The sequence below is a fragment of the Peromyscus leucopus genome, chromosome 8b (assembly GCF_004664715.2).
Source record: "Peromyscus leucopus breed LL Stock chromosome 8b, UCI_PerLeu_2.1, whole genome shotgun sequence".
Classification (NCBI taxonomy): Eukaryota; Metazoa; Chordata; class Mammalia; order Rodentia; family Cricetidae; genus Peromyscus; species Peromyscus leucopus.
In genome coordinates this window covers 75,179,196-75,251,284 of record NC_051086.1, presented here as the reverse complement: position 1 = coordinate 75,251,284, position 72,089 = coordinate 75,179,196, and positions in this window count along the sequence as shown.

The following is a 72,089-nucleotide window of genomic DNA, read 5'->3' as shown; positions in this document are numbered from 1 at the left end:
CTCCCTCCCTCTCTCTCCCTCTATGTGTGTCTTTGTGTGTATCTGTATATCTGTGAGTCTGCATGTCTATGTCTGTACTGTGTGACTGTGTATCTGTAAGTCTGTGAGTCCGTATGTCTGTGTCTATGTACTGTGTGACTGTGCATCTGTAAGTCTGTGTCTGTGTACTGTGTGACTGTGTATCTGTAAGTCTGTGAGTCTGTCTATGTCTATGTGTGTATCTGTATGTCTTTGAGTCTGTATGTCTGTGTCTATGTACTGTGTAACTGTGTGTCTGTATGTCTGTGAGTCTGTATGTCTATGTGTGTCTGTGTGTGTCTGTATATCTGAGAGTCTGCATGTCTATGTCTGTGTACTGTGTGACTGTGTATCTGTAAGTCTGTGAGTCTGCATGTCTATGTCTGTGTACTGTGTGACTGTGTATCTGTAAGTCTATGAGTCTGCATGTCTGTGTCTGTGTGTGTAGAGAAGAGGACACTTGCATTACTGAGATCATGAGATAACACAGCAAATGACACAGTCACTGAGCCATTTCTCTTGCCCTAGCCATGTTTTAAGGGTGGGGTTGGTTTTGTTTTTGTCTTGTTTTTTGGATTTTTTAGAATTTTTTGTTTGTTTGTTTTTAGGAGGCAAGTAACTAAAGAATTAGCCTATGTGATGGAATTGTATGCAACTGCAAGAAAAATTAAATCATCACCTGCAGAAAATGGATGGAACCACAACTCATTGTATTAAGTGAAATAAGCCAGATTCAGTAAGACAAATACTATGTTTTCTCTCATAATCAGACCCTAGATCTATATGTGGATATGTGTGTGTGTGTGTGTGTGTGTGTGTGTGTGTGTGTGTGTGTGTTTGTATGTGTGTGATTTATAGGAGAGAAGAATAGATGTTAAGGAAGAGGAGAAAAAATAAACTGTGATGGAATACATACAACATAGAAGAGTGGGCAGGTGGGGAGACCAGCAGGGGAAGAGAATTAGCCATAGTGGGCAAAGGGGCACAGAAGAGTATGGGAACAAATGAGAACAGAGTCTAATAATAAATGTATAGGAACCCATTGCTTCTGTGTAATAATCTTAAAATTAATAAAAAAAAAAAAAAGTTTAAAGAATTACCCTAAGTTCCTTGGGTCCCAGCTTTTCGGAAAATCAGGCTAATTAAGAGCAATTCACAGGCTGCACTCCCTCCCTGGGCTCCATACTAGGGCCCACAGCCCCAGCAGCCTTATGGGAGGCCAGGCTGGTCCTAGGATCCCCAGGTAAGACATTACCCACCATCCACTGAACCCCTTTAAGCCTGCCAACAATCCCAGACTGCACACACCACACACCACACCCCAACCCCTGGATCTACATCCTGGTCTACAACTTCACAAGAAGACTTCTGCTTTACCAGAAGCCCAGCTGAAATCTAGGGACCCCTACCACTAGCAGCTGTACTGGAGGCCAGGCTGTTCTTAGGGACCCTAGAGGCCAGACAAGATCTAGGGATATCAATCTGAACCTCCTCCCCTGGGCTCCATATCTAGGTGTATACCTTCAGAATAAGACTTTGGCTTTACTAGAGGCCAGGCCAGATCTAGGGACTCCTAACCTCAAAAATCCCAGAGGGGATAGCCTATCAGTAGAACCTGAAAACATACTAGTCACCAGAACCCTTGGCCATAAGGCCAGAAGACCAGAGGAAAGAGAAACCAAGGAACAAAACACCCATCTAACAAAGACAAACACAGGAATTAAAAACCCAGACTGATAACCACCCCAAATCCAGATGCTAAAACGCCCATGTAAAAACACAATCAATAACAGAAAGGGCAATATGGCATCACCAGAGCCAAGCTATCCCACAACAGCAAGACCTGAACAACCCAACACAGCTGAAGCACAAGAAAAAGGCCTTTAAAAATCACTTTATGAAGATGAAAGAGGTTCTTAAAGAGGATATGAACAAATCCCTTTAAAAATTGAGGAAAAGACAAAAAAAAATAGAGGAAATCAATAAATCCCTAAAAGAAAATCAAGAAAAAAACAAACACAGCTAAAGGAAACTATTCAAGACCTAAAAATGGAAATAGAAGCAATAAAGAAAACACAAACAGAGGGGATCCTGGAAATGGAGAATCTGGGTAAATGAACAGGAACAACAGATGCAAGCATCACCAACAGAATATAAGAGATGGAAGAGAAAATCTCAGGCATTGAAGATAAGATAGAGGAAATAGATTCATCAGTCAAAAAAATGTTGAATCTAAAAAATTCCTAACACAAAACATCCAGGAAATCTGGGACACTATGGAAAGACCAAAAATAAGAATAATAGAAATAGAAGAAGGAGCTGAAACCCACCTCAAAAACTCAAAGCATATATTTAACAAAATCACAAAAGAAATTTTTTCCAACCTAAATAAGGACATGCCTACAAAGGTACAAGAAGCTTACAGACTGAGAAAAACAAACATGGTATGTACTGACTCATAAGTGGGTATTAGCTGCAAAGTAATGGATAACCATGTTAAAATCCACAGAACCAGTGAGACTAAGTAACAAGGAAGGTTCATGGGAGGGCACCCAGATTTCTCTGGTAAGGGGAAATAGAAGAGATTTCATGAGTGGACTGAGGGTGGGTGGGGATAGGAACATGAGCAATCAGGTTGTGAGGGACAGAAGTGGAGAGTACTGAAAGAGACTACTGAAAGGGGAGGTGCATTTCCTGGTCAGGTAAAAACCCATGCCAAGGGAATATCCCAGGATGACCCCAGCTAAGACTCCTAGTAATAGCAGATATGAAGACTCAGCTGACCATCTCCTGTGACCAGACTGGTGCCTAGCCCAATTGTCATCAGAGAGGCGTCATCCAGCAACTGATGGAAACAGATGCAGACCCACAGCCAAACATTAGGCAGAGTTCAAGGAATCCTGCAGAAAAGGGGGGGGGGAAGATTGTAGGAACCAGAGGGGTCAAGGACACCACAAGAAAACTCACAGAATCAACCAAACTGGGCTCTTAGGGGCTCACAGAGAATGAACCAACAACCAGGAAGCCTGCATGGGACTGACCTAGGCACTCTGCATATATGTTACAGTGGTGTAGCTTGGTCCCTCTTGTGTGACCCCTAACAGTGGAAACAGGGGCTGTCTCTGACTCTTTTATAGGTTTTTGAAACCCTACACCTCATATTGGGTCATACTGGGTCACCTTGCCCAGCCTTGATACATGGAGAGGCACTTAGTCTTACTGCAACTTGACATTCCATGTTTTGTTGATACTCATGGGAGACATGTCCTTTCCTAAACAGAAACTGAGAAGAAGTGGATTGAGGGATGGGAACAGAGTAGGGAGAAAGAGGGGCGACTGGGAGGAGAAGAGGAAAACTGTGGCTGAGATGAAAAATAGATAGATAGATAGATAGATAGATAGATAGATAGATAGATAGATAGGCAGTCAGATAGATAGATAGATAGATAGATAGATAGATAGATAGATAGATAGATAGATAGATAGGATGGATGTGGATGGATGGATATTAAGATAGATTTTAAAAAATTAATTCTTTCATTCCTCTGATGACTTACTCATTTTAACATCTACATATATGCCTATTTAAATAACTTAGAACAAAATGAACTCTTATACATGATACTACAAATGTTGGCAGCATTTGGGAGACAAGTACCATGTAACTAGAAAAAATACCTAGTACTACAGGTGCTTGCTCCTCACTGTGTGGATTTGCCATATGTTGTAGAATCAAAGTACCAAGCAACATACACCACCTGTTTAGAATGTTTGTAACATTCACCAGGGAACTAAAATTGTCTCCATGATTCAAACAGTTACAATAAATATGTCATATTTCATATAACAAGATACTGCAATGTATTATAAAAGTAATAAATTAAACAAAAGTATAATGTCATTAAAATGAAACTACAAATTTTTCAAGAATGCTATTTTTACATCTCATCAAATGGATCCAGATACATGGTTGGTATTTTCTTCTAGTCAAGTCTAGATCTTTCTAAAGATGAGCATCAAAGAAAGATGTTTTGCTAAAGAAAGGAGGCTGTGGCTGGAAGAAAACAGAACTTATGCTGTCTGGTTTTCAGTTCAGCTACTTCCATACATTATACCCCCAACAGACACACTGCTTTTCCTTTACCTGCCCCTGTATTTCATCTGTTATAAATTCTAAACTTCATTGGTAGTAAATAATACTGATAACTATATTAGCACCTGGTCAGCTATGAACTTCCCCTCAACATGCATGTGCTTCACTGTGATAGCTAGAATTCTTATTACCTTTTAATAGTCAAGTTCTCTGAAACTATAGCACAAGGATGGATCTTGAACACTTAGAATAAACTGAAGAAAATCTAGTATAATGAAAAAAATATAGTGCCAAAAAGTGAAAAATGGAAAACATATGGTATTTGTGAGAAAAAAGTCAGAGATTTTCACTATGTTTAGAGTCTGATTTTGCTGTTTAAAGATAATTGTTTCACTTTAAAAATTTATGTACAGTTTGCTCATTTCTTCAGCAAATAATATAATCAAAAAAATAATAGCAATTCACAGTTACTATTGATTAGCTCATAGTCATACAGGCTTGGCAAGATTAAATGATTGAAATCATTGAGACATGCTTAGAACAGTGCCCAATTCAGAGAAAACCCTAAATAAATTTCATTTCTATCCTTGAGCAAAAAGAAACAGACAAAATTAATTTGGGTAGTATGTTTTATTCAATTCAATATAGCCAACATTATTACTTCATATATCTGTGTAAGTAAATACTGATAGAATAATTTATGTTCATATTTTGCATGCTGAGTCATTAAAATTCAACATTTATTTTACAGTTATATCTCATATTTCAAGTACTAGTAGCTACGTGTAATTTAGGACTGCCAACAGGACCTCAGAGGTCTAGAGCAAAGATAAACACAAGTAGCAATAGTCAGGGTCCAGCAACCCAGCCAGGCCAGCAAAAGGAAGGAAGAAAAGCAAAATCCAAGAGTAAGGAGTAAGTTATGGGTACCTGAGCATGTTTGGAGCAGGATGTGGGCAGCAGAGATGGGCATAGGAAAAGCTGCTTCCTAGAGTCTCCCTGAGACAGGCACCAAGCAAAGCACCTCACATGCATTCTCTTAACTTAACTTCTTCACTGACTCTTGACAATAGCCTTAGGAAGTCAACATTCCTACCTTCAGATTAGGAGTGAGACTTTGGCAGAAAGTGGTGGGCAGAGAGATGGCTCTTCTGGTCAACGTCTTGCTATACAAGCCTGCCGATTTGTGTTCAAATTCCTGAAACTCATACAAAGGTGGAAGGAGGGAACTGATTCTACAAAGCTGTCTTCCGAGTGTTACATACACATTGTATCAGGAACACACACACACACACACACACACACACACACACACACACACATTCATACACACAAAAAACAATAATAATTTTTAAAAAGAAAAGCAATATGTTCAAAATCACACAGCTGGTGAGTGAGAGGGTAAGATTTGAACCTGTGGCTTTCTGGCTCTAACATCCACTCAGACTCTTCCTTGTACTACATCATACAAAACACAGGCAATAACAATGCATGAAAGACCAGATCCCAGGGAAGACACTGAGCAGTGATGTCTCTTACATTCATTACATCATCCTTGCTGTTGCATTGCCTCATTCTCTATTTATCCCTTGCCTCAATTAATGCAGGAACATTAGTCTTTGGTCTCCCTGGCTCCAGAATTCAACTGACAAAATAATTTGCTTAAAACCCAACTCTGGACACATCTCTTTCTGACTCAAACCCCTCCACTGCTTCCTCCTGGCTACAGAATAAAACCACACATTCAGGAAACATGGTTTTTAGCCTTCTACGATGTCTTGGCATACCATTCCAGACTTTGTAAGGCAAGTCCTACCCTGTTGACTTCTTTGTCCCTGACCTCCCCTTCACATAGATGCTCTAGAATCCAGGCAGCCACCCAAAGCCTCCCTGGAAATGACCCTTTTCCAAACACATCCTATGATTTTTTTTATATTCATGGATTCCACCAGTCCTTCAACTTCAAAACGTCTGTTTCTACTGATCCCTTCCATATCCTCTTGTTGCTCAGATCCTGAATGTCTCAATCACATCATTACAAGAACCTTGGTTCCCTCAAGCCTTGTCTATGCCCTTTCTGTAGATAGTACTATTTTCTCCTTTGTTTCATAAACATAGGAGTCTGCTCTCAGCTCCCCCTGTTACACTATGAGCTACTGAAAACAATATACTGCCTCTTCCTATCCCCCATGGATTGTGCCATAATGTTCATGCTGTTTCAGACTATGTACTCATAGCTTGCTTAATTAAAAAGAAGTTAATATTGGTTAAGTTAATTCTTCTATCATGATGCTCAAAATACCATTTAATTTATTCCTTAAGAATAGTCAAGAAATCTTAATTGAAATTCACTTACTAACCTAAAGATATGGAATTAAGTAACAGTCAGCAGGGTTTCTGCTCTATTACCATTAACCAACAAAAGAGAATCATACAACTCAGGTTATTATTTTTGCTTTGGCAGTTATAAAACCTCAAAACATTGTTAGTCAAGGACAAGGATATCACTAACCTAATCTTCAAGCATTCCTCTAAGTTCCTTCTTCTATTCAGCATATCTGTGGTTTATACAGAGCCACCTGAAGTAGTGGTTATTGGAAGCTGTCTAGAATTATTTTGAAAGCCTGTGTGGAGAGACGTGAACATAAATCATACATAAATAGTAATGGTGGATCTGCTCATGAGTTCCATCATGAGTAAGGATGTGAGGCATTCTATGTCCTACGCCCTATGGTGTCAACATGTTGAGAAGCCACAGTAAAAAAAAAAAAAAAAAAAAAAAAAAAAAAAAAAAAAAAAAAAAAAAAAGGAGGCTAGGAAAAGTAGACCATCATTAGAACTAATTCCTAAGGGGAAAAATCAAAACTCACAGTCCAGCAGGACATGATAGTCTCAGGCTTGGTTGATTGGGAGCTTCAGTACAAGGGATTCCAAACTCAGAGTATGGGAGATGACAGCAGGTGTGACAATATGATAGGTAAATACCAAGCCAAGAAAGGAGTCCCCTGGGAAAAGAACTCATGTTCATCAGGCTTCATGGAAAAGAGAATCCAAATTCCAGAAGAAGGGTGACCAAGAACTAGAAAAAGATCAAGAGCCCTGTTAAAAAACAAGAATTCAAAACCAGATTCTAGTCCTAGAAAAGTGGTTCTCAACCTTTCTAATGCTGCGGCCCTTTACTACAGTTCCTTATAACCCACAACCATAAAAGTATTTTTGTTGCTACTTCATGGCTGTAATTTTGCTACTGTTATAAATCATGATATAAATATCTGTGTTTTCTGATGGTCTTAGGCAACCCCTGTGAAAAGGTTGTTTGACTCCCAAAGGGGTCACAACCCACAGGTTGAGGACTACCACCCTAGAGTCTGACAATAGAGAGCTGGGATCCAAAATATAAACAACTGTGAAGAATAGCAATGATGCAAAGATTAACAGAAGGGTAGAACTATGTATTCCATAGGCTCCTAGACACTTAGCAAACCCAGTCTAATGGTCAGTAAACTAATAGCCAACCACAAGCCATAATCTCAAATGGATAGCACTTCTCTATCAGCCTCAACCTCTATAGGAAAACGCAATAGACGCAGGACAACTTGTGTTTTGATGAAAAATCTAAAGAGACAAGCTATGACAAGTCCTCTTTCATAGGGACTGGTGGACAGAAAAGTTCCAAAGTAGAGGCCCAAAGCCAAAGAAGTTCAAAGGGAAGACAGAAACTTATCAGCAATGGCTATCACTGATTACAACTGCAAATTTGCTTAGGGAACTTAGCCTCCTCCCACTCAAGCAGTGGGTGTTTCAAGTGGCAGCAGATGCTGCTGGCTTCCCTTCTTAATTTTTATGTAAAGACAGGAAATAGAATAGATTACTGTTGTGTAACAATATCCTTGGAGAGACATGAACAAATGTCTACTCTCCCCAGACAGGGAATCAACGACAAACCAACACACAGACACCACCCAAGTCCAATTTAGTGAACCTGAGTTTTATTGGAGTTAATTATAAGAAAATGAGTGAGGGGTTATGTATAAGAGTAGAAATGACTTAAAGACAGCTGCACCACCAAAGTGTACTCCAGCGTGATGACAGCTCACAAAAGCTGAAGACCTGGAGCCTACTGCATGACCTACAGGTAGCTCAGTGGGTTTGGAGGGTGTCCTTTCCCAGTGGCTCAGTTCATCTGAGCCCCTTCCTGGTAGTTCAGCTAGTCTTTGCTTCTCTCTTCCAGGCTGCTTGGCTGATCTCTGCTCCTTCTAGGCTGTTCAATCTGACCCTCTTCCAAGCAGTTCAGGTGGTCTGAGAGTGTTTCTCAGCAGTCTCTATTGCTTACATAATCTTGGGCAGAGCAGGACCTAGTGAAACTGGTTGGTTTCAGGGACTTCCCGAAGCTATTTTGAGTTGTTTACTTCCTGTCTTAATGAGCTTCCTTGAAGGGTGGAATGTTTCACCTCTCTTTAGAACATCCTGATGTTTCAGCACAAAGTTGGATATTCTGACCTAAAATATCCCCTCATTTCCTTTTTCTTTTATGTCCTATGTCTTAAGAAGTTTCCCTCCAAGATGGAAGGTTTTAATTATGGAGAAAACTGCTATACAGCAGCTACAATCCATTGGTCCAGGAAAAGGCAAAGCTCTGCCAAGGTGATAATAATCTCACCATTTGGTCAAGTCAACCCTCATAACAGTAAGCATAACAGAGAAGATGGGAAAGGGGGGATGGGAGCATGTCCTCCCTGCCCACTATGATGGGCACTCTCCTTCCAAGAGGCATTGTTGTCCCCATTTTACAAGTGAAGAAAGAGATTCTCAGTGTGTTCATCTACCCCATCACCCAGCTATCAGGAGTCAACATATAAACACACTGATTCGTGAGTCCTCACTACACACTGTGCTATCATCTAATAAGAATGATAAAAAAAGAAGAAATCAAGCTGTCAGAGCCCCGTAAAAAACTCACTCACCCCAGTGCTGGAGTAGAGTGTCTCCCAGCACTCTCTGGCCTGGAGCTCAGGGTCTGGAAGGTTTAGAGAAAGAAAGTGCATGTCCTAGAGAAAGGTCCCCGAGGAGGACGGCAATCACACCTGGAGGGGGAAACCCCAGTTCCTAGCATGACCCACCGTTCCAGCCCCCTCAGCTCAGAGCAGACTGAATCTGGAGCTCCCTGGGCAAAGGGCTCTGCCACAGAATGAAAAGGTCAAGAATGTTATTCTTTACAGCCCTACAGCTGGGGGAGGCTGGCACATAGGGTTTCGATCTGGACAGTGGCACCTGCTAAGAGTCCAGGATGCCTCAGGCATGCCCTTCCTGATTTGACATTTTCTCTTTAATTGCCAGCCCATGCTTTCCACCTCTTTATGGAGCTGACTCATCTTTGCAAACCAGATAGCTAACATTTTATGGTCCCCTGGATTCTCACATCCTGAAAGTTTCCCCCAAGTACGACTTAACAGGGAAAAGCTTAAGCCTAAATCAGTTGCCTTTGACATCAGTTTATTGGCTGATGTCTTTCTGTGTACAAGCAGGTACCCAGGCATGGCGACAGACCAATGGTTCTCTATCCAGAGCAAAGGTTGAAATATACACCCCCCTCACCACATAGTGAACTTTCTAAAGAAACCTAGAGTGTCCTTAGTCCCAGCCAGCAGCCCTGGCCAATTATGCTCCATTTGTTTCAGCATCACGGTGGCAGCAATGGCTGTCAAGGGATTGTGGATGACAATAGAGACGGGACAGGCTGGGGTATTTAAAGATGAACAAGCAAATAAAGAGAAATCTGAAGGATCTGTGGTTCAGGGGAAGAATGAGAAAAGCAATCCCAGTAGGACCATAATCCCCTCCCTGCCCAGTCCTTGAATCTTTTCATCCAGTAGGTTCTGGGTGGCTAGCTTTCCCCGCCACACACACACACACACACACACCATGGCCATGGAAATCCTCTATCTTGTATCAGGGGTGCACACTCTGTTCTGCTGAAAGGTGTTTTAATCATCTGACACTGGTGATACTAGTGTTGCCATCTGGGGGTCTTGAAATGGGTTCGTTCATTCTCCTCCCTAGATTAAGTAATTAAAAGTCGGGAAATGTGCAGTCACAGCACTCAGCCAAGGTTTATTAAAAGGCAAAGTCCGCAGTGCACACAGCACACAGAGAAATGGGTTACTGGCAAGGAGAAGGGATCCCAAGCCAGAGTCCACGTTCCTTCTAGACGTCTGGTTTTTATATGTTTGGGACATAGGGTAGATACCTTCTTCCTCCCTCCGGATTTGCTAGTCTGGGCTGTCCAAGGGAATTGGGTGATTTGGACAAAGACGAGAAAGCTTATTGGTTTCTACCAAAAGAGCCTGGTTTCAAGAAATTCAAAAGTGCCCCCCGCCCCCCAGCAGTTCCTGGGATGGAGAAGCCAGCCAATTCTTTGTCTTAGGGGTCAGGGAGAACTTGCATGTCTTCCATTTTACACTTTTAGAGTAAATGTACTTTCATTTGCTAGTAGTCTAAGCTGGGGTCATCCTTCCTAGGAACTTCCCTAGCACCAGGTTTCTCCCTATCCCCATGATGGCTCCCTCTATCAAGATATCTCTATCATTGCTCTCCCACTCTGTCCCTGTTCCAGCTTGACTATCCTGTCCCTTTATGTTCTCAACCCCCATCCCCCACCATCTATTGCCCACCCCCACCCCGAGTTTACTCAGGAGATCTCATAGAAGAGGGTACCTGAGCTGGCTTACTCTGGTAATCAGATTGGTGTATAGCCTGTCATCATAGAGCCTTCATCCAGTAACTGATGGAAGCAGATGCAGAGATCCAGAGCCAAGCACCAGGCTGAGCTCCAGGAGTCCAGTTGAAGAGAGGGAAGAAGGATTCTATGAACAAGGTACATCAAAATCATGATGGGGAAACCTACAGAGACAACCGAACCAAGCTAGTAAGAACTCATGAACTTTAGACCAGCAGCTGTAATGCCTGCATGGGATAGGACTAGGCCCTCTACATAAGTGAGACAGTTATGTAGCTTGGTCTGCTTAAGTGGCCCCTAGCAGTAAGATCAGGATCCATCCCTGGTTTATGAGCTGGCTTTTTGGAGCCCATTACCTATAGTGGGACACCTTGCACAGCCTTGATGGCAAGAAAGTAGGGCTTGGACCTGCCTCAACTGAATGTACTAGACTTTGCTGACTCCCCATGGGAGGCCTTACCTTTTCGGTGGAGGAGATGAGAGGTGGGTTGTGGGAGAAGGCTTGTGGAGGAGAGCAGGAAGAGGGAAGAGAGGGGGATCTATGGTTGGTATGTAAAATGAATAAAAAATTTCTTAATAAAGAAAAAAAGCACATTCATTTATCTAGGGCCTCTTTCCTTTTTGATCTGCCTAAGGGAGCTTTATGACTCCTATGGTCCCTCAACTGCCCAAGTTCTGGTCCTCATACTCTTTTGACCCTATAGAGATGGGAGAGGCTGATTATTCTCTGAATATCCAAGAAGAGGGCCTATAGTGTCTACTCTTCAGTAAGTTCACAAACTTCCCTCTGAAGATGGATTGAATGATGATCTGTATCACACCCAATTATGCCTGTGTTCATAACCAGCTGGCGTCTCATGACAGTACAAGTTTCTACTTCTTTGGTATAGTCGTTTGAATGTAATTGGCCCCTATAAGCTCATTGGGAGTGGCACTATTAGAGATGTGGCTTTGTTGGAGTAGGGTATATGGCCTTCTTAGAGGAAGTGTGTCACTGTGGGGGTGGGCTTTGAGGTCTCATATATGTTCAAGTCATACCCAGTGTCTCAATCCACTTCCTGTTGCTTAGAGGTCAAGATGTAGGACTCTCAGCTCCAGCTCCAGCACCATGTCTGCCTGTACACTACCATGTCACACCATGGTGATAATGGACTAAACCTCTGAACTGTAAACCAGCCCCAATTAAATGTTTTTCCTTTATAAGAGTTGCCATGGTCATGGTGTCTCTTCACAGCAATAGAAACCCTAACTAAGACACCTGGGAAATTCTATCTCATGCCAATAGCATCCCCAAGTGGTAAGGGATACAGTTCCCTTTTCTACTCCAGCTGCTACAGAGGCTGCATTTTAGTTTTTCAATTTCAACTGTTGTCCTCAAAGTATCCTTCCAAAATGTCCTAATAAGTCTACAAAATCATCAGGTAAGTAGAACACTGAAGATGGGTTCCTTTAATCTAACATTTGCACTTGATCAAGTGGATTAAACTCCTCCCTCAAAACTATACCGCACTTAGACATGGTTACATACATAGTAATGGCATTGTGTTTATGATAATATAAAGAAAAACCTAGTCCTGAATGCTTAAGGGAAGTTCCTTGTCTGTGTATCCTGAATAATGGGCGTTAACAGCTTAGATGCAAGATTGTAAAACATCAGTAGCAAACTTCTGCCCTCCGGGGTCCTTCCATTGTGCTGTAAGCCTGTATTTAACCTCCTACCCCCTTTAAGAAATGACATTCCACATTTAAAATTATATATATATATATATATATATATATATATATATATATATATATATATAATTGAATGAATACTGTGAATGTAATCTATGAATACCACAAATGTGATTAATATCATGAGTGCAAGTAATGAATATTATAAGTGTAATTTAAAAAATAAATTAAAAAAAATTAAAATTAAAAAAAAAAAGAAAAACCTAGAAACATCGGCTCTCAAAAATGATGATAAACGCCGGGCGGTGGTGGCGCACGCCTTTAATCCCAGCACTCGGGAGGCAGAGGCAGGCGGATCTCTGTGAGTTCGAGGCCAGCCTGGACTACCAAGTGAGTTCCAGGAAAGGCGCAAAGCTACACAAGAGAAACCCTGTCTCGAAAAACCAAAAAAACAAAAAAAAAAAAAAAAAAAAAAAAAATGATGATAAACAGTGTCATTGTCAAATCTAGTGAAGCCAAAATAGGTGGGACACTTGGAGGACTGTCATCAGGTGGTTTGGAGGGTTGGCTCATTACTAAAAGGTGTAGAACCAATGGGATGAATGGTGAAAAGATACTAAAAGTACTTGCTAGTAAGCTGCTTGCTGAGCAACCAGAACAGACCTAGAGACCTAAAGGGCTAAAATAAGGTGTCAGATAGTATGGTGAGGGCCCCCAAATGGCAATTGGTGTGAGGATGAAGCATGCTTGCTCACAATGAACTAACTCAAAGGCAACCCTTTTTCATCTCTGTTCTTATGCTTGAACTTTGCTTCGGAACTGCCCAGACAGAAGGGAGGGCTGGGGAAGAGCTGGGGAAGGGGCACTTGGGATAAGTTGGCTGCCCCTAGAGTTCACCTTGATTGATGCTAATTGAGCTCTAATTGAAACCATCTATCCAGGCCCCAAGTGCACCTGGAGGAAAATTTAATATCCGGAAGCCATACCACAGAGCTAGCAAGTGCCTCTCTCGGTGCACAAGTCTACCAAGTACATTATTTGTCTATTAAACTTTCATATACCTTTGGAGACTCAACAGACTGCCCTGCTCAAGACAAAAAGAGCACAGCCTCTATTTTGGGCTGCCCTACAAAGCTGGGGTTTGACCTGGTAAGACTATTACAGTTCATTTAGCCTCACCGCCATGCACCATGCTAATTAGAACCTGGGGACTCTTAAAAACCACTGGATTAAACAGTGTTTCCTCCCAAGCCGTTCTATACTGTGGTCCAAATGGTTATGAAATTTATATTCAGTGAATAAAGAAGAGGCAGCAAAGACATGGGGGGGCAGAGGGGAGGAGGTCGAGGTAAATGGGAATTTTATATTGCATGAGAGGGCAAACGAGTTCTTTGGTCTTTTGTTCATGTATTCCGCACATATTTACTGAACCCCCTAGTGTGCGCAAGGTAGTAAATATTACAGATTCCAGGGGTATAGCCCCCCCAGGACCATATATTTTACTGATAGGAAACCAAACAAGTGAAACGAAATAAATAAAATACTTTGGGACACTAAGTGCAATCAAGAAGACAAAATAGGGTAATAAGATAAGTAGCTTGTAGAAAGAGAGCCAGCCAGGATTGATGGAAAAGGGCTTCTCTCCAAGGAGGTGACATCTGAGTCAAGAGCTGAGTGGTGAGGAGAAGATCCAGGAGAAGGTCTGAGGAGTATATGCCAGAAGGCACAGCCAGCACTTTTGGTGTACTTGAGGGTCAGAAAGAAAGCCAGTGTGGATAAGTAACAGGAGGTAGAGACAACTGAGACTAGAGAGGTGAGCAAGGACTAAATTTTATGGAGTGTGTGTGTGTGTGTGTGTGTGTGTGTGTGTGTGGTTCTGGAAAGCACCTCATTAAGCAGAAAAGTTGTTAAGTTCTAACATCTCCTTTAGACCATCCCTTCTAGCTACTTTATGGAAGCAGGAGAAGAGCAGAAGTAGACATGTGGGCAAAAAGACCTGTTAAGAGGTTGTTGGAAGCATCCTGTCAGGGGCTGGAGCCATAGGTCGGTGGTTGAGCACTTGACTAGCATACGCAAGACCCCGAGTTTGGTTTCCAGTGCTGTGAGATGGATTCCAGCAAGGAACAGCAATGACTTGTGTTGGGTGGCAATCAGAGACCTGGACGAACTGAAAGCAGAGTCCATGGTTTACACTGATGCTTTCGAAAGTTCATGAAGAGTTCTTTCTCGAGGTCTGTGCCTGAGCTCTGGGAATGACAGGGCTGCCTTCCATAAGATGCCTTCTCAGCCTTGCCTGCCGCGCTCTGCTTTGCACTCAACTCGTTCTTGTTTATAAACTGCTACTGTTGTGTTGTCTGGGGCCCTCCCTTGCAACTAAGCTTTAGAAACGTCCTTGCCAGAGTCACTGCGGAAGTACCCTGACCTGGCTCAGGACTGAGACATCTACTCAGTCTTTGCATCTTACCCTCCCTTGCCTCTTCAAGCACCCCACTCCAACAGTAATCTGTTATCCTCTACCTGATTGATTTCTCTGTGTCGATGGGGTCCTATCCACCAGAACAAGAAGGTGAATTTGCTGTTCATCTTTGGAGCAGAACAAAGACCCCATCCTCCCAGGATCCCGGCATCTTCTTCCAACGTTTACTCCATTTCTTTGTTTCTCTTTGTAAGAAGACAGAGACGTCTCTACTTACCATCCTAAGATCTCCACCTTCTGTCTTCTTCTCGTTGCTCCTCAACCAGGGGGCTGCCTCTGTTTCTCTATGGAAACTCACTGTGGCAAGTTATCAGAGACAATGGCCAGCTGCAAACAAAGATTAAGTCTCAAAGACAACCTTATTAGACCTCCCACCAGCATCTGGCTCACTACAAATGCCAGATTCATTCCAGGTCTCTCTGCAATGAGTTGTCTTCTTCTTCTTCTTCTTCTTCTTCTTCTTCTTCTTCTTCTTCTTCTTCTTCTTCTTCTTCTTCTTCTCCTCCTCCTCCTCCTCCTCCTCCTCCTCCTCCTCCTCCTCCTCCTTCTTCTTTTTCTTCTTCTCCTTCTCCTTCTCCTTCTTCTCCTCCTCCTTCCCATCCTCCTTACCTCCTCTTCCTTCTTCTTCTCATTCATTGTCTTTTAAAGCCAATGAGACTTTAGTCACCATAGCCCTGTGATGTCAAGCCTGTTCTTAGTTTGTGGTACAAGCTTTCAACTCCAGTTGAGGTAAAAAATAATTTGAGAAAATAGCATTTCTCAAGCAGTATCTATACAATACGTATTTGATACATGGCCTCCTATTAAAACCTCATCTAATCCTCACAATAACCCTATAAGATAAATTGTAGTCCTGTTTTATTGACAGCAATACTGAGGCTTGAAGAACCTAAGACCTACCCAAAGTCTGGCAAGCAGTGATTATCAGACCAACCCTCTGACCTCGCATTTTCCTAATTCCACATAATCAGACACTTTTTAATAACCCCACACTGCATTTATAATAGAAGTTGGGTGAGAAGGCATGGGACATTTCAAAAGAATCTTTCTGAAGTTTTTCCAGCTATACAAATCCCTGCTCCTCCTGAACCAAGTTCCTCACTGCCTTTTTAATCCTAAATTAAAATTTTACCCTCTAGGACATCTCTGGGTTCCTTTTCCAATCCTGTTTCTCAGTCTACATGAGCTGAGGAAGGGAGCATGATCCTATTTACCCTGTCAGAAGTCATCAGGATGAAACATGAACACAGTTGGTACTCAGTAGATGCTCATTATTACTATGTCATTATTGTTATTATTATGGACCAGCCTTTGTTATTATTACCATGATTAATGGGCACCAGTTGCTAAAGGCTTTCTGAGACGTGGTTTTATTTGGCCTGCTTCTCTTCCTCCTAAGATGCGTGGACCACAACAGCAAAGGGAAACAATGCAGAGAGCACTATTCCTCCATAAGTAACTGAATCTGCGCTCCAGCTACAATCTTGTAAAGCTCATTCATAATGCAAAGGTACAACGAATTCCATCCACATCACGGCTTTCCATTTTCCCTCGCTCATTGCTCCAAGTCACACATTATAAATTGCCTTTTATGTTATCTCTCTATTCCAGTAAACCCGTCCCCCTAATCCTTTTACCCTGCCCAGAGCCCATGCTCTAGGGCTGCCTACAACTGCCCTCCAGAACAAAATGAGCTGCTCTTTGTAAAGCTATCGATCCCTATAAACTACTTTATTAGGGGTCATTATTATTCTGTTTCTAATCACCACTTTAATTAAAGTTTTATCATCCACATTAAAAAGGGTATACGACTTTTAATAGGCTGGATGTCTTGCTCTCAGCCATGAAGCATTCAGGCAGAATAGCCGACAGACTCTTGGTTAGCTTCAAGGACTTTTTGTAGCCCCTCTCCCTCCAGGAAACAGGTATGTGTTGACAAGTGAGAATGGAGGCATGATTCATTGAGTCCTCTCCTTGGCGGCTTCTTTGTTTCCTGGTCTTGGGAACCTCCAGACATGAAGTGCCCAAAGTCAATGATCACAGCCTTGGAGCTATCTAAGTCACAATGTTGAAAATGCTCACCTCCCTCGAATGGTCTGTAAATTCAAAAGGAGATTATTGATCAAATCTCCAAAACTTCCTTCAAGTCCACATTTCTTCTAATGCCCACTTAAGTGAAATCTACTTCTCTTTGGGGAGTTTCTCCACTCACAGGAATCAAAATAATAAAACAGAACCAGTTGCTTCTCTGGCTGAATGTAGATCCAGAAAAAATCATTTGCTGTTTGTCTGCCCTGCCCCCACCTAAGCTGAGGGGTTTTGTTTGTTTGTTTTTGTTTTTGTTTTTTTAAGAGAAAGGGCCTGTTTTTGTGTTGTATCTATAGCACCAAGCCCAGTTCCTAGAACACAATGAATCTTCAAGAAGTACCTGATGGTCTCTGAGGTCAAGCCTATAAATGGAGAGTGACATGGAACAAACATAAGTTCTGCCCTGCAAGGCCATCTTCTCTCCTGTCTCTTAAAGAGTAAACAAGAAAGCACTCACAGCAGCATTTTTGCTAGAAGCCTGAATAAGGAAGCCACTGAGTTAACAAAAAAAAAAAAAAAAATGCAGTATGTTGATGCAACGGAACATAAAAATGCCCTACAATGGGAAGAGAATTTGGACACATGGATAAATGTTGAGGCCATCATGCTAAGTAAAGTGGAACAGCTACAATCCAGATGCTTTTTATAAGTGGGAGTATGTTGTATATACTAGTTCCACTTATAGTAAGTATTTGGAGTAGTTGGAGTCATAAAAAAAAAGGCACAATGACAAATTCCAGAGGTCGGAGTGAAGAAAGAATCGGGAAGCTGGTATTTGGTAAGTTATTGTTTGATAGAGTTCTGTTTGAGTAGATGAAAACTTTCTCAAGATGGATGATGGTAATGGTTAGATAATGCTATGAATGTATTCAATGCCATTGAACTGTACAAAGATGTGCTTACAATGGCTAACCTTAGGTTTTGTATATTTTACCACAATTTAAATACAGTGAGAAAGCATTCTTAGTACTTCAAAGACTAGGAGGTTTTTTTGTGGTAACCAGATCTTTTCTAAATGCCCTCTTTGGATCCAAGGATGACTAGCCACAGAGGAGAACATGTATGAACTGAATCCATCCTTTCATACTGTGGACAATGAGTGCCTATGTATATTAAGAGGCATAGCTACCGAGCTAGAGTGCACCCATGTGCCTGGGCTGTGATTCCAAGAGGCTGCACAGTTGCCATCCCCATAACCCATGATGTTCTGTCTTCCTTTTTACCATATGAAGTCAATGAGTTTCTTGAGTCATGGGAGCACATCCCTTGCTCAAGGCTCTGTCACCATTCAACAAAGGGACTGGTATCATTCTGCTCCCCCGCCCCAAACACTACTCAAATCATCCCTTAACCTCTAATGACAGTTATTATTCCAGAAAGCTCAAGATAGGCCTAGAGAGAGCTACCTGGAGAACAAACATCATCTCCCCCTACAAAGCTGGACTTGTCTTGTGCACAAATTGTAAGTAGTTGCCAAAAAAATTAATGACCAAGATAAATATTGTGTGTATATATATATATATTTATATATATATATTTATATATATATTCCTACATATTAAATATTATGTATGCATTTAGTATTACACTACATAACCCAAACCTCCTCCTTTCAGCCTTTCAGACCTTTGGGCAACTCCCCCAACAGATAGCTGGGGCCCACCTGCTCGTCAGAAAGAACACCCCTGAATCTGCCCATCTTCAGTCCTCTGAGAATAAGTGAGTGAGGCAACTGTTACAGACATGATGTTTGTTTACCCTTCCTTCCAATGCACATGTTGAAGTCTTAAGCTCCAGTGTCAGTGTATAAGAAGACAGAGCCTTCAGGAAGGGAGGGCTTCACCCTCACTGATGAAATAAGTGCACAAAAAGAGATTGCTTCTACCATTGGAAGACATGGCAGGAAGTCAATGACCCATGACCAGAAGCTGATCATGCTGTTGCCCTGCTTGGACTTCCAGAACCAAGAGAAATAATTACCAGTTATCCATAAGCCACCTCGTCCAAGGCATGTTATCATAGCAGCCTTCTTTCCCACACAGCTGGCCACCCCTACCACTGACCTAAGGGACTGTACTTACCTCTTCCATGCCTGCACCTCTCACCCTTAGCACAGTGCCTGAAACAGGACAAAGTCTCCGGTGATGTAGTCAAACTTGCTTTCACTTCCCTAAGAGTCCCTGTGAGAACACATAAGTGCATGCACGCTCGCATCTGTCTCTCGTGTGAGGTCGCACAGCAGCTTTTGTAGTTTGCTTTTTACTTTTCTTCAATCCAGGCTTCTTAGCAGGCTTAAGCTGCTTCTTAATCAAATGCATTTCCCTTGCAACCTGTTCTTCACATCTTCTCTACCCAGTGAATTGCAGACTCTCACATATAATTACCCCCTATTTTCAGCTTTGCCTCCTAAGCCTTCATAGTAGAGTTCATCTCCCCTCCTTCCCATGGGTAATTTTCGGCTGTTTTGTGAGCTGAAACCAATCCCCACCCCAGCCCCCCAACAACCTCTCAAAGACACGCCACCATTCACTCTTCTATCTCTTTAATTGGATTTTAATTTGTCTCACTAAACCCAGATTTACTTGGAAATTCCCTGTCCCATGTTGAAATTGCAAATTGAAATGACATATTTACCACAGAAGGAAAGGGAAATGGGATGGAGGCCAAGAAAACGACAAAGGGAAGAAACAAGGCTTAAAGGAAGAGAAGCAAAGAAGTGACCTCTGCTTTTAATTTTGAGATATTGTCACACTAGAAAAATCCACCAGAAAGCCATTTTGCCCACTAGTAAGCAGAAGTCCTCCAGTTTGTCTTGATCACCTAAGACAATAATAAAAAAAAAAAATACCCATGGAGCACTGTCTTGATAAGCAAATTCCTTACCTTACAGAATCGCCTTAGTCACCAGGAAACATCACCAGCATCCTTGGAAATAAACATCAGCCAGAAAGGATCAGATCCTCAAAAAGTGAGCAGTCAGTCTCAGAAGATGGCACATTCAATAGTGTTTGCTTCATAACCATTAGGACTTGAGTTTGAAACCTTATCTCCCTCATGAAAATCCAAGCATGGTGGTGTATGCTATAACCTCAGGGCTGGGGAGGTAGGGATGGGAGGTTCCTTGGGGTTGCTGGTCAGCAAGGCTAGATGAATCAATGAGCTTTGGGTTCAGTGAGAGACCTTGTCTCAAAAATATAAGACAGAGAGGGATTGAAGAAGACACTTGATATCAAGCCCTGGCCTTCATGCACACCCATACACACACACAAAGTAAGCAGTGGATTAAACATCCTCCTGTGGGTGTGTCTTTAGTGTTTCATCAGGAAAAATGATGCTGAGTGGTCCTCTGTTTGTATTAAGAAGGCACCTTCTCATGGTGGCTCATTAAGATATTTAGCTTTACTTGATTTAGGGAGTATCTTAGTTAGGGTATCTATTGCTGTGAAGAGACATCATGGCCACGGCAACTCTTATAAAGGAAAATATTTAATTGGGGCTGGCTTACGGTTTCAGAGGTTTAGTCCATTATCATCATGGCAAGAAACATGGCATACAGACAGATAAGGTGATGGAGAAGGAGCTGAGAGTTCTACATCTTGTTCTACAGGCAGCAGAAGGGGACTGTGTACCACACTGGGCATAGTTTGAGCATATGAGACCTCAAAGCCCACCCCCATAGTGGCACACTTCCTCCAACAAAGCCATGCCTACTGCAACAAGGCCACACTTCCTAATAGTCCCACTCCCTATGTGCCAAGCATTCACACACGTGAGTCTAGAGGGGCCACTCCTTTTCAAACCACCACAGGGAGCTTGGTTTTATTGTAATGTTTTTTGGCATTGCACTCTTGGATTTCCTGATACATCAAGTGGCATTCCCATTAAAGTGAGGAACGAAACAAATAACACCATCATTATTTATCTTTGTTATTCATTATTTGGATAATTCTAGTCAATGATTGGAAAAATAAGATAAATGTCCTAGAAAAGGAAAGACTTTGTATTATATACCTAGAAACCCCCAAAGGAATTTAATGAAAATCATTGGATCTAATAAATTTTAGTAAGCAGGGTAACTAAAATGCAAACCATTTTAATTACACACCACCAGCAAAGCTGTTTCCAGGTTCCTCTATGAGGTAAGACTATCTGGTCACTAAGGTTAGGGCAGTCTGTCACTCCTCAAGATAACTAATCCAGGATGCTTTCTCACTCAAATGCTCAACAACTTGGGTGGCACTCATCATATGACTAACATGGACAGCAGAGTTGGAAGAAAGTGGGAAGCAGTAGTGTGGCGTCAAAAGCAGCAAAGATGTACAAGAAGATACTCAGGGAAAAGGACACACGTAGGGCTGATGATGGAGCACTAAGTCTATTTTACTGGGTATTACACAAAGTAACATTTCCCCCACACTATTTTGTGAGTCTATAGAAAAAAAATATAATTGGATTGTTTCTTTTGATGCTTTGAAATCATAGCTGGTATTCTGCAAAGCATGCCCCTGCTGAAATCTGCAGTGTGATGGTTGAGTTTTACCTGAATGTAAGTGCCAATAGTAAGTAACCAATTCAAAATACAGCAATGTGACCAAGCACAATATTCTAGGACCAGGAGAGATGTCTCAATAGTTAAGAGCACTGACTGCTCTTCTAAAAGACACAGATTCGATTCCCACGCACACACGCACATCGTAGCTCACCACTGTCTGTAACTTCTGTTCCAGGGATCCAACACTCTCTTCTAGCCTCTAAGGACACCAGGCACACAGATTGTGCACAGACAAACACCCATGCACACAAAATAAGAAGTTTTAAATCCTATTACTAATATTAACAACTATAGTAATATCAAAAATTAAAATTAATAATAATAAGTCATACAATGTCCACTGATACAGCAAACATGCAATATTTCTATGACAGAAGCAATAGATGTTTTATAAGGGACATACAGATTTGAGTGAATAAGACAGTCAGTCAACAGACTCTTGGCTGAACAACTGTCTCACAGAAGATAAAGAGAAGGCAACATGAAGGTATCCATGGCTTAGATGCCAATGTATTATATAAAGGATGCTGAGTACACATTAAAGAATTCATTGCCTTCCATGCCAAGACATACATGTTAAAATTATAACCCTTCTTTGGGAGTAAATATTTCCTTTGGAAAAAAATTGAAAAAGCCTGCTGTGGAGTCCAGGGAAACGGCTTAGTCATTAAATGCTAGATGTACAAGCATAAGGACCTATGTTTGATCCTCAAGGACCCACACCGAAAACATGGCGGCATGAGCTTGTCACCATAGCTCTGGGGAGGTGGAGACAAGAGGAATTCTGGGCTTTGGGGCCAAACAGACAAGCCAAATCTGTAAGCTCCCGACTCAAGGAGAGAGACCCTACCTCAAAAGCATTCAAGGTTGACCAGTGGCTTGCACATGCACCCACACAAATGTGTGCAGTTATCTTCATATAACGTATAAAGAGAAAAGACATTCTATAGTAATACCAGGGTGTTCTGGGACTCACTGTCCTCAAAATGTCATATTAGGGACCCATAGTTAGCATTTTCAATGTCTTTTCTAAATTTAAACATTTTGGTGGCCTTTTCTTAACTATTTCTCTTCTTAAAAATCACACAGCAAAGTGCTTTTGCAGAAATTTTCATGACACTAAAGATAAATGATCCAAAACCGCATGTCATACCTGTATATTGGGGGGAACATAAGCTGATTTTTCTCTCTGAACAGTGCATGTAGCCTAGCAAGAGACACAGTGGTTACTACCACGTTCACTTAAAGGGTCTTCTTCAAATTGCTTCATTTCAAATTTGCTGTTATACAAATGTATAATTAAGTAACTCAAAACAACACACATCACCAGGGTTGAGATGGCACAGCAGGTATAACACTTGCTACCCAAGTATAGGGACCAGAGTTCAGATCCCTAGCACTCATGTAAACACCAGGGGGATGTAGGGAACCTGCCTGTAATCCCAGCATGGCAGGAGGCAAAGACGGGGTTCCCCGTAACAAGCTAGCTAGTCAGACTACCTGAATTGAATTGTTAAGCTCTGGGTTCAAGAAAGAGGCCCTGCCTAAATAGATAAGGTGAAAGGCAACTGGAGAAGACATCTGATCAACTTACGGCCTTCACATGCACGTTACATGCACCCACACATACGCAAACACATCTACAAATAGGCATGCACACAGCACGCACATACACATACATGAGAACCAACCACATCAAAACGTAACAGTATTTATATTTAGATTGTGGGAGCATGGGTTTTTTTTCCTTACTTTTAATTTTCTACAATGAATATCTTTAATTTTAAAAATGTAAAGCCCCTAAAAAATGCTCAAAAGCATTAGCCATTTGGGAAATGCAAATTAAAAACACAATGAGACAACATTTCATGCCCACTAATGGCCATAATAAAAAAAAAGACAGGCAATAATGAATGTTGGGAAGATGTGAAAACCCAGAGTCCCTCATGCATTGCTGTTAGGGTATAAAATGGCACAGTTAGCAAACAACTTGGAAGCTCCTTCAAAAGTAAAACATGAATTTGCCAGTGATCTAGCCATTCCACTTTTAACTGTGTAAAGAAAAAGTAAAATAAACATGCATATAGACTTGCACATGAATATTCGTAATAGACCATTCACAGTATCAAAAATGGAAATAGTATAAATGTCCATCAACTTGCAAGGTCAGGACAAAGTGATATATTGTAGGTTGTGTTTGTAACACCATTAAAAAAGTGTGAGCACAGTTATCTCCAGTGACTACTTACCCCCCCCCCAGGAAACTAGATGAAGCCGAGATGGCTGGCCCAGCGGACCCTCACATCCCACATGGACCATGCAGATAGGCTGTGGTGACATTTCTCAGTCACAGTATAACTGGGAACTCAAGCCTGCTTGTTGTAAACCCACAATGAAAGCTCCCAAGAAAGCTGTTGAAATAAGGATCCAGACTCAGGCAAGGTCTTGACTCACTGGTCCCTCCTCTCTCTCTCTCTCTCTCTCTCTCTCTCTCTCTCTCTCTCTCTCTCTCTCTCTCTCTGTCTCTCTCTCCCCTCCCCCCTCCCTCCCCCCCTCTCTCCTTGAGTCCCTCGCTTCCGTGTATGTGGCCTCAGATGTTTGTGCATGCTCTAGGACCTGTAAGCTGTAAAGTCTTCTGCTCATTGTTGCTCTCCCGTCACTGATAGTGTGCTCCAGGCTTTAAAGAGCTTAATTAAAACATGCAGGGGAAGTGGTACCCTCCAGAATAGTCAGTCTCACTGCACTTGTTCAGTCCAAGCTCTCAAGAGTGATTAACATTGCACTCTTTATTTCCCTCTCTCCCTTCTTATTTTGACTCTCACCTCCTCTTATCACTGCAGAAATTGCCTCCTGAGTCACCAACGACCTCCAGACTTCCAAAATTAAGCAACTTTTGGAAGATGGCCTTTCTCTGTGTTCCTGGGCCCTGGGCCTACTTACAGATCATGGAATCACCTTGAATCAGATCACTTTGACAGGCATTGCATTGAGATTATTTATCTTTGTATCCCAAGCATCTAGCATATTTCTCTGAACCTAGTAGGTACTCAACACGTTTTTGCTTTTGTGAAGTTGTGACATGTATGTGATCGGCACCTATAAGGTTGTGAAATGAAACAATAGTTCCAAAGGCACATTTGTGTTGATGTCTCCCTTCTACAAGCATTTGCTTCTGCAATGATAGTTCAAAGCGGTTTGCTCAGAGAAAGGAAGAAAGGGAAGAGAAGGAGGAAGAAGAAAAGGAGAAGGAAGAAGGGAGGGACATCCCCTGGACCTCCTCACTCTTGGTCATCAGGTCTAAAAAGCCACCACCAACTCACTCCTCAAGGTAGAGAGTAACATCACAGGAGTTCTCCAACTAGAGGTTCTGATCGTGGACAGCACACACTCACACTACACACATACCTGCCCATTCACACCACTGTGATGGATCCATCCAGGCAACAGTGGCATGGACAGCAGCCTGGATTGTGAGTTTAGGAACCCTGGCAATGTTTCATGCTGGACTAAGATTCTCTTTCACCTACCAGCTGAAGCCTGACCATCAAGTTTGACTCCCTAGACTACCTTAAGGCTTAAGATGATTGTTATTATTATTACTGCTACTACCATTCTTTTTTTTTTTTTTTTTTTTTTTTTTTTTTTTTTTTTTTTTTGGTTTTTTGAGACAGGGTTTCTCTGTGTAGCTTTGCGCCTTTCCTGGAACTCACTTGGTAGCCCAGGCTGGCCTCGAACTCACAGAGATTCGCCTGGCTCTGCCTCCCGAGTGCTGGGATTAAAGGCGTGCACCACCATTATATACCATTCTTATTGGTTTTGTTTTGTTAGGAAAACACATTCAACAAGTAGGAGCAAGGCTTTCAGCTGTGACACAGATTCTGTCCTGGGGGAAAGGACAGCCATCCCCTTCCCTCAAAGGACTTTATAAAGGGAAACTGTGAGATGTCTTCACAGAGCAGGAAGAGGAGCCCCCCAAGTGTGACAGGGCAGGAGGAAGCTGAGGGGTACCACTGAAAATATCCCCTTGACTGGTGTGCCTAGAGTCAGCCTTGCAAGATGCTCTCCTTGTGGAGGCTTGTTTCCGACTGAAATTGCTGTGGAAAGAACAGGGAAAAAAAGAGGCTTAGAGATGAAAGAGAATTTTCACACAGGAGAAAGCAGGCACATACGAAAGGTATGGTTGCAGAGCTGCCTGGGGTGACAACAGGCTGAGCACTCACACAGAACCCAGGCACCTGTGTCTCCCTCTGGACCCTGAACGGCAGGTGTGGTCTCTGCATACATTTTTCTAATGGCTGTAAGGGTTTTGTTTTGTTTTGTTTTTTTCCAGGACAGAAATCAGCGTTGTTAGCATGGCACTCAGGACCCCAGCATACATTTCTAGTCTCATGTATCATTTTCCAAACAGTCATAAGACTGCTACTTTCTGTCTGCAGCATCAGGACTACCAGTGTAGGTAGAGACAGGTAGATGCAGATAGGCAGATGACAAAGAGATAGGTAGATAACAGATACGCAGTCTGGTATCCATGCTGAAACTCTGACTGACAGATGTGGCAGAACAATCTTTTGCTTGAGTATTTAGTCTTTGACTCAAATTTCTGACAATGTCCCTAAATCACTTGGAATTCTCTTTGGTTCTAGACCCTTTTGTTCTAGATGCAACATTTTGATGGGCCCCCAGTAGCTTTAGAATGGAGCTTGTGATGAGGAAAGCCAGCCATGCGCTTAGAAGGTTGCAACTTATGGCCCCACCTCATTCTTCTTTCTCTTTTCTCTTTTTAGCTAGTCAACAACATTTTTGTTTGCTTGTTTTTTATATTTTTAAACAAGATATAATTATATCCATCACATCCTCCTTCCCTTTCCTCTGTCCAACCTCTCCTATGTCCCAACACTCTCAAAAAGGATAGCCTTTTTCTTTGATGATGATTGTTACATATAGATATAGATATAGATATAGATATAGATACATAAATACGACCTGCTGAGTCTATTTTCACTATGTGTACAATTTCAGGGCTCTCCACTCTATTGGAAAACCAACCAGGAAGCTCATCCCTGGGAGAGGCTAATTCTCCTTCTCTCAGCTGTCATTAGTTACCCGTAGTTCTTTGCCTAGGACCTGCCCCCATTCTTGGCAGCTAAGGAGTAGAGAAGGGCTTAATGCTAAGTTGTTCCCAATGGCCAATTAATGATTTGTCAATTAATAAAGACTCTGCTAATTTTGCCCATGCTATGAAACGTCTGTCAGAAACCCAAAATGGTTGGATCAGGAAACTTCCAAGTGACTGATTATGTAGGGGTTCCTGGAGGGTGGGGAACACAGAGGGGTCACAGAGTTCCACCACTCCTCCCACTTGCCTTGTCCCAACCCTCTCTCCCATCCTGCTTATGTCCTCTCACCGCCTTTGCAGTCAATGTATAAACTAACTAAAGCATCCCCTTGTGTCCACGGGCCACACCAGAAAGTTACTGAACCCTCATGAAAGAAAGGGTCAAAGGAGCCTCACAACTTTTACTCAACTCAGAACACAGTGGTAGAGTAAAGAGTTTATACATTGTTTCATTCGAGCTACATTTCTTGTTTCCCATACCGCATATGGTAGTCAAAATTGTCTCCTGGCCACGGATGAGGACATTATTAACACATTACCATCTTTATCTTCCTGTTTGGCCATTATCTCATGTGTCCTTCTCCAACTTATAAATATAATGCATATTCATCACAGAAAATTTCTTAAAATCAGAAGTATAAAACAGAAGGTGAAAAACTGGAAACCCCAGTGTCAAGCAATCATTACTTCCAGTTTGTTTGTGTTCTGCTGTTTTCGTATACTGATAGATAGTTTGCTTGCATATTTTTGTGATTACATAATCTTTTGTCATATGAATGTACCACAACTTATTTAACCACACTCCTAACAGTATGGGCTTAGGAGTTTTCCAAATTTATGCCATAGTTAGTTAAGCTGCAAGGGAACATCTCATGTTAAGCCTACAGCTTTCTACATTTCAAATTATCTTCCTAGAATAAATTGTTATAAATGGAACTGCTGTGTAAAACAACACAATTATTTTTAAACATCTTGATACATTTTTTTCCAAACTGCTTCTTGGAAAAGTTTTTGTTTTTTTTTTTTTTTTTTTACCAGAAGAAGCCATAATTATTTATGAAAGCAGACAAAACACCCATCCCTGGTGGCAACAGACGAGTTGCCTCACGTATGGTTTAGAAGTAAGAGGGACTTCTGTTTTTTCAGCTTTCATTCAGAGCACATCTTTCTTCTGTCAGAAGTGACAGTGACACTTCCGAAGTTGGTCATTTTCAATGTGATAGTCATTTGTTTCCAATTACTTCTGATCAAGTGATTCCACTAGATCCTGGGTAGGAGATAACTGAAATGTAGAGAGTTATCAGTCTATAGTCAGGCCTTCCAAAGAATAAAAAGTCTGCATGTGTTCAGCATACCCACAGAGCTCCATAAACAGTCATCACCAAGGCTTACTGCTCTCTTGCTGCTGCTGGAGGACATTGGTATTCAGGGGGATAGCTGTCCAAGGTCACAGACCCAGGAGGCCCTGGCTGAGTCATGGACCACATCTTAGTACTTTGCCTCTGCACCTCATCTGCCCCTTCTTTGCCATACTCAATTTAATATGAAATGGAGACATCATTTGTTGTTAAATATACCCTAGTATCTGCTGAGTCCTCCCTGCCTCTTGAGACCCAAGTGAGATCACCTAACCATTGGAATTCATTGTCTAGGGAAGACGTAATGAAATGCCACAGGCTGGGTGGCTTAACCAGAGGAACACCACTTCTCACTGTCACAGAGATATAAAGTCTAATGTCAAGATACCAGCAGAACTGGTTTCTTGTGAGGTCTCTCTCATGGTCTGAAGATATCTTCTTTCTTAGTGTACCTCCATGCACCCCTGATTCCGATTCCTTTTCCTATAAGAACACTAATCCTACTGAGTAGCACCCCATCCTTTGATCTTATTTCACTGAATTACCTCTTTAAGGTCCTATCTCCAACACAGTCACAATCTAAAGATGAGGGAACTACAACACATGACTTCTGAAAACCACAGTTCAGTCTACAAAATCCCTCATCCTTCCTCAGTATGAGGCAGGTCCTTGGTGATGAGGACGTGGAAAAATGCATCCAGGAGCCATCCTGTTTTCACTAAATTCAGTCCCCTTCCAGTATCTACTCTCTTTGCCCTACTTCTGTTGGCATAGAAATAAGAACCAACCTGTGTGTCTTCTGGGGTGAAATTATTCTCAGAAGCCACGAGAGTACATAATGGATGCTACTAAGAGGTCTGAGGTCCGAAAGCACAGCAGAGGAGTCTAGATGAGCAATTTAAGACATTCTTTTTTCTCAGGAGAGCAGTCTTAGCATATTTGACTCTGACTATCTATTCTCAACCACTTAGCGCCCTGAGGGCAGACCAAATGGTACTTTGTCGTTCATATTTTCAGCACCATTAAAAAAAAAATAGGTACAGCTGCTTCCATGACTACCTCCCCATAAACAACTAGATGAAACCTATCTGAATGGCTCTGCTGACCCTCACACCCCACACAGAGTACAACCTGGAGCTCGTGCCTGCCTGCTTGCTTTAAACTCACAGGGAGGACTCTGCAGGAAACTTGGAATATGGTTCTATACTCAAACAAAGCCTAGGCCCACAGGTCCCTTCTGCTCTCTTTCCCCTTTCCCTTCCTGGGCTCCTTGACCCTCTGGGTAAGGTCTCGGGTGTACTGTGCAACCCTAAGACCAGTAAGCAATGAATGTCTCTCAAACTGAAGGAGTGCCCTCGGTGTTAAAGATCCCAAATTAGAAAACACCGGGACAGGCCTAGAAATACCTCCCTGTGGGTCTTTCACTGACAACGTGAGCTTCTGTGGTCCCGAGCCTAGTGTCTTCATCATGGGGTCTTCGCTCTTACTTTCCTGCCTTTGTTCCTCCTGGGCCACTTCCTCTAGAAATGCCCACTAGGAACTCCCAATTCTCACTTGTCACACCATCTTTCAGCTTCCCCAGCTCCCTAAGGGCAAAGGCTGTTGCAGGCTGTCACGCAGTCTCCATGCCACTCCCATTGAGGGCTCAATGGAATGGACAGCCTTCTGTTTAAGCAACTCCACCATCTTTAGAGGCCAGTTGCAGTATCAGTAGGCACTGCCCTCCCACTATTCAAATGGATCCTAATGATGTTGATGTTAGCGAAGGTGGATATTTAACAGCTTGGGACTGGAATCATAAATTTGCTGAATAAAGAATGAGGTCAGTGTTGCTCAAATGCTTGAGAAGTATCAGCAGGGATGAGTGACTGAGGAAGAATAAGTACAAGAATCTGAGAGAAACTTAAGGCTGGGAAGCTACAATCCTGGGATCATATTCAATGACAGTCAGTTATACAGGTTTGATCTGAAGCGATTCCTTTTGACTTGGGAGTTGGGGGCTGACACTGGGGAGAAATAATTGTCCAGAGAGCAAGAAACTGACAAGGAAGAGCCATATTAGGTGACTGCCTCCCTTAACTAGTTACTGAGGCCCAAAGAAAATGGACTTGACTCATTACAATTGATGACTTCTAAGAAAAAAAAAAGTAAGAGAAAGCCAAAGTATAGAGTCAAGAAAAAGAAGGAGGGAGAGAAAGAGGGGACATGTAAGAACCTTCTAGAGGATACCAACTATAGATTCCCATTCTTAACCCTCATAATACCTGCTTGTATTTATTGATCACACTCAACTATGTGCCAGGTGACCTTCTAGACTGGAAACAGCCCAATGTTACTTAAACAAACTGTGGTGCATCCAGTCAGTGGAACAGTACTTGGCAATTAAAAGAACCAGCTATTGATATACAAACTTGAATAGACAAAGGCATTATGATGAAAAAAAAAAAAAAGCCAGTCCCAGAAGCCTGAATGGCTCCATTTATTTGATAATTTCAGGAAGACAAAATTATGGTAATAAGAATAGATCAGTTGTTACCAGGGGTAGGAATGGGGAGGGTGTGACCATACAGGAATAATTGATGAAACTGTGTGTATTTCCATTATACTCGTTGTTACACAAATTCACAGTGACCTGTAGTGGTATGCACCTATAATCCCAGCTATTCTGGAGGCTAAGGCAGGAGAATCTCTTGAGCCTACAAGTTTGAGGCTAGCCTGGGCAACATAGTGATATGTACAATCCTGTACATATATTAAACATATAAAACTATATATCCTTAAACTGTCTGTCTTACTGCATATTAATTTTTAAAATGAATTTTCATTCATCATAAAAATTCAAATATACACAAACACAAAATGTGTGTGCTGCATGTCCTCCTTAAGCTTCATTCAGTTCCTAGGTTACCCCAGAAATGGCCTTAGGTGTTGGGGTAGATGTATGGAAACCAAACAAGACTTCTTCTTCCTCTTAAGATAGAAAGTTTCACTCTCCTCTGTTTTTCCATAGTTAAATTTAAGAAATATTTCATTTGAAAAATTAATGCTTGACCCACTGATATAATGAAACCTAGTACAACTTAGTATCACTGAAAGCTCACTATGTGCCAAGCACTGTTCGAAAGAGTCTGTATAAGCATTGCGTCCCATATCCCTCTGTATAGTTTCATGGGATATGAATTATCTTCCTTTAAAAATGAGAAGAAAGAAGACTGAGAGAAATTACTTAGCTTGTTTATAATGACCTAGATCATAGGCAAAACAGACATTTGGTTCAAGGCCTTGGCTCTTCCCAACCTGATCCTCTCTTGCTGGGAGGGTAATTGACCCAGAGCTCTGATACTATGCTCTGAAATCCCCCGCTGTGTTCTCACAGTCTCACATCCTGTGGGTGACTCCCACTCTAACTGAGCATCTCAGGTCCTAAGGCAGGCCTGTTTACTGTTGGTGCAGGGTGTATGGTGGGGGAAACTTTGGTTCTGGATTCCCCACTGGCATGGTTCCTCAGGGCCAGAACCACACCACAGTCTGATGACTCACTCAGCCTTCACATTTCCCTTGCTCTTTACCCCAGTTGAACTCTTCTGGGTTCCTGCTTCTTGGAGGGCCCCCATTAGCACATCTCCCTGAAAAAATAAAGTGCTCCCAAGTGTAACTCCAAGAGAGCAATCCGAGTCTTGGAGTTGATGGAGATGGTAATATCTAACATAAAAGGTTATAGGAATTATGCTCCCTGACAGGGGAAAGTCACTGGATACCCTGGCTAGTAGTATGTATGTAGCAGTTACTGAGTAAATGAAATGAAATAAAGTTTTTATAACCAATATAGAGACTAGTAGTTTAAAAAGAACCAAAGATGGAGCCATGAGCAGGTTCCCTCCAGGTATCTAGCAGTCCCTCCTAAGTGTCCATAGGACCACATTACTCCCAGACCCTCTTCCCTCCAAACCCAGCTAGACACTGGCAGGTCTGGCTGTCTCTTCCCACCCACACCAGATTTTTACACAAAGAAGAATTTTCCAAATAACATCCCACTTGCTCCCCTAGCTTCTAAAACTCACCTCATGGCTGGAAAAAAAAAATCTCGCTCTGAAAGAATTACTCTCATAAAGTACTATGAATTGAATGCTGACCCAAAGCTGACCAGAGGAATTTTTCAATACCCACTTTTATATATAAAATTTGTAACCTTTCTCTTCTCATTGAAACTAGGTAGTATTGATTGAGTAGAAACTTCAGGAAACTGTGTTTGGGACTTAATAGGGGTGAGCCTGTGGTAATCGTGGCTACCCTGCAGTTCAATTAAGATTCTTAACCAAAAGGAGAAAATAAAATCAAAATCAATATTCCCATAGGCACACAGCTTAAGGACGTCACAGCGATTTAGAGAGCCTCCATTAGCCACAAGCAACTCTGTTTCTTGCCCTGAGTCTGTTTCTACATCGTCTATCAATAGGAAGACAAAGAAGGAAGAGGCAAGGAGGGAATAAATGGAAGGTGATTCCAGCAGAGAGACCAGAAGTCCATCGGCAGAAAAAATACCAGAACTAAGAACTAACCAAAAAGAACAATAAATGTCTCTGTACCACCGCAGCACCAAACCTTCCCATTCAAGTCAACAGTGGTCAAGGATCTTTGTCTCCAGAACTTGTGGGAGAATTAGGAGATGTCAGATCTGGAAGGGCCTGGGACTCTCTTATGAATTGCAAATAAAACTGAAGCTGACAACAAGAATTTGGGGAGTAGGTTCGAGACCAGGTCTCACTTACCTGGAATTCTGCCTTCCGAGTGCTGGGACTAAAGGTGTGTGCCACCACACCAAGCTTAGGAACTCTGTTTTCAACTTTCCCAAGGTTCAGGTGCCCAAGAACTCTTCCATTTTTATTTCTACTGCATGATAGGGATTGTGGGTTGATGTACAGAGCATCATAAGCACTGGAAAATTCTGTTAGCAATGCCTGGCTGGCAAGGTTTATGATCTGCAGAAGAAAGAAGGAGATAGGGGTTGGTATTTAGAGACCCTCCGCCGTAGTTTGACCCAAGAACTTAGGTGCAGCTCCATTCATAGTTGCCAGATCTGTCAATCTGTCCCTGTCTCAACTCCTCCACTGTCCCATTGTACCTGATCTGGTGAAGCATAACTAAAATGCTAAAGACGAAGCTCCTCTCACAATGCTCTATTTTGGTTATGCACAGTCTTACACAGATACAGGAGACTCAATGAGTTGATCTTCTGTTGGTCAGAAGAAGCTAACATTCCAGAGTCACCTATCCCACCAATGAACTCCTTCCCTCCGGTCCTGTCTCTGGAGTGTTTAGGGTATCTGACCTATATCACACAGCTCAGCACTTGGTGGGAGGCATTTGTGGTTCAGCACCTAGTGGGAGGCATTTGTGGCTCTTGGACCTTCAGACTAGTCCAGGACTCACATCTCTGGACTCCATCCCTCAGGACTTTTGGTTTAGACTGATACCTATGACCTTGGCTCCCCTGGCCCTAGGAATTTGAAATTTGGGCTGAAAACTATAACAAATGAATTTCCTATACCTGCAGATTGATGATGGAAAGTCATGGGTCTTTTTGGCTTTTGGTTCCATGTGAACCAATGCCTCATGATAAACATCTTCCTGTTTATCTGTATTATCTATGCATTTATTAGTTCTGTTTCTCTGAAGAACATTGACCACTATGATAACCTGCAGTGAAGTCTGCTACACACACATGAAAGCCCTTCATAACATGAGGTTGGGCTTTGAGGGAGACTATGAAGAGCTGTTTCAAATATACTTGAATAGTACTTAGAAGGGAATACAGTGCTTCAAACACCCAACTGCTTCAGCATTTGAAAAAAAAGAAAAGTGCTCAGAGAACTTAAGCCCCAAGGAAATTTGTGAACATTTAGGGGCAATTTGGACTTTGAATAGTTCATGGAAAAGTATTTTGAATCAATTGAGTCTAGATCTTAAAACAGATGAAAAAGTGCAGTTGAGTTCAAATTACATACAAAATACCAGAAATATAAATCTTTCATAAATGTTAGTTTCCTTTCCCCTCTTTAAGAGACTACTTATAGATTTGTGTCTCTTAGATGGCTTGTTCCCTAACCTCCAGCTATTTGAAATAAATTAAAAACAAGAAAGAAAGTGGACAATTACCACAAAGAAAAGTATTGTCTGTTCTACTTGGCTGCACACATCCAGCAAATGGAAGCTCACAGTAGTCACCCATCAATTTCCAGTGCTACCACGTTTTTTAAAAGCCTCTTTGAAACCCTGATGGATTCCCCAGTACTGAGCTGGTGTCTACCCTTTTACTTCATAGAAACAAACAAAATGCTTAATTAACTAAAAGCAAGGAGAGACATGAAAACATGGAAACATTCATTTCTTTTTAATCTTTTTGTTTTTGACAATTCCGCACATCTACACAACAAATCATATTTTACCCCCCATTATCATCTCTTTTCCCCCTTTTGGCAACCCCTTCTTCATGATTAACCCCCTTCTTACTTGTATGGGTTTTTGTGTGTGTGTGATCCACTGAGTTTAGTTGGAGTTGTTTGCATGACCATCAGTAGGGGATGGTTTAGTGGGAGATGAGTAACTTAGCAGTGGTTATCCCACTGGGGGAAGAAAAATGCCTTCTCGTTCCCCAGCAACTGTTAAATGCCAGCAGCTCCTAAGACATGGTTGGGGCTTTACATTTCCTCCCTATCTATGATGGGAAGTTGAAGGTCCCAGTCTTAGGCAGGTAACCATAGCAGCTGTGTGTGTGTGTGTGTGTGTGTGTGTGTGTGTGTGTGTGTGTGTGCGCGCGCGTGCGGTTGTGGTGACCATGTCACATCTACAGGACAGTGTTTCAGAGTACTTCTTCTCAGCTCACAGTTTTCACATTCTTTCCCTTCTTACACAACATTCTCAGGGCTTCCGAGGGGGGTGACAGAGATGTTCCGTTTAGGACTGAGCGTGCACAATCATTTATTCTCGGCACATTAATCCGTTATCAATTCCAACATCAACGGCCACCCACTGAAGAAAGAAGCTTTTCTGACCAAGGCTAAGAATGGCTCTGGTCTGCTTAGAAGGCAAACAACGGTGCTTTATATCCCTCTGGGGCCTCCCCATATAGGTTTTTGACTAAGTTTACAGTACCAAGCATATATGCTCTCCCATGGAGCAGGCCTGGAATCCAATCAGAAAGTAGTTGGGGGGTCAGAGGGATGGCTTAGCAGGTAGTCACTTACCACACAAGCCTGATACACTGAGTTCAATTCCCAGAGCCCACTAGTGGATGAAGAGAACAGACTACCACAAGTAGGCCTCTGAACTCTACACATGTACACACACACACACACACACACACACACACACACACACTCGAATAATGTGTGGCTTTTTTTTAAATTTAAGAAAGTGATTGCTGGCAGGCCACACCAGCCAGAACCAGTAAGTGACCCGCCTGCCAGTGGAACTGGCCCCCTCCCTGGAGTCTGTCCCCAAGACCCCTGCCATGGCACCCATCATCTGTAGCCCCACTGCTAGGCCCAGGCCCCAACCCCAATGGACTTCTGCCACTCAGGTGCAGGCCATACCAGTCAGAACTAGTGAGTGATCCGCCTGAGGGCAAAGCTGCCTCACTCCCTAGATTCTGTATCCCAAGACCCTTCCCACAGCCCACACCATCCCAGCTCATCCATATTCCTGCTGCTGAACCCTGCCCCCAGCCCAGGTGGACTTCCATCACTCAGGCACAAGCCACACTAGCTTGATCAACTGCAGCTGCTCAGGTGCAGGGCCCACCAGTCAGAAGGACAGACACCCCCTGCTGCACCAAAGGCCAAGCTAGCTGCCAAACCTCCAACTCCCCACTTGACCAGAGATCACTCTGTCAACTAGACCAGAGGTCACGTGAGCTGCCAGAAATCCAGGCCACAAAGACTAGAAAAACCAAAGAGGAAACTGAAACTAAGGAGGAAAACACCCATCCAACAAGGACAAACTCAGAAATCAGGGGCTAGAATTAATCATCTCAAACCCAAATACCTAAACGCCCATGTAAAAGTACAATCAACAACAGCCAGGGCAATATGGCACCACCAGAGCCCAGCTATCCTATGACAGCAAGACCTAAACATTCCAACACACCTAAAGCACAAGAAAATGACCTTAAAAACAATTTTATGAAGATGACAGAGGTCTTTGAAGAGGAAATAAAAAGCTTCCACAAAGAAATCAAGGGAAAGACAACCAAAAATTAGAGGAAATGAATAAATCCCTTAAAGAATGCCAAGAAAGCCAAGAAAAAAAGAAAAAGGGTCAGGAAACTATTCATGACATGAAAATCAAAATAGAAGCAATGAAGAAAACACAAACTGAGGGAATTCAGGAAATGGGAAAAAATCTAAGTAAGTGAACATCTCAGGCCTTGAAGATACAACAGAAGAAATAGATATATCTGTCAAAGAAAATGTTATTCTAAAAAACTCCTGACACAAAACATCCAGGAAATCTAGGACACCATGAAAAGACCAAACATAAGAATAATAGGAAAAGGAGGAGAAGGATCACAGCTCAAAAACCCAGAGAATATATTTAAGAAAATCATAGAAGAAAATTTCCCTAACCTAAAGGACGACATGTCTATGAAGGTAAAAGAAGCTTAGAGAACAGCAAATAGATTGAATCAGGAAAAGTCCCCGAGTCAAACAAAAAAATCAAATCACTGAGCATGCAGAACAAAGAAAAAGTATGAAAAGCAGCAAGGAAAAAGAGCAAGTAACATATAAAAGCAGACCAATAAGAACTACGCCCTTCTCAATGGACACTCTAAAAGCCAGAAGGGCCTAAACAGATGTCTTACAGACTATAAGAGACCATGGACGCCAACCCAGACTAATAGATCCAGCAAAGCTTTCAATCATCATAGATGGAGAAAACCAAATATTTCATTACAAAGTCAAATTTAAACAATATCTATCTAGAAACCCAGCCCTAGGAAAACTCCAACCCAAGGAAGTTAACTACACCCACAAAAACACAGGTAATAGATAATCTCACACCAGCAATATCCAAAGAAGGAAATACACACACACACACTGCCATCAGCACCAACAGCAACATCATAACAGGAATTAACATTAATATCCCTCAATATCAATGAACTCAATTCACCAATAAAAAGATGCAGGCTAACAGAATGGATACAAAAACAGAATCTATCCTTCTGATGCATATAAGAAACACACCTCAACATCAAAAATTGACATTACCTCTGAGTAAAGGGTTGGAAAATGATCCAATGTTTTCCAATCAAACAGACCTAAGAAGCAGGCTGATGTAGTATCCTAATATCTAACAAAATAGACTTCCAACCAAAATTAATAAAATGAGATGAAGACCTGCCTGGACTGAGTCTACCAGGTTGATCGCAGTCCTCGGGGGAGGATTTGCCCTGGAGGAGGTGGGAATGGGGGGTGGGCTGGAGGTAAGGGAGGGGGTGGGAGGGGAGAGAATAGGGGAACCCATGGCTGATATGTAAAACTGAATGGTATTGTAAAATAAAATAAAATAATTAAAAAAAAACCCACTGCTGAAAAAAAAAGAGATGAAGAATGACATTTCATACTTATTAAAGGAAAAGTCCACCAGAATGATGTCTCAATTCTGAACATCTAGGCCCCAAATGCAAGGGCACCCACATTTGTAAAAGAAACAATACTAAAGTTTAAATCACATATAGAACCCCACACATTAGTAGTGGGAGACTTCAACACCCCACTCTCACCAAATGGACAGGTTGTCCAGATGGAAACTAAACAGAAATAATGGAACTATCAGATGTTATGACTCAAATGGACCTCAAAGATATCTACAGAACATTTCGCCCAAACACAAAAGAATATCCATTCTTCTCAGAACCCCATAGAACCTTCTCCAAAATTGACCATGTACTCAGTCATGAAGCAAGTCTCAACAAATACAAGAAAATTAAGATAACCCCCTGTATCCTATCAGACTACCATGGATTAAAACTGGATTTCAACAACAGAAACAACAGAAAGCCTACAAACTCATGGAAACTGAACAACTCTACTGAATGACCACTGGGTCAAGGATGAAATGAAGAAAGAAATTAAAGCTTCCTAGAACTCAATGAAAATGAATGCACAACATATCAAACTTATGGGACGCAATGAAATGGTGCTAAAGGGAAAGTTCATAGCACTAAGTGTCTTCATGAAGAATTTGGTGAGATCTCATACTAGTGACCTAACAGCATGCCAGAAAACTCTAGAACAAAAAGAAGCAGCCACACCTAAGAGGAATAGATGGCAGGAAATAATCAAACTGAAGACTGAAATTAGTAAAACAGAAGCAAAGGGAACAATATAAAGAATCAATAAAAACAAAGAGTTCAATCTTTGAGAAAATCGACAAGATAGATAAACCCTTATCCAAACTAACTAAAAGGTGGAGAGAATATCCAAATCAACAAAATCAGAAATGAAAAGGGGTAACAGACTCCGAGGATATCCAGAAAATCTTTAGGTCATACTTAAAAAACCTGTACTCCACAAAAAAAAAAAAAAAAAAAAAAAAGGACAAATTTCTTGATAGATACGACTTACCAAATTTAAATCAAGATCAGATAAACTATTTGTTTGGCTGGAACCTCCAGCTCACTCCTGCTTGACCTGGAAGGCCCCATCCCTCTCTCCAAACCTCACCCTCTCAGAGAGTCTCCAACAAAGAAATGTTACCAAAAAGCCTAATATTCTTGGCAGCTGCAGCAGCTCTTCCCCTGAAGTTGCCAGATCCCACCTAAATTAGTCAGCTTTTGTCCATACTCGGGCACAAACCCAGCTTGTGGTGGGCACGTCATCACCCCTCGCCTACAGGGTATATAAGCTCCCTGCTTTAATTCAGGCGTGTGACTTCTGCCTCTTCTATGGCCTCTGTCTCTGCAGGCTGGAGAACTCACCTGGAAGTTGCTTTGTTCAAATAAACTTGTTCTTTTGCTTTTCCAGTTCAGCTTGATCTGACTTACTGCATCAGTGGAGGAACCTATTATTGCATTACAGAAAACCTACTACAATTTATACGAACCTATAATCCCTGAGGAAATAGAAGCAGTCATTAAAAGTCTCACAACCAAAGAAAGCCCAGGGTCAGATGGTTCTACCGCAGAATTCTACCAGACATTCAAAGAAGAGCTAATACCAATACTCTCCAAATTGTTCCACAAAATAGAAACAGAGGGAACATTGCCAAATTCATTTTATGAGGCCACAGTCACCCTGGTATCCAAACCACACAAAGACTCAACAAAGAAAGAAAATTACAGACCAGTTTTATGAACATAGGTTAAAGAAAATTACTCAAAAAATATTGGCAAACTGAATCCAAGAATACATCAAAAAGATCATCCACCATCATCAAGTAAACTTCATTCCAAAGATGCAGGGATGGTTCAACATATGAAAATTTGTCAATGTATCCACCATATAAACAAACTGAAAAAAATATACATGATCATCTCACTGGATACTAAAAAGCCTTTGACAAAACCTAGCACTCCTTTATTGTAAAAGTCTTAGAAAAATCAGGGATACAAGGAACATACCTAAACATAATAAGAACAATATATAATAAGCCAATAGCTTGCTATCAACATCAAATTAAATAAGAGATAAACTTAACTCAATTCCACTATAATCAGGGACAAGACAAGGCTGTCCACTGTCTCCTTATCTATTCAATATAATACTTGAAGTTTTAGCTAAAGCAATAAGACAACTTAAGGGAATAAAAAGATGGAAAGGAAGAAGTCAAAGTACCATTATCCACAGATGATATGATAGTATACATAAGCAACCCTAAAAAATCTACCAGGGAATTCTTACAGCTGATAATACCTTCAGTGAAGTGGCTGAATACACAAAATTAACTCAAAAAAAAATCAGTAGCTCTCCAATATACAAATGATAAAAGGGCTGAGAAAGAAATCAGGGAAACAATACCCTTCACAATAGCCACAAACAATATGAAATATCTTGGTGTAACTCTAACCAAGCAAGTGAAAGACCTGTATGACAAGAATTTCCAAGTCTTTGAAAAAATAAATTGGAGAAGATATCAGAAGATAGATAGATCTCCCATGCTCATGGATCAGCAGGATTAATATAGCAAAAATGGCCATCTTACCAAAATCAGTCTACAGATTCAATACAATGCCCATCAAAATTCCATCACAACTCTATTTTTGGTTTTTCGAGACAGGGTTCCTCTGTGTAGCTTTGCGCCTTTCCTGGGACTCACTTGGTAGCCCAGGCTGGCCTTGAACTCACAGAGATCCGCCTGCCTCTGCCTCCCGAGGGCTGGGATTAAAGGCATGCACCACCACTGCCCAGCTACCATCACAACTCTTTACAGACCTTGAAAGAACAATATTTAACTTCATATGGAAAAACAAAAAATGCAGGATAGTTAAAAACAATAATAATAATAATAATAATAATAATAATAATAATAATAAAAGAACTTCTGAAAGTATCATCATCCCTGATTTTAAGCTCTACTACAGAGCAATAGTAATAAAAACCACATGGTGTTGGCATAAAAACAGACAGGCAGATCAATGAAATTGAATCGAAGATCCAGAAGTAAATCCACACACCTAAGGACACTTGATTTTCAACAAAGAAGCCAAAATTATACAATGGAAAAAAGAAAGCATCTCCAACAAATGGTGCTGATCTAACTGGATATCTGCATGTAGAAGAATGCAAGTATGTCCATATCTATCACCCTGCACAAAACTCAAGTCCAAGTAGATCAAAGACCTCAACATAAAATCAGATAAACTGAACCTGATAGAAGAGAAAGTGGTAAATAATCTCGAAAGCATTGGCACAGGAGACAACTTCTTGAATAGAACACCAATAGTGCAGGCACTAAGATCAACAATTGATAAATGGGACCTCATCAAACTAAAAAGCTTCTGTAAGGCAAAGGACAAAACAACAGTCCACAGAATGGGAAAAGATCTTCACCAACCCCATATCTGACAGAAGGCTAGTATCCAAAATATATAAAGAACTCAAGAAACTAGAAATCAAAAAACCAAATAAGCCAATTTAAAAATGGGGTATAAATCTAAACAGAATTCTCAACAGAGGAATCTCAAATGGCTGAGAATCACTTAAAGAAATGTTCCACTCACAAACTTTAGACCATTAGCTGTGGAACCTGCATGGGACCAGACTAGACCCTCTGCATAAGGGAGAGAGATATGTAGCTGCGTCTGTTTCAGGGGGCCCTGGCAGTGTGATCAGGATCTATCTCTGGTGCATGAGCTGGCTTTCTGGATCCCATTACCTATGGTGGGACACCTTGCTCACCCTTGAGGCAGAGGGAGGGGCTGGGTCCTGCCTCAAGTGAATGTATCAGGCTTTGCTCCCCCCACCTTGGAAGAACTTACCCTTTTGAAGAAGGGGATAAGGGGTAGGGCAGGGGGAAGGGGGGACCAAGAGGAGGGAGAGACGGAGATCTATGGTTGGTATGTAAAATAAATTTTTAAAGCTTTAAATAAAAAATAATAAATTAAATTAAATAAAGAAATGATCAACATCTTTAGCCATCAGGGAAATGCAAATCAAACAACTGACTGGAGAGAATTTTTCAGGGTGTAGCTAACCGTAAGTTGTATGTGGGACTTCCTTGTGCTGTAGTTTCTTTGAGTCCACCATGCTCCTCAGTAGCCCTAATAAACCTCACTGCTTTGCCAAGCTGGCCTTGGATGGAATTCTCTCTTTCAGTCTGTCTGTGCCCTATCTTGGATGAACAAGTATTTCTTTACAGCTCCCCAGAGTGAAACAAAAGGCACAATACAAAGAGGAAATGAGAAGTCATCATTTAGAAGGTACTGAACTGTCTCTGAGACGACAAAAAAAAAAAAAAAAAAAAAAAAAAAAAAGAATACGCATGGGACTAGACAGTGCCAAGGATGCCATACTGGGAAGGCATGCTTTCCCCTCTCGGAAGGAAAAGGATCGCTGAATTCAGATAAGATTTCTCCTACTCACCTCCCAGGTAAACTGGATTTAAACATAAAAAGAGTAATGAATGTGCTTGATCCTTTAGAGCGGTGTTACCAGGCACTCTCTGGTTGCCGGCATTTACGTAGCTAACACTGTTCCTAGTGTCCAGTGCAGACTTTTCCCCGCTTTTGTGACTTTGGTCATGTCTATGAGATTCCTCAGTGGATCCAGGTGCTGAAACCACTCCCCTGCTTCTAAGTCCCCTTTGCCTCTGTCTTCTTGTCTTTCCTTCTCCCCTGCCACTCAGAACGACAGTCTATTGCTAAAGCATTCGTTAAGGGACAGGCTAACATTTCCTCTTTCATCAGGCACTCATAATTCAAAAATACATAAGTAAACACATGAGAAGCAACACCATTCCAGAACATGCTCTGCTTAAGAAGGGGATTCTGCTGAGCTGCGGACTGTACTCCGCGCCTTCCAGAACAGCAGATGTCCCGGAGTCACCAGGGCTCACTGTTGGAAGTATCTAACAACTGAAAATAAGTCCAGCGTTAGGCAGCTGACCACATATGTGCCTCCGAAACTATGGCAACGGAAAGTCCTATTACCTCTGCGCCCCAATTAAAAGTGGTCTGTTGGCTGTAGTTGGCTGCTTGGTCTCCAAAACTAACACATCAAAGCAATCACATAAGCCTCAAATGTCACCATCATACAAATTGACATTTTCCACACAAGCAACTAATAAGTGGTCAAGAGCAAAGAGCATGTACGACTGAGGTCACAGAGAAGGACTGGGTAAGTCCACTTTTGGACACTTCTCTACATGTCCCATCCACATAAGATTTGACAACTGATTGAATGCTGGAGTTGGAGAGAGAAGAATGCTAGAAATAGGAAGCTAAGTATCCAAGAGGATAAAGGGACTCTTCGGTCTGGGGATGTGGCTCAGTGGTTGAGTGTTGATCTGGCATGCAAAGGCCCTAGGTTCAATCCCTAGTACCCGCTCTTTCCCCCCCCCCAAAAAAAAAAAGAATTTAAAAATGGAAATTTATTAAAATTTTAAAAGTAAAAACCTAGAAGGACTTTTAGTTGAAATGAGAAGAAAATATACTTCGTGCTTCATGGAAATAAATGCACAAGGTCAGAAATGAATCCATTCAAGTCTCCTCAGCTAGGGTGGCCAGGTTTCTGGCATTTGGCAGTCACATAACATTTAAGTTCCATGTCTGGTTCAGAGGTAGTAATTGATTAACAATATCAATATCTTCTTGAATATGATACTTTCAAATTTGTTCTGTCTTTGGTTCTAAATCGGCAAAAATATAGAACAATTCGGCTGTTAGTTTCTTTGATGATACATATGAAGTGATTCATAAGCAAATGGTTAAAAAGATGCAACTGATCGGGTCCTATAGTTCTTTTCTTGATTTGAAAAACCCTTGGGTAATAACAATAATTCTGTCCTCTGATAATGTTTGCTAATGTATTTCACACTATTTCATAATATGAATGGGGATTTCCCAGAAAATCAGAACATGTCTATACAGATTTGTTTATTATATCACAGGAATAGGACTACAAGTAAGAGAAAGCCCAAATCCTAACAGTTTAATCTAGTCATAAAAGAGGTGGTTAGTGACAATTTATCAGGTCACACATGTAGAAGTCGAAGCTTGTTCAATTCCCTGGGGCTAATGGTCATATGGCACCCAAATTCTAGGCAAAAAGAGTGAATGAGAAAACACCACATTGGCTGGGTCACACCTGCTGGACGGGAACTGTCATGCGATGGTTAGTGTGGATTTGTCAACCTGTGAAATGGGCCTCTGAAAATGTCTGTGTGGGATTCTCCTAATTACGTTAATGATGTGGGGGCACTGCTCCCTGTGGGTGGTACCTCTCCCTGGGCTTCGGATCTTGGACTGAATAAAAAGGATAATGCTAGTTGAGCCCTGGCGTGTACTATCCCATTTCTCCCGGCTCTGGACTGCGATGCAATGTGATCACATCTCTCAAGTTCCTGCTGCTGTGTTTTCTCTTCCACGAGGGACTACAACCTAGACGTGTGAGCCAAACGAACCCTTTCTCCTTTAAGTTCCTTCTGTCACAGTATTTTATCAGAGCGACAGGAAAAGAAACCAAGACAGGAACCTTCTCAGTAGTTCCACCTCGCAACATCTGCTTTCCTCTTCCTTAGCCAGACTTACATGATATGGTCAGATTATCTGCAAAGAAGTCTTTGGAATGTTAGTGGATACATCATGACCACATAGCTGGAGCTATGCTAATAATAAAGAAAAGTTACCTTCATCCCCTCTCCATCCAACCCACACAGATCTGATATTTTTGTGTTAACCGCTAGGCAGCCTTCAATCTAGACTTTCAAGAAACAATCCATGCATGATCTATCATTAGAACAAAGAAACTCAAGTGAAAAGACCTGAGATCCAGCTGTGCCTCAGCCGCTTGCTCTATGACCTCCAGCGGGTAAATCTTCTATTTCTGTTTCTAATCAGCAAAATGAGAGAGTTTAAAGCAATCGTTGTAGAGGTCTATTTTAGAACCTCGTAGATATCCGAGCTGTATTGTGCTCAGCTCCTGGGCCTGAGCCCCATCCTTTGTTCCTGGTAGACAGGGAGCATTGCTGGAGTGATCACTTTGGGAATCTTGTTAACTTGTTAAATAGAATAAAAATAGTTCCTTCTCTCCCCTGTAAAGAAAAGGTTGAAAGGCAATGGTAGCTCTGAGTTAATATGCATGGTCCAATTCAGCAAGGTCCCTGGGCTATTTATGACCAATATGCCTGTATGTTCCCAAGGTGAGAGGTCACCCACAGACGTCAAAGGTGAGATAACTAGCAGATGTCTGAAGGTACTAGAAATTTCTACAACCATGACTGCATCCAAACTGTTGAGAAAACTCTAAGAATGAAAGAAGTAAGGCACATGGAGCAAAGCGGGGATAGAGAAGCTGAGGACAAGGAGTTCTGGCTCAGATAACACTGTGAGGGTCACAATACAAGAGGGACTGATTATGCTTCACAACCGGGACCTGTTTCATTAGTAACATTATTGTGACAAACTGTGGAACCTGAGAAATTTCACCCTCTGCCTCTCTTTTGGCTCTAGCAACTCATGTTCCCAGGTCTCAAATTTACTGGTGAATAGAGACTTTCAGGAGTTGCCTCTGGTTGGCTAATAAATTGGGCTTGGAACTGCATCTGTGACTCTATATCATCCACTAAATCCTTCTGATGCTTTAATAGAGGTGGTTGGTCTCAGTTGGAAAAGATTCGCGAGAGACTGCTGAAGATAGATGAAACAATATGTGCCCTTTTCCCATCAAAATCCCACAGGCTAGAACTGCATCTATGGAGGAGTGTGAGAGATCACTGAGGTTTCTGGAAAGAAAAGAGCAAGATGTCAGAGACATTTAGGGGCACGCCAGAGAAGGAGAAACAAAAGAAATTCATCTGGATCCAAAAAAGGCTCATAAGAGAAAAGAGGATACAGAGTTCATAGCTTTCACCAAAATAAAGCCATGAGAATTTCAGAAAAATACAAATGAGAAAATAAGAATGGCACAAAAACCAGAGAGGTTTTCATATGTGTATGTGTGTGTATATTTAATGGATCAGATTTCAATACCATAATTTAGTGGTAAAGCCTTGAAGATGCTCTAATTAATAAATTACCATGTCAGCCGGGCAGTGGTGGCACAAGACTTTAATCCCAGCACTGGGGAGGCAGAGTCAGGCAGATCTCTGTGAGTTCAAGGCCAGCCTGGTCTACAGAGCGAGATCCAGGACAGGCACCAAAACTACACAGAGAAACCCTGTCTCAAAAAAAACAGAACAGAACAAACAAACAAAAAAGTTACCATGTCAAATAACTTCAGCTATAAGATATTTATCAGAGATAAGGTATCTAATTATTTTTTTAAATTATTTGTGTTTATAGCAATAAAGCCATAGCCTCTGTATATTAATTACTTTTTATGCATAATCAATAACTCATAATCTATTTGATGAGCACTTAGAATAGTAGTAATAGTAATATTGTTTCCATTTACCATAAAAATCTGACAGTTGATTGGTTTTTGTTTTGTTTTTCTTTCAAACGGTGTCTCACCATGTAACTATGGATAGCCCATAATTTGTATATAGACCAGGCTAGCCTGAACCTCACAGAGATCTACCTTTCTCTGTCTCCAGAATGCTGGGATTAAAAGCATATCCAGGCAACATGAGAGTTTTGCCTCTCAGTCTTTGAAATAGTAAGGTGAAAGATGAGTTACAAGCTTAGAAAAAAATTTAAATTATATCTCAGATAAAGACATACTCTTTGAAAATGTCAAGCGCATCTTCAATAAGAAAAGACAAGTAGTCTAACACAGCAAAGCAAAAATGGTCACTCCTGACTGAAGGCCTTATTTGACAATATAAACATGTAGCAAACATGAGAACCCTCAAATACACACATCCCAGAGGTTCTGGGATGCAGAGACACATACTTTCCCTTCCCTAGGCCCAACTTTGGGTCAGAAAATCAATTTTGATACACTATCATTTTATAGAAAATTTTTACCTCACATCACTCTGCCCCAAATCACATACACAAATATAAAATGTGTGGCTCAGGTGGTAAAGTACTTGCTAGGCACACATGAGGACCTGAGTTCGGAGTTAAAACCCCCACATAAAAAGTGTTGTATTTGCAGGGGAGGTAGGGGAAGGAGGATCCCTGTCAATCACTGGCCATCTCCTCTTGCTGAATCAGTGAGCTCCAGGTTCAGTGAGAGACCCTGTTTGAGAAATAAGATAGAGAGCAATAGAGAAAGACACCCAACACCCAACATCGACCTCTGTTCTCCACACACAAATAGATGTGTGCATGTATATACACACACAAACACATGTGTACAATGTGGTGGTAATCTAATTGTACTGAAATATTATTTTGATTGTATGTTAATAAATAAAGTTGTCTGGGGGTCAGAGCTATTAGAGCCATAGCAAGAGTGTGGCGGTGGTGGCACACGCCTTTAATCCCATAAGATCTCTGTGTGTTCAGGGTCAGAGCTATTAGAGCCATAGCAAGAGTGTGGCGGTGGTGGCACACGCCTTTAATCCCATAAGATCTCTGTGTGTTCAGGGATACAGTCAGCATTGGAGACATATACCTTTAAGACCTAGGGGGCTGTACATTCAGACAGTGACGAGGCAGTCATGTGTTTGGGTTTACAACCAATGAGAAGGCAGAACGACATACTATAAAAAAACAAACCGACAGGAAGTAGGTTTCTTTTCGCGAAGCTGGGACAGCAGAAGGAAGGGTGAGATTTAGCTCTGAGCTCTGACCTCTCGACTTTCTCTTTTACATTGTTTCTGTGTTTCTTATTTAATAAGACGGTTGGTTACATCTACATCTGGCGCCCAACGTGACAAGAATCCATTAAAAACTGCTTGGCTTGGCGGCAGGTCCGCTTTCCCGCAAGGGCGGCAGGCGGCCCGCGGCGGCGGCGGTGGCACGCGGCGGCCGGCGGCGATCGGCTTCTTAGTCCGAGCCTGGGTCTAGTTCTGCTTGACCTCAGGCTGGACTATCGGTGAGCTGCTTGCTTAAATCCTGCTTGCTTAAAGCCAGTGCTACAAACAACTCAGAGTTGCCCTGCCGAACAGGGCCCTGCCTGTAAAGCCAACGCACGTGGTCGGAGCTTAAGGAAGCCAGACCCAAGCCTTGATTCGGCACAAGAGGGAACACGTGGCTGCATTTAAACTTTAGCCAGCTACGCTTTCTTGCTCTCTCTCTCTCTCTCTCTCTCTCTCTCTCTCTCTCTCTCTTTCTCTTTGGATTTACACCTGGGACACTAGGTGGCTGCTTTGAAAATCCCCTCGGATTTCTACTGTTCTACGCAGATTTGGTAAGTCATAATATATCAGATATTTTAAAGGAAACTATCTAAAAGAGAATTTTTTTCCACGTTTAAAAAAAAAAATGGGTTTTATGTGTACATTGGAAGAAAATTGGTTTTTGTTCGAAATTTTAGGCAGTCTGGCAATGGAACAACTATATAATATTAGTATTGGTGGAATTATGCACCTTATCACTATAATAATCCACATTTTAATATTTAAAAAGATAGTCAATTTAAGTGCCAGGATAACAGCTTTAGAAGAACTTGCTAAACCTGTAAAAATTCAGACAGAAGAAATTAACAGTGAAGTTGTTTCAAGTCGGGATCATAAGGTTGCAGAAAGAAAGCCTGTTTTCACACAGTCACCCTTAATTTATCCTGTAACCGTACAGCAGATGCCTGATCAAATGGCTACACAAAATAATTGGGCTCCAATTGAAATGTTGGATTTAAAAAGGTTTAAGGAGGCAATAGTATCTTATGGCATGCATTCCCCATATGTAAAGCAAATGTTAAACTCTTGGTCAACATATAATAGGATAGTACCACAGGACTGGCGGGACCTCGCACAAGGTGTTCTGGAACCCAGCCAGAGACTTCAATTTCTGACTTGGTTTAAGGAGGAGGCTAAAAACATAGAAAAACAATGGAGGGATAAAGGAATACAAGTTTGCCAGGATCAGCTTATGGGCGAAGGCCAATATGCTTCAGCACAAACACAATGTTTATATGATGTCCAAACCCTAATTTTATGTCGAACGGCAGCCTTGAATGCATGGGACAAAGTTGAGGAACCAGGAAAAAAATCTGAGTCATTTACAAAGGTGAAGCAAGGCCCAAAAGAGTCTTTTACAGATTTTTTACAAAGACTGGCTTCAGCAGTAAAGAGAATGGTCTCGGATTCAGAAGCTAGTAAGGCAATAATTGAATCTTTGGCCTTTGAGAATGCGAATGCAGCATGCAAAACAATAATCAGGCCATTAAGGGCAAGATCTGCACCTATGGAAGATTGGATTAGAGAAACAATTAATGTTGAAGCTGATGAGCATGATGATACATGGGTAGGAGAAGTAATTTCAAAAGGTTTGAGGAGTGTTAGATGTTTTGGATGTGGAAAGCAAGGACATTTGAAAAGGGACTGTAGACAGGTCATTCCCAGAAACAATGTTTCTTCAAGGAACAATGGCAACAGAAGGCCCCTTCCTTCTGGAGTATGCAGAAGGTGTGGTAAGGGAAAACACTGGACCAACGAATGTAGATCAACAAAGGACAGACAGGGTAATCCTTTGCCTCAGTCTTCGGGAAACTCCCAGAGGGGCCTCGAGCAGGCCCCCAGTGCAAATCCAGTTCAAACCTTTCCTGCAGCCATAGAGGAAATGCCTGCTCTGGAGAGCGATTAAATAACCAAATGCCTATTGGAATAAATCATGCTGGTCAGGATGATGAAACAGAGAGAATAAAAAATTCAGGAGAAAACATAAAGAAAATTTTTTGGCAAACTTCTATTAATGAACAAAGACCAAAATTAACAATAAAAATAAATGGTGTTTTGTTGTCTGGTCTGGTAGACACAGGTGCGGATGTTACCATAATTGCACCAGAATTTTGGCATCCAACTTGGCCTCTTCAGGAGGTAAACGTTCAACTGTTAGGAATTGGGACATTATCTCAGGTGAAACAGAGTGCAAGATGGCTCGAATGTATAGGTCCAGAAGGACAGAGAGGAAAATTAAAACCATATGTAGCTAACATAACTATGAACCTGTGGGGTCGAGACTTGTTGCAACAATGGAATACTCAGATTAACATCCCTCCAATCTCAGAAACAAATCATAAATTAGCACATGTTACTGAGAGAAATATTAGAAGATATTGTTCTAATGAGTGGTCACCAGCCATCCATATTATACAAGAACAGGGCACAATAACTGATGATCTTCCAAAGACACCAACAGCTCTACCTTTAAAATGGTTAACAGACAAGCCTGTATGGGTCCAGCAATGGCCTTTAACAACAGAGAAACTCCAGGCTTTAGAAGAGCTGGTAGAAGAACAGTTAAATGCTCAGCATATTGAAGAATCAACCAGCCCTTGGAATTCTCCTGTATTTGTTATTAAAAAGAAATCTGGTAAATGGAGAATGGTAACAGACCTTAGAGCAATTAACAAAGTAATTCAGCCAATGGGCTCTCTACAATCTGGGATGCCTTTGCCTACTCTGTTACCAAAAGGATGGCCTCTCATAGTTATTGATTTAAAAGACTGTTTCTTTTCAATACCCTTACAAGAAAAAGACAAAGAAAGATTTGCTTTTACAGTGCCTACTTATAATAATTCTCAACCGGTTAAAAGATTTCAATGGAGGGTCCTCCCACAGGGAATGTTGAATAGCCCAACTCTGTGCCAATATTTTGTGCAACAGCCATTGGAAGTGATACGTAAAAAATTTTCTAAATCTATAATTTATCATTATATGGATGATATTTTACTAGCTGACTCAAATGCAGATACTTTAGAAATAATATTTGAAGAAGTAAAGAAAATATTGCCTTGCTGGGGATTACAAATTGCTCCTGAAAAGATACAAAGAGGAGATTCTATTAATTATTTAGGATATAAAATAGAGCTACAAAAAATTAGACCCCAAAAGGTGCAAATTCGGAGAGATAGACTACAGACTCTTAATGACTTTCAAAGATTATTTGGAGACATTTCTCATCTACGAACTATTGTTGGGGTAAAAAATGATGAACTGACTAATTTGTTCAGAACCTTAGAAGGTGACAAGGACTTAAATAGTCCAAGAGAATTATCACCTGAAGCTGAGAAAGAATTGGCCTTGGTAGAAAAGAAAGTGCATGAAGGACACGTGGATCGTATTGATCCAAAGCTGGATTGCATTTTGGTTATTTTACCTTCTAGGCGTTCTCCTACTGGAATATTAATGCAGAGGGAAGATATTATCTTGGAATGGATATTTTTACCAAATAAACCAAATAAAAAATTAAAAACTTATGTGGAAAAAATCTCTGACTTGATTTACAAAGGAAAACTGAGACTTCGTCAATTAGCAGGCATAGACCCAGCAGAAATTGTCGTACCATTAACTAAGGAGGACATTGAAAAATTATGGACAGAAAGTGAACCTTGGCAAAGAGCTTGCAGTAATTTTTTGGGAGAAATTAACAGCAAATATCCCAAAAGCAATAGAATTGATCTTATAAAGAGAGCTGAATGGATCTTGCCTCAAATTGTACGGCAAAAACCCATATCTGGAGTTCGTACATTTTATACAGATGCCAACAAAGAAGGAAAGGCTGGTTACAAATCAGAAAATTTAAGTAAAGTGGTTCAAAGTCCGTATAATTCAGTTCAAAAATCAGAATTGTATGCTATTCTGTTGGTATTAATGGATTTTTCAGAACCTCTCAACATAGTAACTGACTCTCAGTATGCTGAAAGAGTGGTGTTACATATTGAGACTGCAGAATTTATCCCTGATGCTTCAGAATTAACTTCACTATTTATTCAATTACAAGATACAATCAGGAAAAGGGATCATCCTTTATATATAACTCACATTCGATCCCATACTGGTCTGCCAGGCCCTCTAGCACAAGGCAATGATGAGATTGATAAATTATTGATAGGAAATGTGCTGGAGGCTTCAGAATTTCATAAAAAACATCACGTCAATAGTAAAGGTTTAAAAAAGGATTTTTCCATAACCTGGCAACAAGCCAAAGAAATAGTAAAGAAATGTCCTACTTGTTCCTTCTACAATCAGACGCCATTACCAGCAGGATGTAACCCAAAGGGTACTCAGAGAAATGAGATCTGGCAGATGGACGTGTTTCACTTTGCAGAATTTGGAAAACTGAAATATGTACACCACACCATTGATACTTTTTCAGGATTTCAATGGGCAACTGCTTTGAGTTCTGAAAAGGCTGATTCTGCAATCACTCATTTGCTAGAAGTTATGGCCATCATGGGTATACCTGCACAAATCAAAACTGACAATGCTCCATCATATGTCTCTGTTAAAATGAAACAGTTTTTTGCTTATTACAATATAAAGCATATTACAGGCATACCACATAATCCTACAGGTCAAGCAGTTATAGAAAGATCAAACAGAACTCTAAAGGATATGCTAAATAAACAGAAATGGGTAACAAAAACCCCCAGAAATAGACTGCATAATGCTCTTCTAACTTTGAATTTTCTGAATGCCAATGAGAAAGGAACAACAGCTGCAGAGAGACATTGGATAATAGAAAAAACTACAGAATTAAATCAGCCTATATACTTTAAGGATGTGCTGACCTCAGAATGGAAACCAGGGTATGTATTACATTGGGGACGTGGTTTTGCTTTTGTTTCTACAGGAGAAGATAAGCTGTGGGTACCATCAAAATTGATAAAGGTTCGATTTGAACAAGAGAGACCTCTTAATTGAGGAGGTGATAGTTCATCAACCAGCATGAACATCCAATTTAAACTAACTTGTATCAATAAAACATGCCTTTTCATTTAATCAGATAATAATTTGCCAAAAAGGAACATCCCCAAAATTAGTCTTGGGGAAAGGTTTTTGTTTTTGTCTTTTAGGAAAATGAAGGTTAAGGAATCTGAAGAACACTGGACAAATGAGACAACTGAAGAAAAGGGACAAATCATCTATCCCAAGAAACAGAATGAAACGGTGTATGGGTATATATTATCTAAAAAATTTTATGTCTTCCTAAATGTTTGTTTCTGCTTTTCTCTAAAGATTTAACACTATTGGTTTTCTAATAGTCCCAGTTCAATTAAAATTTAAAGCTGACTTTGGAGTTGGAGAATGGCTCTCTCCTTCTTTAAAATCAAGCATGTTGTTAAAAGGTAAATGCAAACTCCCTGTATCATGCCAGAATAAGAGCCATCTTCTGCTATGGTACAGGACAAAAGCAAAATTAATTAAGGGACTATTCTATTACTAATCTCAACTCTTTGATTCTATTCTGATTCTTTAAACTTTTCTCAAAGTATAAATTTTATATCAAAATTTACAAGATTAATATATATATACATTTTAAACTTGTTAAGATATGAATGGTCACATAGAGTACTAACTAATTCTAGAAAAAAGGCTAGCTGCATATATATGTTTTTGTGCTCGAGTCTCTTACCAGTTTTCTGCAGGAAATCACGGCCAGGCCTAACATCAACTGAAGTCTCCAGAAAGAAGATGGGGCCCCACAACAACAACAATTCCACGTGGACAATAATAATATCATTAAGCTGACAAACATCATCCATAGATCAGCTTTGAACTACAAGGTGCTCAGAGCAAATTTGAGATGACTAGCTGAGATGATCCAGTCTCAAAGACTACTTGAATAAGGACTTGAGATAAACCCTGAACTTTGGCATTATATACAGACTGGATAATGAAGGATATAGTTACCTCTCCTAGAATTTGACAATTAACCTAAAATTTTTCTTTCAGGATAAAGAAAACTTCGCCCATACCCAGCAGGAAGCAATTTTAAGAATACGACGCCCACATTCCCAAAGAGGTGGTGTGGGGCGGGTGGTTTTTTGGTCTTTTTAATGGGTTTTGGGTCTGGGATAATTTTCAGTATTTAGGGGGGTTGGTTACAAGTTATTGTCAAGGGTTAGGAAAAAGGCTAAGCAAAGGAGATTAGATTTAAGGTTCTTGTTTAAAAAAAAAAAAAAAAAGAAAGAAAGAAAGAAAAAGAAAGAAAAGAAAAAGACAATTACTAATTTTAAATACTTTACATTGGATTGGATTGTTTTATATTGTATACAAATTTGAAATTGATATTGTTAGAAAATGTATATTTCTAATTGTATTTATTCCATCCATTTAACAATGTAATGCAAATTTCTGATCCTTGAATGTTATTATTATCAACTATTAAGATATAAAGAAATGAAAGCTAGTAGTTAGACATTATCATAGAACTTGTAGTCATATTAGATATGTTTTAAAAATTGAGCAGAGATGTTTTAGACAGGTCATCTTCAAACCCTTCAGAGATCTACAGAATATGGCATTTAAAATGTTTTAATAACTTAGAAAATTTTTCTTTTTTGAGACATGTTGGCTCCTGGCAGTACCAATCTACTTTAGAGAAAATATGGGCATTGAAGAAACTGCATATGGAGTCAACTTTCATTCTGGCAAAAGTTAGCCACTGGACAACAAAGTATCCTCGAATCAACAGGACAAAATGGACAGACAGATCACGAAACAAGGGACTACTGATTCTTGCCAAAACAAGTGTGGTTATGGCTTTATCAAAAGGCATCTTCTGAAGTCAGGACGATATGGCCCCATCCCTGAAGTGGCCTTCGCATCCGGAAAAGGTACAGTGCCCTTTTCTTTGAAGGCAGCTTAACAGGCAGAGGTCCGATGGATTCTGTTGTACAATGGAACAGCAGCTGAAAGCTCATGCCTCTCAAAAGTAGACTGGCATTTAATAGAGGGATGTGGAGAAGAAGGGGATGCTGAGATGAAGCCATATATACACAGCCAAGAAGAATGGACAGCTGAATTAAAAAACTGTTAACAATTTCCAGAATTTAAAATCCTGAATCATGACAGGACACTAGTGGAATTCAGGTGTTTCTGGTACGTGGACTACTCTCACCCAATGTGAGGTTGAACTGTTGACCTTGTGTACATCCTACTTCACAAATGAGTCTGTCAGATACACTAAGCCTATAGGCTGAAGATGATGCCCCAACACTGCGGAGAAACCTCAGGTGACTGCCCAGGCAGCTGGCTGTTTCTGTCAACTCACAAAATTTTTTGGAAGTTGCTTGCATGCACTTCCTGTTTTTATTTTTGTTAGCTAATATTATTCCCTTCTTGGGTCTCTGAGGGAGTTGAAGATTAGTTAGTTATGGTTGAAGATTAGTTAGTTATAGTTGAAAATTAATTAGGATAGAAAGTGCATTAGATACATCTTGGATTTACCAAAATAGGATAGATAATGGAATTATTTTCTCTGATTTGTCAAATACCTGTTTAGGTATTTATTACTTGTATATATTGTATATAGTTATTGTACTTTTGTATATAGTTTTTCTTTTGTTAGTTATAACCTTTTGCTTTTTTTTCTTTTTATTAAAATAGAAAAGGGGAAATGTGGTGGTAATCTAATTGTACTGAAATATTATTTTGATTGTATGTTAATAAATAAAGTTGTCTGGGGGTCAGAGCTATTAGAGCCATAGCAAGAGTGTGGCGGTGGTGGCACACGCCTTTAATCCCATAAGATCTCTGTGTGTTCAGGGTCAGAGCTATTAGAGCCATAGCAAGAGTGTGGCGGTGGTGGCACACGCCTTTAATCCCATAAGATCTCTGTGTGTTCAGGGATACAGTCAGCATTGGAGACATATACCTTTAAGACCTAGGGGGCTGTACATTCAGACAGTGACGAGGCAGTCATGTGTTTGGGTTTACAACCAATGAGAAGGCAGAACGACATACTATAAAAAAAACAAACCGACAGGAAGTAGGTTTCTTTTCGCGAAGCTGGGACAGCAGAAGGAAGGGTGAGATTTAGCTCTGAGCTCTGACCTCTCGACTTTCTCTTTTACATTGTTTCTGTGTTTCTTATTTAATAAGACGGTTGGTTACATCTACAGTACAGACACAAATACACACATACATATAAGACATACACAAGAAAACTATAGAGGAACATTAAGTACCATTTGGCCAAGTTTTTAAGAAAGTAAAAAAAAAAATGCTTGTCAAGTTGCCTACAAATATTTGAACTCCTGTCATTAGAGAGCTGTTCGTTTGGCTTAGAGACTTCCCAAGAAAAAGTGAATCAATGTGTGAGAAATAACCCTGCAAATCTGTAATTAGTTGTAACCTTATATAGATAAATCATAATAGCAATCTCATAGCCTCATTCTGAGTTCTGCAGCTTACAAGAAACAGTGGCAAAGATCTATTTAATTTTGTCAGTAACTCTTAAAATAAAAAGGAATGTGATTCAGATTTTATAGATGCAGCTTCAGTTAGTCGAGTTCAGGTTTTTAAAATCCAAAACCTAAACATTGTTCCAGAGTCCTAGGCTGCACATAGTCTTAAGGCGGCATTCTGGCAGCAGGAGTTAGAATAAGAGAATGAGGCCATCAAAGTAAGAGTGTTGCAATAAAATGAAATGGTAAATAAATAAAAACAAAAAGCACAATGCTACAGGAGTAGTCAAGGAAACTAAAGACATTAAATGTAGAGATTGCATTTAACATGTATTTAATTTTAATGTGTTTAATTTAAAAGCTAAAGGATATTGAGGTGCCTCTACACACATAGCATGGCCAAAATCCACTACATCAACACCAAGAAGTGCTGGCAAGGATATGGAATAATGGGAACTCTCATTTCCTGCTGATGGGAATGTGAAATGCATAACCACTTTGGAAAACAGTTTGGCAGGTTCTTATGAAACAAAACGCATTCTTACAAATGATCTAGCAATTGTGCTCTTTGCTATTCATCCAAATGAATTGAAAACACACATACTCACACACACACACACACACACACACACACACACACATCTGTGCTTGCACATTTTTAACAGCTAATGAGATTGCCAGAATTCAAAGGCAACCAAGATGCCCTTCAGTAAGTTAGTGAATGTATATTGTGGTAAATGCGGTTAAGACCTCAAAGGCAGCCTCTCTAGTGACAACCTCAAATTAAACCATCCTTAGTTGACTACTGCCACAAGTTCTGTGCTTCCGTTGCCCTAGCACGTCTTGTAGGTGGGATAGATGATAGGTAGAAGGTTTTGTGGCTGGGTTAGTGTCCCAGTCCCATCTCTGGAAGCCTTCCCTGATTACAGAGGATGGCTGTTTCAGGCTCCAAATCTTCCATTTCCAGAAGTCTTCACTAGGGTCACCCTTGTAGAATCCTTGCCTCCTCTGGCCTTGATAAGAGGGTTTGTGCTGTGTCTTAGTGTCTCTTGTAATGCTGTGTTCAGTGTTCAGTGGATATTCCTGGGAGGCCTGCTCTTTTGCTGTGGATATCGTTCTGTATAAATAAACACTGATTGGCCAGTAGCCAGACAGGAAGTATAGGCATGACTAACAGAGAGGAGAATTGAGGGAACAGGAAGACAGAGAGGGAGACTGCCTGGAGCCGCCACCAGGACAAACAAGATGTAAGGTAACAGTAAGCCACGAGCCACATGGCAAAGTATAGATTAATAGAAATGGGCTAAATATAAGAGTAAGAGCTAGACAATGATAGGCCTGAGCTAATGGCCAAGCAGTTTAAATAATGTAAGTGTCTGTGTGTTTATTTTATAAGTGGGCTCCGGGACTGGCGAGACTTGGTGGGACCAGGAGAGAAAAGCTCTCCAGCTACACTCTTTTCTGAAAGGAACCAGAGAAAAAGTAGAGGCAGCGGGGGTTGAGAGGAGTGGAGAGAGGTGAAACTGTGGTTGAGATGTACTAAAGGAAAAAAAAGACCTAAAAGGAACCTAGTAGTGATGACACATACCTTTAATCTCAGCACTTGGGAGGCAGAAGCAGGCAGATCTCTGAGTTCAAGGCCAGCCTAGTCTACAGAGCAAGTTCCATTATAGCCAGGGATACACAGAGAAACCCTGTCTTAAAAAATAAAATAAAATGAGTTAGCACGCCAAGTCATGGAAGGCACAGAGGAGCCGCCAGTACATCTTGTTAAATGAAAGAAACCGAGCTGAAAAGGAAGGTGCTGCAGGATCCCTTTTTGTTGTCGTTGTTATTGTTGTTGCAAAGAAAAAACTGTAATGATGATTTTATATATATATATGTATATATACTATATATATATGTATATATACTATATATATATATAGTGGTTGCCAGAAGAATGAATAGGCAGAACACACAGATTTTGAGAACAATGAAACTATTCTGTCTGATACTACAATGGTAGACACACATCATTACACATTTGTTAAAACTGGCAGAATGTGTTAAAGCGAAATGACCCTGACTTAGTTCAAGCTTCTATTGCTCTGATGAAACACCATGACCAAGACAACCTGGGGAGGAAAGGGTTTATTTCAGCTTACACTTCCAGGTGACAGTCATCCCTGAGAGAAGTCAAGGCCGAAACTCAAACTGGACAGGAACCTGGAAGCAGGAGCTACTGTAGAGGCCGCGGAGGAGTGCTGCCTACTGGCTTGCTCCTCATAACTTACTCAGTCTGCTTTCTTATAGAACCCAGGACCACCAGGACAGGGATGGTACCACCCTAGGTAGACTGGGCCCTCCCACATCAACTACCAATTAAGAAAATATCCTATGGCTTGACTACAGCTCTATCTTATGGAGGTATTTTCTTAATTGAGGCTCCCTCTTCTCAAATGACTTTAGCTTGTGTCAAGTTGACATAAAACTGTCTAGACCCCTAATGTAAATGATGGACTTGGAGTGCTGATATGTCAGTACAGGTCTGTCTGTCAAACCACAAGTACAGCTCCAGTGCCAGGCAACCGTAACAGGGCAGTTGTTGATGTGGTACTACAGGAGCACAAAGGGGGTTGTGGGGGGAACTCTACACACTGTGAATATAAACCGACTCAAAAACCTAAAGTTTATTCATTTAAAATTTGTTTACTGATCTACAGATAAACATAGATGTTTCTATATTTATCTATAACCGAACATCTAAATTTTACCAAAGAAAGAGGCCTGGCAAGACTTCCAGTGGAGGGATTAGGACACCAACCCAGACACAAAACCTTTGACCTACAGTTTGTCCAGCCTACAAGATGTGCTGGGGTAAAGGTGGCGCAGAAATTGGAGGAGTGGTCAACCAATGACTGGTCCAGCTTGAGACCCATGCCACAAGAGGGAGCCCATACCTGACACTGCCTGGAGAGTTAGGAACCAGAAGAGGCTGGATACCCCAGAGACCTAGGATAGAAGCAAATATGACAGGCAAAAAAAAAAAAAAATGTCAATGAAATGATTCCTAATGATAGTCTGCTATAGTCATAGACAGGAGCCTAGCATAATCGTCATCAGAGAAGCTTCACGCAGCAACTGATGGGAACAGATGCAAACCCACAGCCAAACATTAGGTGGAGCCAAACATTAGAAAGTCCTGCATGAGGTGGGGGGTGGGGTGAGGGGAGATTGTAGAAGCCAGAGGGGTCAAGGGCAGTACAAGAAAACTCACAGAATCAACTAACCTGGGCTCATGGGGACTCACAGAAGCTGAACCAACAATCAGAGAGCCTGCATAGGACTGACCTAGGTTCTCTGTATATATGCTACAGTTGTATAGCTTGGTCCTCTTATGGGACTTCAAACAATGGGAGCAGAGGCTGTCCCTGGCTCTTTTGCCTGCTTTTGGGACCCTTTTCCTCCTGCTGGGTTACCTCATCCAGCCTTAATATGAGGGGAGATGCCTAGTCTCTGCAACTTGATATTCCATGTTTGGTTGATATCCCCGGGAGGCCTGCCCTTTTCTGAAGGGAAACAGGATTGGGTGGCAGAGAGGTGGAGGGGGAGCTGGGAAGAGAGGAGGGAAGGGAAACTGCAGTCAGAATGTATATATGAGAGAATAATAAATTTTTAAAAAGTAAAGAAAGAGCCCTGGAGATTCTGAGCCTCTATTTATGGCAAGCATTTGTGGTTGCTAGGGTTACTGGGCATCTCCCTATTGTGCTTGGGCCCCGCCCCCTTAGTTTACATTCCAGTGATTGCATTCCCCTTTCTACAAGTTCACTTTGGCTCTTTCTGCTTCAGTATTTTCCTATAGTCTCACTTTATTCTATTACGTCCTTGATGATTTGAAGTATGCAGCAGTCCCTCCCTCTTATCCACAGTCTAGTTTCTATGGTTTCAGCTATCCATGGTCAACACTGGTCTGAAAATAAATTTCTGGAAAATTCCAGAAATTAAAAACCTGTAAGTTTCCAATTGCATGCTATTCTGATTATTATAATGAACACTTGTACTTTCCTGGATCATTCTACCCAGGTTGTGAATCATCCCTTTGTCCAGAGTATCCACACTGTAGATACTACCCACTCATCCATTACTTAGTAACTAGTCATCCAATTGGTTGTCAGTGTAGCACAGTGCTTTCGTTCAGGTAGACGTAACAATGGTAATAAAACGCAAGAGCAAAAAAACAAAAACAAAAAACAAACAAACAAAAAAAAAAAACGCAAGAGCACCAGGACTGGAAAAAAAGACTCTGTAAAGTCAGAAGGTGAAAGTATACCAGCAAAGATGGAGACCACGGTCACATAAATTTTATCATAGAATATTGTTATGATTATTCACTTTTAGTTATTACATACTGTCCCTAATTTGCAAATTAAACATTAATTACCATACATGTGTATATAGGAAAAATTACCCTATAGAGAGGGTCTGGTGTTATTTACTGTTATTCTTTACAGAGGAGAGACTAGTGTACTTATTTCGTGGGCTGGATTTAATAGCTCTGTTTTGGGAAGCTCAGCAGACTCCAGCTTAGCTGTCTTTTGCCTATTGAGTCTTAGCCATGGTGGCTGATTTTCTCATTGTAATTTTGTTTTCTTTAGTTCATCTCTAGTGGAGCTCTTTCTACGGGGATAGCAAATGGCCTGAGTTAAGGGTCCATTTAGCTCTCAAAAGTAGTTCATTGTTTCTACACTGACCTGGAATCCGTGGTGTATTCATTTTTCATCTTAGGAGGCCCTAAGACTACACAGGTAGCATGCTTTAGAATCCCAAGCATGTATGGAGAGCTGGATATAAATGAATATGAGTCTATATTCTGAAAGGCAAATTCGCTCCCACCTGAAATTCAGGAAGAGACACATAAATCTCCCTACAGTGCCCCTGACAGACGTTGGCTCTTAACCATTTTACCTTTTCTCAGTTATAGTAGTCTCCTGGGTGCCCCAGCTTTTCTCAGAGGTCCCAGTTTCAGCACCCTGCCACACAGAGACCGAAGATCCACCTTCCTCTCCGTGAACTTAAAACCCAAATCTCATATTTAACACTAAACTCCAACTTCTGTGAGCTTACTGTACCATCATCTCTGCCTTTCAGCTCCCTTGGACAGCTCCTGGGCTTTCCCCTCTAAAGAATAAGCATTTAAAAGGATGTTTGTTCTGGTTCTATTTTGTCATTTCCTATGATAATGCATAAGAATTATGAATAACATTAGGAGCTAATATTTTATGAAAAATGCTAGTGAACCTATATCGGTATTTGATAAATAAGCATCTGATATTATGGTTGCTGAATATTATAACATACATTTGAGTTTATCCATAATGTATGGCTACTGAACACTTTTTTTCATGCCATTGTGAGAACAGGTGTAAAAAATCAAGAGTAAAATCTGTTGATGAAAAAAATAAAGTGCAAGGCTGTTCATACACATGGTCTATTTGGCACCTCTGGGTGGTTTCTAGCATATAGGATTACAGTGGCAGTAGAGATGGGCCACTGGTCACATTGTAGGCATCATTTCATTCCTTTTATCCTTTTAATCCTCATCCCGACCTGGAAGGTAACCTTACTCCCATTTCACAAAGGAGTCAACTGAGACCCAAAGAAGTTAAGCAAGTTTCTCAAGGTCACACACCTAATGCTGTCTGACCTTGAAGGCCACTTTCTTTTATCTCTTATTACCTCTCTGAAGAGCCAGCCTAGTTCCTCTACTGTATCTAAAAAGAGCCTACATCTTGTGAAGAGTTTATACTAGGGATCCCTCTGAGTATCCTCTTTCCAGAGCATTCTAAAAGATCAGTACTTCTGGCAAGCTTCCATTATTAATTATAAGGGTGACTGGTGAGCCAAAGAATTATGAAGGCTGAATGTGGCTTGACATCACCTTTGGGGAAACCATCAAGAATCCTTGAATAGCCACCTTGTGTCTGAACCATTCAGAAAGGGAGAAAAGCAGACCTTCCCTCCCCAGGCAGCCAGGCTTATTTATCCAAGGGTGGGTCAGCAGAAGGTCCCAAGGATAGGCTCTGCCTGAAGTCTGCAGGAGAATGTGGAGACAGGAGAGGTTAATGTTCATGCTGAGGCATCATGAAACCAGCCACAGTGAGTTAGAAACTGGCCCAAGGCCAAACACAAAATACAGCCATAATTGGAGCCTTCCCAAGTAGGAAAAGGTTATTAGTGGGATCACATTAATCACAATGATTAATGCTGAGACCCAAGCTTTCTATTATGTAAAAGACCCAAAAAAGAGGTATACTGACAGGAGGTTAGGGTTCCAATTTTGCAAAATATAGTGAACCAAGGATAGTAAATATTTAGGATGCACTTTGAAAATCTAAAACCTGGTATCACAAACATCACACTCAAGCTGTTCATACAAAGATCTTTGCCAGAAAGCACAGGTGCTCACGGGTGCCCATCAGAAGGTATGCTGTAGCCCCTGAGTACTGTCAGGGCAGCCTGGCCAAAATACAGGATGGGAGTGGGAAAGGGGAGAATAAGCGAAGAACAGGTATCTTGCTGTCTGTGATCCTCTTGGAGCTCACAGCCCACCAAGGGCAGTTCCCAAGAGGGGTTATCTGGGAGCTCCAAGGCCCTTAAAAATTCCCCTCAGTTTTCTTTAAGAGGCTGGACACTGGGGATTTGACCATGCTCCAGTGAGTATATGGGCAACACAAATTGGACTTGGTATTGTTTTCCTGGGAGTTGGGGAGGGGGGGTAGGAGGACACAAGGGTGGGAGGGTCAATCTGAGAGGAATGAGAAGCAAGTATGATCAGGGTGCATTGTATGAATTCCCAAATAAGGGCAGCGGTGGCGCACCCCTTTAATCCCAGTACTCAGGAGGCAGAGCCAGGCAGATCTCTGTTAGTTCTAGGCCAGCCTGGACTACAGAGTGAGTTCCAGGACAGGCTCTAAAGCTACACAAAGAAACCCTGTCTCAAAAAAAAAAAAAAAAAATGGGGGAGGGGTGGGGAGAAATCTCCTAACAATTAATAAAAATATTATGTTTGGGGAAAGAAATAATAAAAAAATTATCCCCCATCCCATTGTGGCAGATGGACAGTGCTAACAGAAGTTGGGAAACTATTATTACACTGTTGAATCACAGTGAAAGTGCTCAGACCTTGTCCCCGAAGCCGACCTGGATGTGGAGTGAGAAGTGAAGAAGAGACAGAAGAGTGAAGGTGGAGGAAGTGAGAAAGCCAGCTCGGGAGGCTTCTGTGGCCTGGCCGTCACCATAGACAGGAAGTTAAGCCATGGGGGGAGAATGGCCAAGCATGCCCTTGCTTGGCCCTCTTCACCCATTACATAGCTATAAAACTGTGGCCAGATGTGGAAGGAGTTAGCCAGAGGTTCCAGAAGACAAAAGAAGTGAAAACAAATGGGTAAAATACTAATTTTAGGAAAGTGACTTGTTCCAAAAGAAAATAAAATGGTACACTCTCGGTCCAGAATGAAGAACACTAAAGAGTATGCCAAAAACAGCAAATGGGAGCTTTTTCTATACTTACACAATGCTGGAATTCTATCAAGAGGGTGCAAGAGATGTAGAATTCTCATCTCCCCATAATAAGTCTTGTCTAAAAATGATCAATGAAGAGAGAGCTTGGTAGCCATAATTCTTAGAAACCCAGAAGTAAATACCAAGCGAAAACAATTAAAAAACAGAGTGCCTCTGGAGAGGTGGAGGGAGGCGATGAAACCAGGGCAGACTGGACATCTTTTAAGTAAGTCTTTCAGCATTACTGAACTTTTTTTAAAGTATAGAAATATACCTCTCCAACAAAAATAAAAATACTCTTAAAAAGTAAGCCTTCTTCGAAGACTCTTTCTCTTCCATCTAGTAGTTTTTAATTATAATAATAAATTTGGGCTAGATAATGGAAACCTGACGTGTTACTGAGAGGTGAAAGTCATTAGTGCCACCCCAAAGTCACCCAAACTAGTATGGTAAGAAATACAGATAAAGCCTGAAAGGAAATGTATGCACCACGGTCACAGTACCCTGGGCATGGCTTTCCTGAAGGCAAGTCCTCCAAGGGCTCCACATGGCACTGCCAAGCCCCCCCCCCCCACCATTAACTCTCTGTCCTTACATCCTACCCTCAACACTCCTTATGTCCCACACACAGTCGTCATAGCTCCTCAAACCTGGCACACTCCCACCCCACCCTCTGCACTAGCAGGGGCTCCCCCTAAGATATCTTCTCTCAGAAATCCATGTGCACCATCACTCCTTTTCATCCAGACCTTAGATGAGGTCTACCCTAATCACCCTATGTGAATTCTACTCCTCCCAAGCACTCCCCAGGCCCTTTTAATCTGCCTTATGGTTCTCCAGAGTATCCAGTACTATCTACTATTAACTGTCTCCTTCAAGAAGACTGGGGGTGTAAGTCTCAAATGAGGTACTTTTTCTTTTGTTGTTTTTGTTGTTGTTGTTGTTGTTGACACAGAAGAGTCAACAAATGTTCCAGCAAAGTGAAGTCTTTTCAGCATCTCCATATTCCTACACACCACTCAATTCCTTCTGCAGTATCCACTGGCCATATTCCTACACACCAGTGGTTCAGTTCCTTCTGCAGTATCCACTGGCCTGAGGACAATGCAGTTGACCTTTCACCTGAGCCAGAGCCTGAAGGGTAGTCATTGTGGCCGGCAGACTGGGGCTTCGGGAGGAGCTGAATGAGCATTATGGCAAGGTGGGCCCATCAGTGGAATGAAGAAACAGAAATAAGGAACTGCTGCCCTAGTCTATAACAAAATGTCACTGGCTGGATGGGTTGTCAGCAAGAGAAAATCCTTGTTAACAGTTCTGGAGGCTGGGATGTCTAAGATTAAGGTGTCAGCAAATTCAGTGTCAGGTAGGGACCTGATTCATAGACCACAATCTTCTCTGCCAAATCAGAAAGGAGGGGGAAAAAAGCACTTGGGCTACTTTTATGAAAGGACACTGGTCTCATTCATAAGTGTTCCCTCTCATGACCTCATCTCTCTCACAAGCTCCACCCCCTAATATCATCACATTGAGCACTCAGATTCAACTTACGAATTTTGAGAGACACCAACATTCAGCCCACAACACAAGTCAAGGACAGTGAACATTCAGAAGAAAGGAACTTTCTGGAGTGTGGGGTCTAAGGAGGCAGAGGCCAGGACAGGGCCAGGACTGGAGGTCTCCATCCAGACACAGGCCAGATGGAAAAGCAAGCTAAGGAGGTAGAGCCAAGATAAGACCACAACACCAAGGCACAGAAGAGGAAAGCCTTTACAGAGCCCTGGGGGGTCCCATTTTTTTAAGTGGCAAGTACTGCTGTAGAATACTACTTTAAGGTGTGTTACTTTTGTTTATGCTGCATTTGTTTAACTCTGTGACCCTGTGTTACTGTGCCTGTGTAAAACACCTGATGGTCTAATAAAGGCCTGAACAACCAATAGCAAGACAGTAGAGAGGGTAGGTGGGGCTGGCAGGCAGAGACTATGTATAGAAGGAGAAATCTGGGAAGGGAGGGAAAAAAGGAGGAACCAGAGAAAGGGGGGAATTCCAGGGGCCAGCCACCCAGCTACACAGCAAGTCACAAGAGTAAGATTTACAAAAGTAAGAGAACCAGAAAAGCCCAGAGGCAAAAAGTAAATGGGATAATTTAAGTTAAGAAAAGCTGGCTAGAAACTAAGCCAAGCTAAGGCCAGGCATGCATAATTAAGAATAAGCCTCCGTGTGTGATTTATTTGGGAGCTGAGTGGCAAGCCCCCTAAAAAGAGTAAGAAAACAACATTTTGGTGATCAACATGGCACTCCAATTTTCACAGGGCGTGAGAACTCTGCGGGGAAAAGATACTGTTCATTTAAAGGGTGCTGCTGTTCAGCTGGCAGCGCTAAATAAAAATGGCAAGATGAATAAAAACTTCAAGCTAAGTAAAAACTGCCTGCGGCAACACAGGTGCTGGCTTCCACAGCTAGGAAGGCTGAAGACAGTTTTCAGTCATGAACCTCTGACCAGGCCGTGAGCTTGGCTTTCCCAACCCGAGAAGCAGGTGGAGCCAGCTGAGAGTCGCTTGTGGATAATCCAGTTGTAGGTTAGCAGTTTAAAAGTTTGCGCAAGTGGTCAAAAAAAGACTAGAGATACACAGTAAAAGAGATTCAGATGGAAAAACCTCTAAACAGGTTACAGTGTGTTTAACAATGTGCGTAGGCTTAAGAAAAGGAAAAGGGGATAGAAAAAAACAGTTTATAAAAGACAGTTTTTAAAGAGAGAGTAAAAGAAAAAAAGACAGCCACATAAGATGGGAAATACACAGGAAGACTGGATCCTGTGTGTTATTGTGCTGATTTTGGATTTTTTGATTGTTGGAAAGCAAAGGACAGCTGCAAAGAGACCTGGAATTGAAAGAGGGACTGTTGAAATAAATGAGCCTGTATATTTTAGGAAAGCCTTAACTTTTAAGGAGTCAAAAAATATATTTGCCAAGTGGAAATCAAAAATGTTTTGGAGTTTTGTTCCCACAGGAGATGAGAGGCTGTGGGTTAATATGGATCAGGTTTGATCAGGTGAGACCTCCTGAATCTTGACAGGTGATATCTGTCAGCAAAAGTTACTACTGGTCTTCCCAGGACTTAGTTATTATCTCAAATTTTTCTCTCTGGAACCCTAAAGATACTTCATCCACAGACAGCAGGAAGCAGTGTGGAGAAAACTATGCCCACATTCCCAAGAGTTAGGGGAATTTTTTGTTATCTGGTAGGTTATGAATGTTTGTTATCATTTAGGGGAATATAGAATATTGATACAAATTTGAAGTTATTTTTGTTACACTGTATATATGTTTCTACTCTTGTTTAAAGGATTTTTGTGTATTAATAAAAATTTAAGGTTTTTTATTTTTTTACAAAATATTGTATGAATAATTCTATTTTGTTTGAAGCATTGTGCCTATGCAGTTCATTTGGAAATGTAAGGTGAAGTTCTAGTTTTTGAAAGCTATTATCATAAACTATATAGGACAACCAAGAACATAGGTTAGTGGTTAATCATTTATAACAATCAAATTTGGAGATACATTAGGTATGTTTTCTAGGTTAAATAGATATATTTTAGATAAATTAAATGGTCTTCAAACCTTTCAAAGACCTGTAGAATATGGCATTTAAAATGTTTTGTTAACTTAAAGTTTTTCATGACAATGAGACACATCTGCTCCTGGCAGCACCAGTTTACTTCAGAGAAGATGATGGGCATTGAAGAAACTCCTTATGAAGTTTGCTTTCATTGTGACAAGGTTAGACACTGGGCTTTTGCCTTGATTGCTTGACTGTGTGCTGTGCATACTAGACATTCAGAACTCATAGGAAAGTAACTGTTGAACTTTGCCAAAACAAAGCAGGACAGTCCTTCAAAATTTCTACTTCACAGAAGAGTCTGCCAGATATTCTGCAGGATACAGGGGAAAGTGACTGATGAACTTTGCTGAAATAAGGCAGGACAGTCCAAAATTCCTGCTTCATAGAAAAGTCTGCCAGGTACTCTAGACCTGTAGGCTGAAGATGGTTGTCCCAACGTTGCAAAGGAATTTTGCCAAATGCCTCTGTTGTTAGATAATATTACATCCTTCTGGGTCTTTTGATGGAGTTGAAGACTAGATAGTTATAACTGCAGTTTCCCTTAGTTATGGTAGAAAGTAAATTAGGTGTAAAATTTTGGATTCACTAAAATAGGATAGATAATGCATTATTTTCTCTAAATATGCTAACTACAAATAGACAGAATATTGTGAATATAGTCCTTGCTTGATAATTGTTATTGTATATAGTATTACTATGTTTAAGTTAAAACCTTTTCATTTTTATTTGGGCAAAAAGGGAGAGATGCTGTAGAATATTATTTTAAGGTGTGTTACTTTTGTTTATGTTGCATTTGTTTAACTCTGTGACCCTGTGTTACTTTGCCTGTCTAAAATACCTGACTGGTCTAATAAAGAACTAACTGGCCAATAGCAAGACAGGAGAGAGAGATAGGTGGAGCTGGCAGGCAAAGAGAATATCTAGAAGGAGAAATCTTAAAGAAAGAAGGAAGAAAGGAATGGAGGTGGAAGAGGAGGTAGCCAAAGAAGGAGGAGGATTCCAGGGGCCAGCCACCCAGCTACACAGCCAGGCACGAAATAAGAAGGAATGAAAAGGCATACAGAAATAGAGAACCAGAAAAACCCAGAGGCAAAAGGTAGATGGGATAATTTAAGAAAAGCTGGCTAGCAACTAAACCAAGCTAAGGCTGGGCATTTATAATTAAGAATAAGCCTCCATGTGTGATTTATTTGGGAGCTGGGTGGCAGCCTCCACAAAAAGACCAAAGACCAACCAACAACATTCTGGCATTCCAACATGGGCTGTGTTTCTATAGAGCCTAAGGGAGCAAAATTCCCTTGTGGCCTACCCGTTGCTGGTAAGTGGCAGAGTTGCAGTTGCTGATTCAGATTGCCATACCTTAAAAGGCAGCTACAATTAAATAAAAGAACAAGAAAGTATCATTGAGAGTTCTGAGTCTCTCTGGATTCAGGGAGTCCCTGAAGAAGCAGCTAGCATCATTGTCCCTGAATTGACAGAGGTCCTGAGCCTGTCTGGTCCACAGTAAGGCACCAGCCTGTGATGAAGGGTGAGCTCAAGGTCTTGAAGGATGTGTGCTAGACATGACAGGCAAGTTTTTTTCTGAAAGAAAAAAAAAGAGTTGAAAATGGATTTTGGTCAACAAAATACCTTTTCAACATCACATGATGATGTGATGATTTTTAGAGGAACTTCTTATGATATAAATTACCTCTGAGAGCCATGGCACAATTTTAAATATTCGAGTATTTTAATTTCTTGAAGCTAGTCAAGCAAGAACACAAGTAGGAAGGACTGTACAGTGTTTGCACCCTGCCTGATGTTGAAAGTCATACAGAATAGGTGCACTGCCCAGAAGAGGATGAACTCTGCAGAACTCTGTAAAGGGAAGAGAGCCTCTTTCTTGGGCCTTTGAGGACCAACTCTTGGCTCTAATGATTACTATACATGCATAAAACACCTGAAGAGATATAGATAGATAGATAGATAGATAGATAGATAGATAGATAGATAGATAGATAGATAGAAGATAGAAGTCAGACAAATGAGATAGATGATAGATAAAGATAAATGAGATGATAGATAGATAGATAGATAGATAGATAGATAGATAGATAGATAGATAGAAGATAGATGACAGACAAATGAGATAGATGATAGGTAGAAAATAGACAGACAAATTAGATAAAAGACAAATGAGATGATAGAAAGATAGGTAATAGACAGACAAATGAGATAGATAGATACTATTGTTAACTGGCAATTATTTGTGTATATTTATGAGATGTGATATGTCCTGATTTGCAGAATGATTAAATCAGTCTAACTAATGCCTACAATTTCATATCCCCTTCTAACCTACTTGGGGTTTTTTTTGTTGTTGTTGTTGATGATGATGTTCTATTACCTTAGCAATTTGAAATATCCAATACATTGTATTAACTGTCATCACCATGCTATCAACAGACCACACAAACATATTCTAACAGAAATTGGGTATCTTTGGACCAACATTCTTTAACGTGAAATTTAGTGAAGACAACAAAATAATTTGCTAAGAATGCCTAAGCTCCTTCCTGTATGTGGGGATATAAAGTGGATTATCCTGTCAACACACCAAACAACAGAGAATACGTAGAAGACTCTTTAATATACGGCACATTAAACTAGTGGAAGTTGTCAAGCAAATCTGTCTGAATCTTTCTGTTTGTATTGGTCTTGGCAAATGTTGCTTCTTACCTACTTTTTTTCTTGCCTCTGCTGCCACTTGATATTTGATTTTTAAGCACAGAAGATTTGTCATTTGTCTGAGGCCTTTCAGATTCCATATTCCATTCTGAGCATGACTAAATGATGCTAAGGGCTCATAGAACGTGTAATTTTTCAGTTCTTTGGAAAACAAGTTCCCGTCCAATTTTCCATGGCATTTTTGACCTAAGTCAAGTCATCATCTTGACTAGTGGATACATTTCCCCAAATTCTCAGATCTGCACTTCCACACCATTCCATCACTTGCTGTCCTGTGTGCTGTTACTCTTACAAAGTGATGGAAGCTGTGTTTCTGTGTGCAAGGTGACTCTCAGGAGCTTCAGGTGCCAATGACAAATGAAAGGACAGTAAAGACACCTGGAGAAGTCATGGTTCTGGCTGGGGTGCCAAGTGCTGACAACATTCAGAGGGAATGTCAAAGTTAGCCCCATCTATATTCTAGAAGACTCTGTCATGTATTCAATACCAAAACAATAAAGGTAATTTGTAAAACTGCTTCAGAACATTTTATGGCCCATGTGAAATAAAAACTGCTCATTAAGTGAACAATAAGTCATTTTTGTAAGAGTCACTTACATTTTTCAGATACAGTTATGGGGAAAGGCATAAACTATCGTGGTAGAAATTCCCATTGCTCTGGAGACATCCCTGAACTCAGAAAGCATCACTCAACTGTCTATCCTATTAGGTCTTTATCAACTGGCAGCTGGAGACAATTTTCTTTCCCCAACCCACTCTACTATGTGGTAGCTGTTGTCTATGAGGTTATGGCTCTCTTTCTCTCCAACCTGAGGGCTTTGTGCTCACATCTCTCTATCAGTTGTCACCCTCCACATACACAGGCAACAGATGAGGCAGTCCTGAGCAGGTAGAGTCTCTGCAAACAGCTCCCTCTTGCGTCTATGTGGTGGAAACACTGGAAGACCAAAAAGTGTCCAAGACCAATCAGTGAGTGCAATTGTTTCATTTATTCACCGGCTAGTAGGTCCTTCAGAAATAAATAGCATGACTTTTCATCATCTGGAAAAACACACCTCTCTGTAACCTGAGCCACAATCATTTGCCCATATGCACATGCATTATTCCTTCGAATGATGAAATCTTTAAACTTGATGGCCTTAACCCTGCTACACCCCTCCTCCACACAGCGCATCTCACTTCACAACTTTTCCTCCTCCTTGTCGTCACAGGCTGGGGAGAAATTGCACGGCCCTTGAGACAAGAGGACTTAGCCCATTTGACACCTGAGTTGTTTTATACGCCTACCCCTCCTTTATATAACAAAACCATTTTCATTAGCAACAAAAATGATGCCTAAGAAATGCAAATAAGAATCTCATTTCTTCTACTGAATTTCATGTATGTTAAAATCATGCCAGTAAAATATAAAATAATAAAAACTATAAGAGCACTAAATAAATGAAATAGCACAAAAGAGGGGGAAACAATAGATTGAAACTTTTAAGTTGCCTTTATGTCCCTCCCAAATCTGTGTTATCTCAGGGCTGAGAAGACTTGGAAAACAGCATTTGCAGTGACCCGATGTTTTGTTGTTGTTTAAAAAATTTATTTATTTATTTATTTATTTATTTATTTATTTATTTATTTATTTTTACATCTCAGCTGCAGTTTCCCCTCCCTCCTCTTCTCCCAGTCCCTCCCCCCAACTTCTCCTCTGCCCCTCACCTCCCAGTCCACTCCTCCCACTCTGTTTAGGAAAGGCCAGATCTTCCATGAGTATCAACAAAACATGGCACGTCAAGTTGCAGTAAGACTAAGCACCTCCCCATATATTAAGGCTGGGCAAGGTGACCCAGTATGAGCAGTAGGCTCCTAAAGGCCTGTGAAAGAGTCAGAGACAGTCCCTGTTCCTACTGTTAAGAGTCCCGTAAGAGGACCAAGCAATACAACTGTAACATGTATGCAGAGGGCCTAGGTCAGTCCCATGTGGGGTCCCTGGTTGTCAGTTCAGTCTCTGTGAGTCTCTGTGAGCCCAGGTTAGTTGATTCTGTGAGTTTTCTTGTGGTGTCCTTGACCCCTCTGGTTCCTACAATCCTTTCTCCCCCTCTTCTGAAGAATTCCCAGAACTCCACCTAATGGTTGGCTGTGGGTCTGCATCATGTTTCCATTATTGCTGGATGACACCTCTCTGATGACAACTGAGC